Here is a 68,083-nt window from a genome sequence, read left to right on the forward strand (position 1 = left end):
GTGGTGCGTGCTGTGGCGCTTTTGTTGTTTACGCAGCGCAGTGCTAAGCGCACCAAATGCAAAGATTGAAAGGGCGTCAACACACACAGAGAGAGAGAGAGACGGAGATAGACTGTGTGTGTGTGTGTGTGTGTTTGATGTGGTTGTATCTATCTGCATGTGTGTGTGTGTGTGTGTACTTAGTGTAATTTCTGCTAATTGCTTAATCAATATATGTGCACTCGCTCACGCACTCACTTGCGCCTGTCCGCACTTAGTTCACTTACTTTTCGGCCGGTGAGCGGATGCGCGCGTGGGCGTGGCACTGTGAGTGGGGCGTGTGAATGTGACAGCCTTGAGCGCAGATCAGGTAGGCCTAAGTCCCGGCAAATCTGGCCTTAATTTACGCAGATCCTTGTCAAATCTTGGCTGAGTAACCATTTTTAAGCCACGCCCCGCCACTGGCAGCGCCTCTGAGCAGCTTGTGGCCTTTTTTGCTGTTGCGGTTAGTATTTGGTTCTATTTTTGCTTACTTTTTTTTCCTCTTTGCTTGCTGGGCTCTGGTCAAGCTAAGCCGCTTAAATTTGCTGTCCGCGTCAAATTGGTGCCATCAACGCAGCTTTGGCGTCGGCCTGGCCCTGGGCCTCTTCGTGGAGCTGAATGTCAATCCGGGCGGCAATCCTGCCGCACCACTCCACACCACGCCGACTGCGATCACACAAAAACCCAATTAAAAAGTTTGCATTTTTATGCCCGGCCAATGGACGACACTAAAAATTGCTACAAAATAACGAGATTTTCAGCCAGATTGGCTGGGACTGAGGCTGGGGCTGGGGTTGGGTCGAGGCGAAGCGGGACGAGTGGAAAAGCGTGCGGAAAACTGTTTGTCAAATAATTTTTCACAGCATTTGCCAACAAAAAAACAAAAAAAAAAAAACGAAACGGAAATGCTGATACGGCAAGTCAAGGCGCAGGCCGAAAGAAGGCGGAGCAGGCGTGGCCAGTCGAACAAAATATAAATACGGAAAAATACGAGTAAATGGAAATGTGACATTCACGCACTTTGCGAGCTTAGATCGAGTTAAGACCACGGCACGTAGCTGCCGGATGGTAGGAGGCGAGCGAGAGAGAGAGAGAGAGGGCGCTAGAGAGAGAGAGAGACTGAGCAGCTGTCGCAGCAGCAGCGAACACATTTCCAAGTAACTTTTCGAATTTTAATTATTTCTTTGGCAGCTACGCACCCATAGCCACCCTCCCCCTCTCCCTCCCTCTCCCTCTCCACCTCTCCATGCTCTCTGTGTATCTCAATCTCTGGCTATGTACTTTATTTTTACATTTTAATTAAAACGCAATTTGCACTTACTTAGAAAATCATTTCGTTTCGCTGAGTATTTATCTTCTGGCTTTTGGTTTTAGCTTTGAGCTTGTTTGTTGTCCCCAGCAGACAGAGTGACTGACTGACTGATTGACTGATTGACTGACTGACGGGCGAACTGGCTGGCTGACCAGCAGCTAGTTGCTAGACATTTGTACTTCATCATTATCGCAGGCACAAAAGCCAAACGATTTAGCAAAATATAGAGACGGAGACAGAGAGACAGCGGCAGAGGGAAACATTTCGGCTCTGGTCACAAAATAATCACAAAAGCCACCAAATTTAATCGACACAACTTTGCAGCTATTCACAATAACCCGATATAGCAAGCCACACAAACAGCAGCAGCGGCAGCTCTGCTCTGGCCCCAGCCAAGCTCGCTGGCTTCGGGCCAGACCTAATTGTTCGTTTGCCAAAATTATGACAATGGCCAACTGGCCAAATGGCCAAATGGCGAATGGCTGTGTGGCCGTGTGGCTGTTTGACTGTATTCACTGTGCCCGCGCTGCATAATTAATATTGAGCAAGTGGCGGGCAAGTTCCAGCCTATCTACTCCAGAGCGGGAGCAGGAGCTGGGAGCATGTCTGGCTGCCTGGCTGTCTGCTTGTTTGGCTGTTGTCGCAGCGAGCATAATAAAATATATTTTATCATTGATCTGAACACAAACAAACAGGCTCAGAGCAAACACGCCAAACGCCAAACGCACTAAATGCGTTTCCATTGAAAGCAACAGCGCAGCAGGAGGCGGGGCAGCAGCGGCAGCTGAAGGGTAATGCTGGAGTGGGCGGGACGGGCCGGTCCGACAGCATGTTCAGCGACAGCCACTAAGCCCAGAGCACTTTTTCCGCAAAAAGCATTTCATAATATTAAAGAACTTCTCACAGAAAATCTCGTGGGAATTCAAAGCGCTGTTCGCATTGCTAAATAACTTTGCCACGGAAAGTCGTCAGAAGGGAGCTCGATCGAGGGCTTTGTTGTGGTACTTTAATATACAGGCTAGATACGCACATATATATAAATAATTATATATATATATACATATATATATATATAAACTATGATCTTAGCTATATTTCGTCTCGGTTGCGGCTTCAACTCATTTGATATAAATAACAACTTGATGCGCGAAAAACTCATTTCACTGCGTTAGCCTAGGTAAGTAAGGCACATAAGAAGATGATGCATTTCAAAGTTGGCCATGCTCGACTAAGCAATACCCTCAGAAGAGACATGGAAAGGAACAGTGAAAGCTTCAGCTACATCTGCTGTAACCAGACTAACTCCGCGAGCTGCTTATCTGTCTGCCAGTCTAGCTGCAGTCTCTGCAAGGCTATGCTACAATTACAGGGTATCAAACGGCTGCAAATATCTAGGATTTTGTAAGAAGTCGAGAGATTGTTGCATTCAGTTTTAATTTGCTCACCTTTTTAGGGTACAGCCGCAGCAATGGGGAAGGAAGTGGCGCCGCAACCGCTTGATTTTGGGCCAGAGACGTGCAGCAGTGCCTGCCACAGCAAGTGGCAGTGGCTCTAGCAAACAATTTAATTAAAATATGCATGTGCCCCACGTGGATTAAGTGGTTGGAGGTAGTTGACTGCTGCTGCTGCCGCTGTTGGTGGGGCAGAATGCCGGCATCAGCAGATGACAAAAGTGGGCAAAGATGCCAAATTGAAACATTTGCACTGACAGCTGCCCACAGCCCATAACAACGGGCTCCACTTCGCACCCGCACTTGTGCTACGTGCCGACTTCACGTTGATGATTTTGTTATTGTTGTTGCTGGTGTTGCTCTCGTCGTTGTTGTCATTGCCATAAAACTTCTTGCCACTTGCTCTACATTCAACATTCAGAGTGTTGTCTTTCCCCTCCGGTCTGCCGGCTTGTTTTTGCGTTTTTAATTTCGCTTTGTGACAATTTTTTGCAATTGTCAACTGTCTCGCGCTCCGCCCCAACGCAGCCCCAGCACCCACTCTAGCGTCAGTCATTCCATTCGCCCACTTTTTTGCAACAATTCTTTTTCGCGCTGCCATTTGATAAGTTTGACAGCGGCTACTCCACATCTTTGTCTGCCAGCCCTGCCTCCACTCGCCCCCATGCCTTCCACTTGCCATCTTACTCTGTTCATGCTGCCATCTCGTTTCTTTTTGTTTTTGAGCTGTCTGTGTGCAAATAAGCAGCGTCAGGGCGTCAAACTGAAAATAAATGAGCCAAAACGTGCGGAGCGCAACTGCGGGTTGCCCAAGCCAAGCGGGACCCACAGCTTGGATGGCCGGACAGCCGGACAGCTGGACAGATGAACGTAGCTGTGTAGCTGGGATATTGTTGCTGAAGTGAAAACAAATTAACTATCTCACGCTGTGTTTTTATGCTGCAGTTGTCCTCTCTCTGTCACTGAGACAAACAAAGGAGGACGCAACGACGTGTCGACTCGACTCGACTCCGTCCTAGGCGCTGACAAACACTCCACAGCTCCCAGACTCCCAGAGTCTGCCAAGCAGAGCCAACTTTGTTGACTGGCAATACTCTAAGCGTAATCGAGTCTCAACACTTCTACATCGACCTGCGATCTTTGCTCTTCTCTGTTTCAAATTTCTCTCTTGCTTTTCGTAGCATACTTTTTGGAGCCAATATATATTCACAATTCATTCACAATGAATCGATATTGTCAATGGCTAAAGACTACAGACTGCTCAGATGTAATGTGAAATGGTTTCTGGAATAATGTTGTATGATCTTTGGCATCTTCTTTAGTCCTGTGGCATCAGGCGGATCCTTGGAGTATAGTTGATTGAAAAAGTGACCTAATAAGTAATATTTTATGTCTGTGACTCTTTCTCTCTACCCCCCTTTCTCTCCCTCATTCTATTCATCTCTTTTTCTATTTATATCCATCTCTCTTCTGCCTTTGTCTCTGCCTCTCTGTCTCCCTCACACTCCAGCAGATAGAGTGATCCTCCCTCTCCTTACTCTGCCTAGTCCTTTGCCTTCTATGTTCATCTCACTTCCTCTCTCGCTTCTCTTCGTCTCTCTTCTTCCTTCATTGTCTCTTCTTTATCCTTATCACTTTCGCTCTGTTCAGCTCTCCATTTGAATTCAAATCCCATCTCTACCTGATGCAGAGTCTTTCCTATTCGACGTGTCTGAGTCTCCGTGGCTCTTTCACTTTCATTTTGTTGTCTCTGTCAATTCGGTTTATCGCCGCCATTGCTGGCGTTGATGCCGTCGTTTGTTGTCATCGTCTTTGGCTTTTATTTGCGTAACAATTTCGCTTTATGCGACAGCAGCGTCTTTGGCGCTGGTCAACATCCTGGCTCGGCTCTCATCCTGGCTTTGCTGCTCAGGTCCTGGCAGCTTTGTGATTCGCCGCTCCTGCACCTGTTGATGAGCTGTAAATGAGCGCTGGACTTTTTTATGTGCGTTTTCTTTTATGCTAATGCCGCTTGCCTGCGCAGTTGTGTGCTCTGCACTCCACTTCAGCTCGCATCATTTCGCTTTGGCTCGCATCGCTAACTGTCAAATCCGCAATCCACACCACTTTAAGCCACTGCCACTGCCGCAACCACAGCCACTGATGACAGTTGGACAATTTTGTCGCATAATACAAAAATATGAAGCATACGCACTGTGCGACCCAAGCTCGTGACAACTTTCAAATATGAGTGGCTTGACAATATGCACTGCTACAGTTGCCCCTCATCTCCACCGGCATCTCCACGCCATCTCCATCTCGGCGACGATGCTGACTCGCTAAGCCAGTTGGCACCAGTAACCATAACTTAGAAACGCAAACAAGCTGAATCTGCTGACGACTTCAGGACTCTGTCTCCCCTCAGCGTGCTCAGACCTTAAACTTCTGGTTGGCTTAGGTGCTGTGATCCGTTGGCTTGCACTAGTGCTGTGGCTGTTACATTTCAATTGAAAGGATTTACATTTTGTTGTTATGTTTCAGCATTTTTGTTTTACAGCTCGCTCGCTTGTTGGGGTCGTGCCCCAAAACAACGACCCAACTAACCCAACAACCCCAACAACCCGCCAGCCCGACAACCCAGCGACACAGCAAATTTTCTAATGTTACGCACGAGCTACATAGACAGCACAGCAGAGCCAGCCGGATGCCAGGGGGCCAGATGTCATAATTGTGTGGCTTGGATAAATGTTGTGAGTGCGACGGCGAGTCTGTCCCAACAGCTGGCTGTGATTGTGGCTGTCACATGCTGTCGTGTTTGAACAGCAAAAAACGCATTCACGCCCCAAAAATCGCTGCAAGCCAGCCAAAAAAAATATATGATTCCTTAATGCCAGCGCAAGTGCAATGCGATTCGCATAATGCGATTTCGAATGTCGACTTTACACTGCACACACTCAAAGCACTCGCAATCGAGTGGCTTTTAGTATTCATTCATATCATTATATAGATTGCTTTAAGCCATGCAAATTAGACAATTAACTTCAGTCATTCCATTGCTCTTATCACTGGAAGTCGAACTCGGGCCTAATTGACGCACCACTCGAACACTTGATCTGGCACTCTATACAGCAACTTTTCTAGCTCTCTTTAAAGCACTTCGATAGCTGCCTTTGCAGTCAGAGCTAAATCTTCCAGCTTCTTCCAGAACTCCAGCTGTCTTTCTAGATAGTAGCTAGCCTTGCCCTCAGCATTTCTTCTACTTCAGCACTATTTCTTCAGCTCTTACTTGCTACTCTTCCAGAAGTTGTTGCCGCTCTCTTTCCGGCAAGCACTCCGAAGGATTTTGAGTCGTTTTGGTCCTGCTTCAGTCTTTTCAGCCACATTCCTTCATGCTCTTCTTGTAGTTATCTTTCCACTTCTCCTTTCAGTTCTCTGTGCAGATCTTCTTCCAGTTTACTCCGCTTTCCAATCCAGTTCATTTCAGTTCTCCTTTTAGGTCGCTTTACAGTGATCTCTTTCCACTTTTTCTTGCATTTCTCTTTGCATATCTCCAGCACTTTCAGCTCTTATTTCAGCTCCCATTCCAGTCGATTTCTAGTTCACTTTCTACTGCTTCTATTAGTTCTTTTTTCATTTATCTCTCCATTTTTTCCAGTTCTCATTTCATTTCTCTTTCTAGATATATTTTCAGTACTATTTCTAGTTATCTCTCCTGTTGTCATTCCAGTTCTCCTTCCACTTTCCTTTCCAGTACTCCTTCCATCTATCTCTCTACTTTTCTTTCCAGTTCTCTTTCCAGTTCCCATTCCTGTCTTTTCTAGTTCTCCTTTCATTTTTCTTTTCAGATATATTTTCAGTACTCATTCTAACTATCTTTCCAGTTCTCTTTCTAGATCCCCTTTCAGTTCCCTTTCCACTTATCTTTCCAATTCACTTTCCAGTTATCTTTCCAGTTTTACTCCCATGTCTCTTTCTCCTTCAAGAACTTCTCCCAGCACCCACGTCAACTCAACATCTAGAGCCTATCCAGATCTGTTTCCAATAAGCTTTCCAGTTCTTCAAGCTATTCATACCTTCCAGTACCTTCCTCTGTCGCACTCTTCACACCAAGCCTTCCATAGTTATTCTAGTTTCTGTTGATGCAGTGCTTCCAGATGCCATTCCAGCTCGTCTTGCACAACTCATTCGCTTGTGCATTCAGACGACCGCGTGCTTAACGACCTTTTAATTGTCATGTGTCTTGTGGGTTGTGTGTTGTGTTTTGTGCGCTGCGCTGCGTGCTCTGTGTGTACCTTGCATGCAGTTAACTTGCAGCGCCACCTAGCGGCCAAAAATAGACAAAGTTGTCGAATATTCACCGCAAGTTGCGGTGGCGCGCGCGACGAGTGGGGCAAGTGCATGGGGCAAGGGACGGGCACTCATGTCGGGCCGGGGCTGACTCGTCTTTTTAGCCAGAAATAAACTCATTTTAAATACTTTTGCCAACAATTTGTCATAATTTGGCTCATTTCGGCGGCAACACAGAAAGGCGCCAGCTTTTGTCACTGCAACAGATTTTGGAGGGGGGCGCGTTGGCTGCACTGTGGCAAAAGTTTTGCGTGCGACTGGGCGTGGCTGTGGCTGTGGCGGGTAGTCAGCATGCCCGGAAGTTGCCGCTTGCCACAGCGCCCACCCCTTCTATTTGTATTGCATTGCATTGTGTGTTAAGTTCTTAAGCGCTGCCAAAAACTTGAGTCGAGGCAGTCGAAGCGCTTAAAAAGTGCCGCCTATGCAGTTACACTTGCCCCAAGGGCCGCCTGGCTGAGCAGAGCAGAGCAGAGCAGCGCAGCGCAGCTGGGCCAGATGAACCGAAAGGGATGGGCGGGGGAGAGGGGAAGTGGGTAGCTGCTACTTTATTACGTGCACAAACACGACACGAACGCAGCTCCACAGACTTTTTGGCTATGTGCATAATTTTCTAAGGCGAAGCAACAAATAATGTTCTCTGCAGGCAGCCAGAGGCAGGCGGCGGGCAGCTGGCGGGGAGCTGCCTTTTGTTGCAAAGTATTGAACCGGCGGGCCGTGGCAGACAATTGCATAAGAGTCAAGATGCCGCTGGGTGTGGCAGGCGGTGCTAGACTCAACAAAGCAGCTGGGCTGGGTGCCTGAAACGTGCGCACACAAAAGCTGAATGGCTGGGTCGCCTGACAAGCGCCTCATGTCTTCAGAAATTACATTTAAGTTACTAAAATTACAATACAAAATTGAAATATCTCATTTCAACATGCAGTTCAGGCAATTCTTCATGCGTATTAAAACGAACGGGGAACGTGGTGCGGGAGGGGGAGCAGGAGGCGGACTGGGTGAGGTTTGGGCGGAACTTGGGGTAGGTTGCAATTACTGTAGAGACAGACAGCAGTTAGCGAAGCCACAAAAAGGCATATGTGTGTGTGTGTGTGTGTGTGTGTGTGTGTGTGTGTGTGTGTAGCGGGAGGCGAGAAGCTGACTCCAAGTCAGCCGTAGAGACAGGCCCCTAACGAGCCGCCTGCCGACAACGAGGCAGACAAAACTTTACAAAATTTATCAACGAGTTCAGCGAGTGTGCGAGTGTGTGTGTGTGTGTGTGTGTGTGTGTATGCATGCTTTTGCATTTATGAAAATGTAATAATAACAAAAGACGCAATGCAGACGCGGCAGCAGCAAACTCAAAACAAACACAAGGAGACAACGAGCCGCAGGAGCGAGGCAGGGGCAGCCAGACACAAACCGAGACGCAGACTGAGGCATGGGTGGAGCTCCAAGGTGGAAGATATGTTTCATAAGTATTTGCAGATAGGCAAACATATGGCTGACTGAATGCACAATATGAAAGCACACGCACGCACACACACAAGCCACAGAGACTGCAATGCATCTGTATCTGTAACAAATTTGTAAACTTGCAACTTGCAAAAATTTGTCAAAACAAGTTATTATCAAATGTTTGTCGACAAAAAAAAAAAAAAGACACCCCACAACAGACACACAGATGTAGCTGTAGCTCAGATACCAATACGATTGACTGACGCTAAAAACTAGAAGCAATAAAGTCAGTAGCAATATATGGAGCTTTTTTTTTAAGCATACATAATTTTAAATTATTACAAAAGCCAACCACATATTTTTTATATCAATAAAATAAACTCTTTTGAATAGAAAATTGAATGACATGAATGTTTAATTATGACTTTGGCCGCAGTCTCAAAGAGGCGCAGTAAGCAGTCTTTCTCTTTTAAATTATTCTCACTCGAAATGCGACTATTCTGCTTATTTAGGCAACATTCCAACAAAAACACATTCCATGGCAAAACCGTTGTTTTGATAACAAATTTCAATAACTTGCCACCATGCTGGCAATGTAATGAATGCCAAGCTGAGTTCAATAAAAAACAAATATTAACTGCTAAATTGGCTATCAAATGAAGCGATGCTGCCAGCTCTAAACTATACGGCTTTAAGAAAAACACCCTTTATATATACATATATATCTATTTATATATACACAAGTATCTACACAGGCAGATATATACATATTGTTATTGCGAGGCCTTTTGTTTTGCAAAACCAATAAAATTCACATAAAGCCGATAGATAGTTCGAACAAAAAGAGTTGCGCAACAACAACAAAATCAACTGAGAATGACAAAAGTTGATTTTGGTTTGATAGAACAAGAAATTAGAGGAACAACAATAACAACTTTAATAACTGTTGTTCTGCATAATATTTAGCCAACTAAGGGCATTAGAAGCAGCGCAAAAAAAACCCCCCAAAGCCGATGGAGCAGCCTCAACTCGATGCGCCATGTGACATTGGAGCATCTTCAGCTCTGGGGATTTTTTGTGCTATGTTCAGATATTTTTCCCGATTTTCATAGGTAGATTGGGCAAATGGCTGCAGTCTGAGCGAGCTGTAGTCAAGCTGAATGATATTCCAGAGCAAGAAGCCCCTTCGCTCAAGATCAAGCGAGAACCTGGCCGACACACAGATGAGCTCATACATCATAGCAATAACAATAAAGGAAGTCAATTGCCATAGTTGTATTAAGCAAATAAGAGTTAAGTTGATAATCTGGCAAGCAAGTTTTTGTAACCTCGATTAGCTGCATATATTAGACAGAAGTTCGCATTCATCCAGACTCGTTTAGCATATAGATAAAAGTAGCAGTCCCTGAAGCTTGGCTTGTTTGGTAACCCGTCGCTGCTGGAATCACCTGCTACACCCTGCTGCCGCCGCCACGCCGCCCACCCTAACTCAACCAGGGCGAATAAAACTCCAATTAGCAGCGCAAATCAAAGTCTGAGCCGCGCTAATGCCGCCAGACAAGAGCGGACAACGAAAAGCCGAAACTGAAACCGAAACAGAACCAGAAAACCAAAAACCGAAGCAGCGCTCAAGTGGGCCCCTCCGCGCCCCCACCCCTGCCCGAAATATACATATATAAAACACAATAAAAAAAACCAAAATAACAAAAAATCTAAACAAAGTTGGAAAAAAGTTAAAGCCGCGTGTCCAGCGACGTTGCGGGCATTAAATTGATAGAGAACCGAACGCGATGGCAACATAAACAACGAAATTGTTGCTGCCAGCTAATGGCTAGGGGTGAGTGGTGCGGGGTGAGGGGCTCGAGTGGGGGTGGCTTGCACGCCGCTGCGATTTTTCGCCTTTGATAGAAAAACAATTTTTCTACTCCATTTCACGCGTTCAAGGCAGCAGCAGCAGTAGCAGCAGCAGCGATTCAGGCGTGGCAGGGCTTAACATAGAAGTTGTTGAAGAGGGGAGCTGTGTGTGTAGGCGGGGGATGGGCAGGGGCTGGGCAGGGGCATGAGCAAGGGGTCTGGGTTGTTCTCGAAGCGCTCGTCAGCGTAAAGATGCCACCAGACCGATAAACGCTAGAAATCAAATAACAATAAAAAACAATTTTTTATACGCGTATCGGAACAGAGCTAAGCCATGGCTCAAAATAGCGACGCTATGCCCCTCTCACTCTCACTCTCTCAGCCACAAGAACTCCCACTCTCCCTCTCTCACTCTCTCTATCGCCCACTTGTCTGGCGAAAGTTTCGCTAGCTTTGACCCAATTGTTCTTGTTGCTGCAGCTGACATTTCGCTCAGTGTAGCTCTCTAGTTGCCAGCCCAAAAGTCCAAAATTTACAAAACAAATTAAATAAAATTGATAAAACACATTTCAGACAGCAACAACAACAACAGCGAACAGAGTGAAAAAATACCCGTTCGCTGATGAGCCGCGTCTATGACGTCAGCTAATTAGCTTCTTTTATATATTATTATTTATATATATATATATATATATATATATATATATATATATATATATATATATTATTCCGCATTAGTTTTAATGTTCTGAAGATGATATTTAAAGTCTTCTTACAGTTTGCCCAATGCTCAGCCATAGACAGCGCTGCTCAACTGAATAGGTCTCACTTCGACTTGTAGAAGTTTTGCTATATTTCGAAAAATCTAAGTGAACTTTTTGTTCTCTAAATTTTAAGCAAGTCTGAATTTGTCGGGCGCTACCGACTGCAGAATACTCGTTCAAGCTCTAAGCGCTGCCAACTCAAAGACTTTAGCACTTCCGGTTTTTCCGACGTATTTTTGTCATTAAAGTTAGAATTTTTTCTCTTCTCACTTTGCCACGCCTCCCAGTAGGCGTGGACACACAATTTCTGGCAATTCCTTAGAAAGCTTCAATACTAACGAAACTGTCAAATTTTGGGTCTTAGGCTGCAAAGCTACGGAAATTTTAGGGTATTTCGGACAGGCCACACCCTCGAAGGGCGTAAAGATAGAGGGGTATGGCGGATAGAGGCGGTCAGCAGTAACTCGATAATTAAATTTGTAGGTTTCCGACTCTGATTCTGCTTGATTTCAAGTCAACGCGAGTTTCCAAGTCTCTAGCATTTATGTTGGACTAGATATAGCATTTTCCTATTTGCCACGCGCCTTGTGGACGTATCAGAAAACTCTCAGCACTTTATCGGGCAGAGGTGCCCACAGCTATATACCCAAAATTTCAAATCTGAAGGCAAAACGGTTTGCCTTCAGACAGAGGCACTAATAGACTCTTCGAGACTGCAAGAATGAGTATAAAAATTATATAAGGCAAATGTCAAGGCGCTGCACAACTTTAACAATGAAGAAGACAATTTCCTCAATATTCAGTATTTTGAAGGCTCGAAAAAATAGCAAATATATATTTAAATTTTATTAATATTTAAATTTTATGCTATTTGGCAAACCTATTCAGCTGAGCGCGACTGTATATATCACGATTTCGAAATAAAGATGAAATTTGCTCGTAGAATCATTAATCAATGCTGAGCTGAAGTAGAGAGTTATGTAAAGAGTTCAAGCAAATTACTTTGGAAGAATTACTCAACTCAGTTTGATGTTTTGATGATCGAGTCGTATACCATTCATAGAAGATAAATAAATATAGATTATATATATAATTATATACAATAGTGGCGGAGATACAAGCAACAAGCGAATAACATTTCACTATAAGCTCCCAGCCTTGAAGACGCAAAGGACTGGGACTAGGATATGCCCATCACGCTCTCCAGATCGCCTCATTTGATTACCATCTTAATATTATAATAATTCCTCGTATAAGCTCCACAGCTTCTCTTCCACTACTCTACGCCCAGTCGTTGCTGAATTTTGAGTTGTTTTCAAAAGTGATTTGAATTTGGTTTTAGTGCCATGAAATAGAACTTTGAATGCTACAGGAAATGCGCTTGTTTGCCATCTACACTAAGCAGTTGTTTTTGCAGCCCAAATCTAGATAATCAAATAAGCCAAGAAAGCAAAAGAAATATTCAATATTTGTTTTCCTGAACAGAGCTGCTGCTGTTGAGCCGAGGCACAGTGCTGGGTATTGTTCTGGGAAGAGTTGCGAGCTTGCTAAAGAGATTTGTCAACAGACAACTTAAAGACAATTTAATGACTAATTCGGATAATGAATATGCGAATCATAATAAATATCATGTGCTCGGGCCAACAGCTAACGCTGCTGCCTGACCTACAGCGCGTACATTGACGCTAATGGGGAACTGGCCCTGAAGTGGCCTGAACCATATGACGACTTCCCACTACCTAGTCGAGCTCTATAAGTGTTATGGCGCGACGCAGCAGGTCAACAAACAGATGCGTAGCTACCTCAGCCTCAGAGATGTTGAGATGACTTTGAATTGGAATTCTAGATAAACCTGTGCTCAGATATTCTCTTATAGAGGCTTAAGCCGACGGCTTGCTGATCAAAGTATTCATGGCCTAGCGACAATGAATAGAACTTGTTATACTCAGAGTATTCACACTTCAACTGCTTCGAGGGTATGCCAAGAGTATTCAGTTACGTCTACGAGCCTCTCCAAGTTGACTTTAGTCTACACACTAAGTCTACACACTAAGCTTATGCCGAATACAGTCATAGCTGGCTATGATGGAACTTAAGTTTAAAAATCTAATTTACTGTCCTAATAAGAAAGTCTTCGGATAGAAATATGTTTTTCTATAGGCAGACGAAAGCTTCACTGTGCGTTCTCTCTCCTTAAGAATCTGTCTTTATAAAAACTCGAGCTATATATATCTATTAAATGTAAATAAATATATATATATATATATGGATTTCATCGGAGCTTTACTCTTCTGCTATACTGTCTATTAAGTCTAAATATCTATTGAATAGCAAGAATTTGTTGTAGCAGAACTTTACTGTACTCTTTTTGTATAGATAACAATAAATTTCATTACTTCATATCATGCGTAAATTAGCAAACATTTCTTATAGAGAAGCTCTACTGTAAGTCTTTTCTTTTTAACAATATGTTATGTTTTGATGTAGCAGAGCTTTACTGTACTGCTGCTCTCTTTAAGACAAAGTTTTTGCATGCTTAGCAAACACTTGCTATAGGAAAGCTTTACTGTAAGTCTGCTCTTTAATAGATAACAAGCATTTGTTATAGCGGAGGCTTAGTGTCAACGAATATGTTATATTTTGCTATAGCAGAGCTTTACTGTACTGCTTTTCTTTTAAATATTATGTCTGTATATAGATAATAAACATTTGCTATAGAGGAGACTTACTGTAAGTCTTCTCACACATATTTCTTACAGGGAAGCTTTACTGTAAGTCTGCTGTCTTTAAGATTTGTTTTTATCTAGTAAGCCTTTGTTATAGCAGAGCTTTACTGTACTGTTGCTCTTTTTAAGACTATGTTTTGGCATGGCTAGCAAATATTTGTTATATCAGAGCTTTACTGTGAGTCTTGTCTCTTCACAAAATCACTTGATTCCATGAATTTTTGACCCGATTTCGTTGGTTGCCCTTCTTTGAGAACTCTTGAAATTGATTTCAAATGCCATTTCCATGTCTGGGCTACAGCTAAGAAGGCTTTCTCTATAGGTTATATAAACTCAGCGGTGTCAATTCTTTAATTTAATAAAAATCAAAAACCCCCAAAAATCCCCCACGAAAATCAACTTCAGGCGGGAAGCGATAAAATGAATAAAAAACAAAAACAAAAAATGGATAATTTCGCTTTATTCTTTGTGTAATTTATTTTACGAACTCATCACAAAGCAAACGTTGGAGATGTGTCGCTGTTGTTGCTGCTGCTGCTACTGCTGCTGCTGTCGCTGAAGCATTAGGAAACGAGTTAGACGAGAATTGCGAGCTTGGCAGAATCACACGCCAGGTTAGTCTAGCCCCCTCCCAAAAAAAGAACGAAACAAAACCTGTACGAAATTCAATTTCTTTCCAAGATACAAAAAAATGGTGTATATATGTAGTATAACAATGAACATAAGCTCGCTGCTGACGGCGACGGCGACGGCGACGGCGACGTCGACGTCGCAACGCCTCGGTCGGCAGCTAATCAATAAAACGCGTTAATTATTGTTTGGTTTAAAGCCTGATTACAACACCAGCGAGAGGCTTAGAACGCTAGCGAACGCTTAACGCAAAACACACGCGCAGCAGCAGCAAAAAAGAAATAGACAAAAAAAAAACAGCAGCAGCAGCAGCAGCAGCGAGCAGCAGGGCAAACAAAAAACGTCAAAAAGACGACAATAACCGCGCACGATAAAAGTCGCCAGCGGCCAAAAACGCGCTCATTGCGTGCGCTGTTTTCGCAACGGTAAATTAGGTAGCACAGCTGCAGAGAGTCTGGCAGCGGATATCAGATACAGAGATACACAGAGCCATAGATACGCGCAGCTAGGATGAGGATGAGGCTCGCATTTGCTGGATTAATTGTGTGTTGGCTGGCAGTTTGTCAACCGCAAGGTAAATATTTTTGTGCCTCGGCGCAGCACTAACAACAATAGCAACAGCAACAGCAACAGCAAAAGCAGCAGCAGCAGCAGCAATAGCAGCACCAGCAGCAACAGCCATAACAATAACAACAATAGCGAAACGAACAGCGGGCAGACAGGATAATGACACCAATACACTCTCACACGCACGCACACAGCGCACTTTTAGGCTTTGATATTACAGCAATAATTGCGAAATTATCGCAGGATTTTGCGGCAACGTGTTCGGCATATTGACAGGCGGCAAAAGGACAGCAGCAGCAGCAAAAGCGCAGTCAGAAAAAGGGCGAACCAGCGCCCACTCGCTGTACCCCTCCCCCACTCGCTCTCTCTCTCTCTGTCTATTGCTCTCTCTGTCATATGCAAGTGCAGCTACATTTACTTAATCGCGCTTCCAAATTGTGTGTTAACATCAACAGACATTTCAGAATATCCAATAACATTATATACATAATATATATAATGCTTTATATAATCAACGTTTTGTCCTTTTTTTTAAATTTTTTTTTTTAATTTTATTCGCCAAGCTACAAGTGCAACAAGTGCCAAAGTTAAAGTGTTTCAATTGAAATTGCACTTCAATAATATTTTATTTTATTTTATTTGATTTTTTTTTTGTTTTACAAGTGAACGCTTTATGTATAAAAATGCATAAAATTTGTTCGCTTTGTGTTAAATAATTTGAGTGAATTGCGAAAATATTTCAGATCAAATTAAGCTGAAAGTTGGAAAATATTATTCAATAATTCGACTATAATGAACAGTTGATCCTGACCTGTGAAAATCAAAAACTACGGAAATTGTCATTGAAAATAATATTTACAATATTTATATATATTTATATTTATATATATATATAAATATATATATCTGAAATCACAGTTAAGTCCATTTTTCGTGCAGGATTCAACTTTTTTTCGGGTTCTGTTTTTGTGTGAAAATCAAGGCAAATACATTTTTTTTATCAAATTTATAAGAAAAAATTGAAAGATTTCAATAACTTTTTTTTTAAATTTAAACAATGATTTTAATGATTTAAAAAAACGAGTAAAAAAAGAGTATAAGCACTCCATAGAAAATTATTTAAAAATTTGAAAAAATTTTAAAATATTTTTTATTTTGTATGCTTTATTTTTGACTACATATAAATTCATATAAAAAACTTTAAAATATTAGTTGCATAATTTTTTTCATATCCTTAACATAAATTCATTTATAGAAACAAATTTTCAAAAATTATTAAGACAATTCTATTAAATTGTTCTGTTTTCTATATCAATTCAATTCAAAAATTATTTAACTTATTATTTTTTTATTTATTTATTTTTTCTTTGTGAATTCCTTTTTGGTTTTTTTTTTTTAATTTTCTTGGTAGTTTGCCTTTAGAACAATTTTGTATCTTCCATATTATAACTGACTTAAAATTTTTAAGAGTATTTATAGATTATTTTCAGCTATCTCTATTTTATAAGAAATGTATGATAATTGCGTGTTTCAGGATTATATTTTCCGTGACAACAAATTATACATATTTCTTTGACTCTCACGTCGAATAGTTAGCATAAAAAACTTTGCCAAAATGTTGGGAGCAGCTCAAAGAGGAAGAAGCAACAACAAAGAGCCGAATTTAAAAATAATAATAATAATGGGAAAAATGTCGCGCACATTAAATGATATTCAAATTAGAAACAGCAAAAACAAAAAAAAAAAATATGGAAAAAAACACAGATGAGGGCGAGGGCGAGGGCGTGTGGAACAAGTTTGAGGAGTTCTTTTCAAGCCAGTTGCTATTGTTGTTGTTGTCGCCGTCTACGCGTGTGTGTGTGTTGGGGGGATTATAAATGCATGAATCTTGTGATATGTTTATCTTAAATATCGCACAACAAATAACAAAGTTTCGCCAGATGGGCAAAAACTTTTGCATTTACCTTCTGCTATAACTTAAACTCAACTTTCGCCCTCTCTCTCGCTCTCTCTATCCCTCTCTCTTTAGTTGAGGCGCAGTTCGTACCGTTCGGGCAGCCGGTATTTGGCGGGCAGCCGGCATTTGGCGGACAGCCTGGCTTCTTCGGAGGAGGTGGACGCGGACGTCAGGGCTCCACATCCAGAGCGAATACCAACGCCTACGAGCGCCAGGTGGACTTTGGCAACGATGTCGAATACACGCAGGGTTTATCCAACTCGCGCGCGGTAACGCGACAGAATGGACAGCGTGTCGTCTCCAACAGTCAGGCGCTCACGCGTGATTTGGATCTGGGTGGCCTGGAGTTGGGCAACACGTTCACGCGCACGCGCACCAATGCGAACGGCGCTGTCAGCGGCGGCGTGGCCAATCAGTTCCGCATTGGCAATTTGGGTCTGGGCGCCTCTCTGTCGCCGGACAATCTCCGCCAGGGCTTCGGACTGCAGCGTGGCGCCGATGGAGATGTGCGCTTGGGCTTGGGTCTGCTCAGTTTCGATCTGGACAACAATGTGCAAAACAGCAACACGCTCAGCCAGGCGCAAGTGAACGCTCAGGGTCGCGGCTCACGCGTCCGCGCCAACAGCAACAGCCTCACCAATAATCAGCAATATGGCGGCGTCAACGTCAAGGAGACGTACAGCAACTCGAATGCCTTCGGACGCTCGCGTTTCGGCCAGACGTCCGCCAATGCGGGCGGCTTCGGCGAGAATGCTGCCTCACGTGGCTTCAACTATGGCGGTGGCTTCCGCCAGCGCCGCACCCCGCAATTAGCCTACCGCCCGCAGCCAGTGTACAATCGCCGCCAGTTGCGGCCCAAGCGTCATGCCCAGTACTCGCCTTTCGGCTATCCCCAGCAGGGCTACAACAACTTTGGCTATGGCGGCTACAGCGGCTTCGGCAACTATGACGACGCGGAACGTCCTCGTCGCCAGTTCGGACGTCCGTTCAGCGGATTTTTCTTCGGCGGACAGGACAACTTCGGTGGCGGCTTCAGAGAGCCAAGTTTCAACAATGAGGGCGGCCATAAGCGCGGCCAGACACACTCGTCGGGCAATGCAGGTGCCACGGGCGGTCCGGGCTTCAATCAGCAGGCGGCCAGCAACAACTTTGCCAATCAGAATGCGGACGGTTCACAGAATGGGGGCAGCAGCAGCATCGGATCCAATTTGGCTGCAGACGGCAGCAGCGGCCAAGTGAGCTCAGCGAACACCAACCAACAGTCGGGCAACGGCCAGAGCTCGAACGGCGCACAGAGCCAGGCGCTCAACTTCAAGCCCGGCGAGCAGCAGGCGTCCAGCTCGAATGCGAACACCCAGCATACGCAGAATGGCAACAGCGAAACGATCGGCTCCAACAGTGGCTCCACGGCCACCAACAACAATAAGCATGGCAGCTCCAGTAACACGGCCAACACGAACACACAGGTAGTGCGCAACGGCAACCAGGAGACGGTCACATCCGACGCCAACAGCCAGTCGATCTTCCAGGGCAACAACAATCGGGGCAACGCCGCTGCCAACACCAATGCGAACGTCAGCTCGCAGCGCAATCCGAACGGCTCCGTGACGAACTCAGCGTCGAGCAGCGCCAGCGCCAGCAGCCAGAACGGACAGTCGGCCAATGCGAGCGCCAATGCCAGCGCCGGCGGCAATGGCAATGGAGCTGGAGCGGACGCCAATGCCAACGGCGGATTTGACGGCAATAGACGTGGCGGCGCCGGCGGCAATGCCAATGCCAACAGCAATGTCTTCGGCGGCTTCAATAGCCCCTTCTTTGGATTCGGCCGTTAGTAGCGTCACAGTCAATATGAACAGCACCACCAACAACACCACCAACAGCACCAACACCACCTTCTCTATATAGTATGGTCACTCTAATAACTCGTGTTTTTTTTAATTAGCCAACGAATCACTTTAAGCACTCGAATAAAATGCATTTGTTAATTTTAAATGTGTCAATGCACCAAATATGCACCTCGAAGTGCGAGAGTGGGCGAAACTCTTGGAATTCACTTGCACAAAAACACGTCTGAGTTGGAGTAGTTGGTTCACTTGATAGTTCTTTGCTATATTGTAGACTCGCTCATTTCTCTTTGCCCTGGTAAATGATAGATCCCTGAAAAGATCTAGCTATGTCAACCTGCCTATCGATCCTTCTGTCCGCCTATCGATTCGTCTATCGATATGTCTGTCCATCCGTTCTTTCGCATATCCCTCCGCCTGTCCATCCGCTTGTCCATCCGTTTGTCGATCCGTCTGTCGATCCGTCTATCGATCCGTCGTCCATATGTCTGTCCATCCGTCCTTTCTCATGTCCATCCATCTTTCCGCCTGTCTATTCGTCCGCCTCTCTTTCTATCTCTTTCTCTTTCTACCCGTCAAAGTAGAGACTTCCACATTACATTATTATATTATATTATCATTCGTCCCACAATTGGCATTTAGAACTCATAATTAATTTCCATTGGAACAGTCGATAGATAAGCTGCTGCGTAAAGTGCGCAATAAGCAGATTGACTTAAACGGTTATCAGGGTATCTCTTAGTCATGCACTCCCTAGTAAACCACTTTGACTTATAGTTTTTAATTGTTATTGTCTCTTGATACTTAATTGAAATAGCTCTAGTACTCTACCTACATCGACTCATGATTACCTTGGGCAATCCCTTGACTCACTTTCATAAAAAGTACTAGTTCTCCTTCATCGACTACCGTTTGTCCTTTACTGCTTACTCGTCAGGAGAAGGGTAATGCCATCTCTCAAATGATATCAATAAGACTCTCTTTAGAATCAGTATAAATAGCTTATTGTTTATAGCCTAACCCGTCCGTATGCACAAACTAGCAAGAGTCCTAGCCTCTTTGAGTAGTTCATTTGCAGCTGCTGTTTCAGTACGGCGCACACTCACTGTTCTTCTTTGGGGTTGCGCACATTTGGGTAATCGTAGCATACTTTGAGGCAGCAGCATTAAAGCCGTCTCGATCGCTTCTTTCATTCCACCAGCAGTGCGCTATCGCGCTCAGCAGAAGGTGCAGCTGCAACGCTGGCGCCCCAGGCCCAGGAATAGCAGCGCAGTCGAGGACAACGTCGAGTATCTGTACATCAATCGGTCGTCGCGCTTGGAGGACTTGCAGCCGGTGGTTAACACCTCGATCGATGCCTTCGGTGCCTACGACACCAGCGTGCGGCAGGGTCGGACTTTCAGCGTCATCTCGGACTGGTTCAGCAGCCTGTTCGGCAGCTGCGTCTCGCCCTGCACCTTGGAGGCCTACCAGGATAATCGCTGCTGCGAGACATACGTAATCGGACCGCCGCCACCACCGCCGCCGCCTGTGCCGTGCTGCACAGTGCCTGGACCACCACCGCAGCTACCACCGATGCCAGGGCCGGTGCTGCCACAGCCGCTGCCCCGTCCGCTGCCCCGTCCGCTGCCGCCGCCGCCGTCGATGCCAATGCCAGTCCCGCCTCGCTATCCAATGCCCTATCCGCTGCCCGGTCGCAATACGCCAATTATGGTCATTGCCACGCCCATTAACTGTTGCACCGTCTGCACGTTCACCTACTACGGACCGCCGCCCTGCGGCCGCTTCAACAATAACAACAATGACAACAAGCGAGTGACCATATACGTGCCGCCCCCTTTCTATGGCCGTTGACTTGTTGTTGAAGCTGTAGCCTTTAAGAGCCTAGTCTAATGAGCCCCATAGATCATAGTTCAGCATCTTATTGTTCCTGACTCACTCGCCCTCCCTCCCTCTCTCTCTCTCTCTCTCTCTGTGGCCCTGCCTCCGTATCTCTCTCGCTTTGTACGCGTTGCCTTTGTTCCGTTTAGCTTGCTTTACAATCTTGAAAAGTGCTTTGTGTCAGCTTTTGGTTTTCAGGCTGTCAGTCGCCAGGGCAGACATATGGGCCTGTTCCTGCCGCTGCAACCGAAACTGGAACTGCAACTGCAACTACAACTGCTACGTACGTGCAACACAAAGTTACTTTTGCCCCGAAAGTCAGCTGATGAGCCTTTGCCCCCTTAGCAGCTCGCCTGCCTATACACTATCCGAGGAAAGGCGAGCAGCACGGAGTTGCTAAATTTGATTTAGATGTTTCGCCTCTACTCGCTTACACATGTCTTTTTTTTTACTTATTTTTAAGGTTTATGTAAATAAAGTAAACACATTTTGTTGCTTAAATGGAAAAGAAAAGCTGAAAATAACTACATTTTCGGAGTCAAGTGGAGTGGGCAACCCTGCTCCCCCTTATGAGGAGAAGTTAGGGCAGCTGGGCTGAGTAGCTCAAGATGTCTCATGGCAGACAGTAGACTTCAGTTTGAAATGCGTTTTCGCTTAGATAAAACTGATAGAAAGTGTAGCCAAAAAACCACTAAAAAGCATTAGATTTTAGCTTTTATTTCTATCCATGGAATACGTGAAGTGTATTTGGTGTTCGGCTTGCTTGCCTGGTAGCTTCGCTATCTAAGGCCTGTCTTTTGTTGTTGTCCATTTTTGCGATATGTTTTCGGTCCTTTGTTGTGCCTTTTTGTGCCGTTGACTTTGGCTTTTGTTTGTGTTTTTGTTTGTCGGCTTTGTGCACGTGAGGACACGAGAAATTTATAACAGGCTCTGGTCACAGGCACAGGCACTGGCACAGGTCTCCGCCTGTCTGGCGCTGCCAGCCACACAACACAGGACATGGGCTCAGGCACAGGCACAGGCACAGGACACGTCACGTCAACGGCACAACAAAGCTGATAACTGCAGGCACTGCGCCACCGTCGTCGTCGTCGTCGCCTTCAGATTGTGATAAGCGCAGGAAAAACAAGCCTGTCCTCCCCTCCCGCTCCCGCTCCCGCTCCCCCTCCACATAGTGCTCCGGAAGCAGAGAGCCCAACACATCGCGCGCCTTTGTCATTTCTCATAATGTTAATTTATATTCAGTTCAGTCTAAGCAAATAGCACAAGCAAAAAAAAAAAAAAAGCCGCATGCCGTGCAGTGACAGCCGGGTAGAAGAAAAGTTACAGATAGTGGATAGGTTTGGCTAGGCTAGGCTAGGGTCGGGGTAGCTGCGGTAATAAATAGGTGCCATCGAGGGGCCATCGAACGTCGTCGAACGTCTTAGTTGTAGAACTGCTGATGGCGGCGACGTGCCGGGGCGGCGGCGACAAAGCGACGCTCGCCGAAGACCTCCTGGCCGGGTGCACTGCCATCTGTGGCCGAGTAGAGCAGCAGGGGAATCTCTTCGACGCTAGTCTTCTGCAGCTGGGCGGAGTTGCGTACGCCGGAGCGCAGCAGCTCGTTGCTGGAGAGACGGCGTGTGCTGGGACCTGGAGCCGAGGCGCTGGTATCTGCAGCAGCTGGCACAATGGCGCCCTCTAGCACCTGGGTGTCGTCGTTGTCGTCCTGCTGCAGTGGCACATCCTCGGGCTGGGCGACGGCGATGGTGTTGCCCACTGGGCTAGCACCGTCCTCGGACTGGATGTTGTCGCCAATGATGGAGCTACCCTGGAGCAGAGCCTCGATGTTCTCCACGTTGGAGAGACCGTTGATCTGGAGCTGCTCGTGCAGTTCGCTGGGTATGGCAATGGCCTGGACATCCTTGTGGCCGGAGATGCCATTGGGCGTGGGAATGAACTGAACGTTCTCGGGAATCTGATCGGTTGGGTAGACGGGCACCAGCTCGGCTTCGTTGTCATTGCTCGACTTCAGCAGGATCAAGGAGATGGGGACGATCTTCTTGAACTTGAGCAGCACCAGCTTCTTGATGGCGACGGCGCCCGGAAAGACGCGAGTCTGCGCGCTATGCGGCTTGGCAATCAGGCCGCGCTGCTGATGATGGCGATGTCCAGCCACGTGACGAGCTAAAAATAAATGCAGTCTTTAGTGTGGGAGCCAAGGAGGAGCTGGGGGCCAGCTACTCACCATCGATGACGGCGAACAGGGCCAGGCCAACAGCCAAGAGGGTAATAAGTTTGATTGCCATGTCAAATGGTAGTAGTCGATGCCAACTCTGATCTGTCTCTGGGCGAGAGCGTCTATTAAATGGTTTGACTGTTGCCTAGGCAAAGACATTTTATATCGGGGTAGCCGCTCGGGGCTACGGTTCTTTCACTCGGACATCATAAAATCACACACACATAAAAGAAATTAGGCGAAAAATTAATGAAAATGGCCAGAAAGAAGAATGAATGGCCATTTGGCTGCGGCCGAATGGCGAATGCCAAATTTTAATAAGCTATGCAAATGCCTCGCGTTAATTTATGCATTCGCCTGAGCGCTCGCTGACTTGGCTGCTTTTTCTGGACGGAACTGAACTGGACTGGACTGGACGCCGGCTGGACTATGGACTCTCTGGCCTGTGCATGCAGTCCGGCGCTAGGTCTGGCCTACGCGTGTCATTGACCGCCAGCTGCAGTGCCCCGCCCGCCGCGCCAGCGCCGCCTAGGACAGCCCACCAAATCAGAGGCAACTCGAGCTGAGTCGCATTCGGCAAATCAGAGGCGGAAATTTGCATTTTAGGTCGTCGTCGTTGTCGAAATCGGAAAGTTACCAACCAGCTAGCCAACTGGCCAACCAGCCATGTTCTTTTTCTTTGTTTTTTGGGTCAAAAGTGAGATCTTGAAGAAGCCAAGCCAAGTTCTTGGCCAGAAGTCTCGACCACGCATTTATCAATGTAAGGCCATTCCGAGCTCGACCCCAAATGGACTCACTCGTGTCACAGTTCACTCCCAGCTTATCTCTTCTCTTTCCAGCCATAATATTTACACATATATAGATATATATATATATATATATATGCATATGGCACAGTTTTGATATAAGAGCATTTCGATGCGAGTTTCTAGCCGCCGGAGTTCCCCGTTGCGAATAAATTTCTCGATTTGTTTACAGCCCAGTTTATTATTAATTGGACTATCAGCAGACAGCGTTCAGCTATGAGTAGAGAAAGGAAGAGGGAGAGAGCGAGAGGGCGTTTAATGGCTTCTAGCAAAATGAAAATATATTTGATTTGCACTAAAACTTATTACAAATTCCCAATTAACAATAAATACGAAAACAAATCATAAATTTGTATTCAAAGGCAAATTTCATATTGAAATCAATTTCAATTGAAAGCACAAAGGAATTTTATGCTCCAGAAATCTCACACAGATATTTTGCTGCCAAGTCTTAAATATGCGAAAAACAGCAACACAAATCCAAACGTCAAAGGTTTTATTAATAAAGTCTATTGTTGACATTTTTAGAAAGTTATGTGCTCAACAATTGATGGAGCCTCGCAGTTGGCTCTTTTGACTGATGTGTGGCGAGCTCTAAAATGCGTTCACATCGTGTCCTGGCTCATAGCCTTATAGACCACTTGCACAGAGACAGTTATGTTAACCCTTAAGGCTCTGTTGAGCACACATGTTAACCCTTAAGCCAAGGCTCGCTGCAACTAAGGCATGAGATGCTTCAGTTCTTCAAGTGCTTGAACATCTGCTTATGCATAGACCTTAAGGCAAATTCTAATTGCTCAAAATGGATAAGAATTTGTATGCACTGTACCTATGCCAGATGGACAGCTAGGGGCGTGGCAAAATCTGTTGGATATATACATTTGTTGATCACGCAGAGCCGAGCTAATTTGGGTCACTCCGAGTGTCTGTCAGCTGAAAGCAATGAAGCCTTGCAAACTTACACAAAGATTATTCCAAAGCACGCGCAGATCAATTTAGGCTCAAGTAAACAACAATTGAATCAATATAGAAATTGTTTAAGCTAGAAATTTCCTTTTACTCATGTTCATGTTCAGGTTGAGCAGGTAAGAGTTCATAGGAGTTGGGCAGGATATTCCTTAGCGACAAGGGACAGGGGCACACGCGACAAGCGAACTTCTTGAGCCAAACATAAGATTGGTCCAGTACAGCAATGAAAATGTATCTATACCTTTCTATATATATATATATATATTTTATCTTACTTAATACGAGCTAATTTTGTGCTCCCAGAAATTTGCTATGAGAAATGTGAAATTTGTTGCTTAGCTCGACTCTACCTCAGCCCCTGCTTGGAAACAGTTCGAGTTGCCATTGATTTACTTTTGTGTAAAAGATTTACAGTAACATAATAAATTGTTAGTCCCAGACAAATGCAGTTTCTTGTCTAACCCAAAAATTAATTCAAAATAAAAGCTCAGGGTATATTGGTTTTGTTTAGGGTCAAGGTTAGTTAAGGCTGTTTTTTAGATTTATAAAAGTTAGAATTATATTAAAAAACAGCAATTTCTTTATTATATTAATAATGTGATTTTTTGTGTATTATGCATTTTATGACATAGCTGATGGGTTCTGGGCGTACTCTGAAAAGCCAATTTTCAGAATCATCACAATCATGGCCATCATCGTTCTTGAAGATATATGTCCTCGACAGTCCACAAAGGGCACCAAACAGTCAACTTTGATCTTTGGTCTGAAATGTCAAAGTGAATTCAATAAAAAGCAATTATTAGCTGCTAAATGGGTTGTCAAATAAAGCAATGCTGTCCAGAAGAAGAAACACTCTTTATATAACAATTACAAGGAGGCGTGGCAGACCCTATCAAGTATATATCTGATTGATCACAATGGCGAGCTGAGTGGATCAAGCCACGTTTTTCTATCCGTCCTTCGGCCTGTTCTGCCATTCGTCTTTTCGTTTGCCTGAACTCGTCAATCTCAGAGCTAGACAGCTCGACACGCCTGTAGCAAGTGCAGATAAAGTTCGTTTCTAATAATCGATAACTATTCGTTTACCTTATCGAGCTGCAACTATTAAATTATATCTACCACATCTTGGGAGCTAAAGTCTTCAAATTTTGTATTGAGTTTCTGAATGCTTTTTGCAATTTTGATTTTCTTCATATTTTGGAAATTGAAACCTAGTTGCAAATCAGGCAAATCTACGAAAGAGTTTTGCACATCAGCTAGGCTAACGTATATTCAATTATATATGTGGATCATACGCTGACGATTTCTTTGAATTCTGTTAAGTAAGTTCTTAAGCAAAGCCCTCGGTCAAGTGATAAAAGCATGTGGCTAGCTGAGCCAAGAGTCTGCATTTTCACTCTCATTTGCCACTCAGACTGCTAGAGGAAAAGCGGCAAAAATGATGTAGGCGAGGTGAGTCGTTGAGGGATCGCAGGTTCGCTTCTGGCGCAGGCAATTATTTTTTTGAAAAAACTCAATTTATATTTCCACTGAAGACATATAACATTTGTGATTGCGAAGCGGCAAGCTCGAATCATATGCTATCCCTGCTTATATATATGAAAAATATTTTAAGTTTTTTTTTTTTATTGTGGGCGGGTTCAGAGTAGCTGCTAGTCGGGCTAGAGCTGCTCATAAATATTTTGACAGTTTTTTTAATATGTTGACTTGACTGATGCATGGCCCGGCTAAATTTATTTCAATTTAATTTTAAACAAAGCAAATAAAAAAACTTTGTTAGCGATTTGTTAGAATTTACAGATCGAATATGGCAAAGCTAGACAAAGGCGAAATGAAATGTGTCTGCTATATATGTATATTGTGTGCAGATCTACTACATTATATATTCTTAGATTTATGGAGCATCATCAATTTTGCAATAAGACAATGGCGCAGAGAGCAGCAGATTTGGGCTAAGATCGATGGAAGCTCTTAGATTGTTTGGCTTCTTGAGATCTTTGTTTTAGGCAAGTCCAATTGATTGTGAATGATTTGCTATTCGGGTCCACATTGTGTTTGCATAGATCAAATTAGTTGGAGTCATTAATTTTCGACTGATCTGGGCTCTGGGCTCTGGGCGCTGAGCTCTGGATGGCGTGCCCGTTCCCAGCTGCCTGGTTCGCCGCTGCTTTCGCTGCCACGCCCCTAGACGCCCCTAGACGCCAGAGCAATGTATTATGTTTATGTGCGAATCTATTTCATCTTCTTCTTTCTTTCATTTTGCGTTTTGTTCGCCCAAAAGCCACGTCAATAATTCACAAACATCGTCGGCCGTGCAGACTTCGGGCTTATCTCGCCGCGTCGCCGGTGAAAATATGTATTTTCGGTTTGTTTTTGGCCCATTATGAGGAACATAAACCAATTGTTAATAACTAAATTATGCAAAAGAGAACCGCGAACCGAGCTCGGCCCATAGATTAAAGCAAAGGCGCGCCAAGACGCAAGCTGTTCATTAGTCGGCCGGACAGTCGCTGGCAGGCCCTGGGCTTGGGCTTGCGCACCTGGACCTGAAATCGGGAGAAAAAAGTGCCAGCCTTATGCTAATGGGAATACATAAAAAACGCATAAATACTCATTAAGCATGTGTGCGTGTGTGTGTGTGAGTGTGTGTGCATGTGTGTGCGGCTTGCCTGTGGCCCTAGAAGAAAGTTGCGACCCGCCGTGAGGTCATGACGGGGTCAAAGCTGTTAGAAAGTTATTGGAAAGTTCTTTTATTTTTTTTATATCTGTTTTCGACTCCGAATTCTCGTGAACTGATACAAATATCGGTGTCAGCATTTAGCCCAATCGTAAGACGAATTAATTCCCTCTGAACTATGCAAATTGCTTAATTCTTTTTCGAATCCAATCGAACTGTTATTTAATTAATCAAGCTTCGATCACCTGAGCTGGAAGCTTTTTACTTTGTTGTCACGAAAAAGCTTAAGCTGGAACTGATGCGGAACTAGTTCGTATGAGCGGCTGAGCACGCGCAAATCCAACCTATGCTGCTGAGCATAGAGAACAATTGAAACTAAAACTGGAACTGGAATGTTACGCAGAAAGCTTGACTATGAAATACCCTGTAAACAGCAAGGAAAATAAAATATTTTAAATATGAACAGATGATTGTATATATAATATATAACCGTAGAGTTAGAGTAGTTGCCAAGAGATAGAGAAAGACTCAGTCAGAGCTGCCATCAGCGATTAGATCTCTGGCAAGTTGTTGAACTAGTTCCGTGTTCAATGAACTGGTTAGGTCAGCAGCCGGGTCAACGCTGTGTGACCCGCGGTTCAACATACGCTAAATTAATTTACCGCCCAGCGGCAACCAACGGCGATCAGTGCCAGCCAAAGGCAGTTCAGCAAGCTCGCTCGCTCTCTCTCACTCGCTCTCTCACTCGCTCTCTGTGCGCTTGCTCTCTGGCCAGCTGCTGCGCTCTTGGACAAATTGTAGCTGGTACATAAAAAGCTCGAGACGGCGCGCACGCTCAAACAGTTGGCCAAAAGAAACGTCTGTCTCTGGACCACAGCGAAGCGTACGGAGGCGAGCAATCAAAATTCAAGACGAACAATAAAAACAAGAAGAAACGATAACTGCAACGATTAACGATAACTGTGCTGCCTGTGTGTGTGAGAGCGACTGTCTGCTAGAGTGTGCGAGTGCGAGCGTGTGTGAGTGAGTGTGAGTGAGTGTCTTCTGGCTGCCGTAGACATGACCAAATTTCTGGCGCTGTTTTTGCGCCTCGGCCTGGTGCTGGTCCTGGCCGCTGCCGCGGCCGGTGCTGAGGTCAAGGTCGCCGACAAGGAGTCGTCGTCGTCGCCGCTGGCCATCGAGCAATCCACGGAGTCGCCCATTGCGGACATGGCGCTGATTGGTAGGCAACAGACAAACCCCAAAAAATCGAGCCGCTTCCTGAGACAAGCTAATGTCATGTGTTTTACTTATTTTTTTCATGTGTTTTTTTTTTTCTGTGCGCGTGTTTGTGTTTGTGGCTGCAGAGGATGCGCCCGTGGTGCCCAAGCTGCCCACCGAGAAGCCGCCAGTGGCGCAGGCGGAGGCATCGCCCGCAGCTGCGGCCAGCGAAATGCCAGCTGCCAAGGCGGAGCTGTCGGACGAGAAGTCTGCCCAGCCGCACACCGTCGCCGACTTCATCATTCATCCGCTGATCGCATTCAAGCCACGTCAGGCCACGCCTGAGGAGATGCAGGCGCAGGGCAAACAGGCAACGCCGGCTGGCGGCAGCGGCTCGACCACGTCCACCTCGCCCGGCACCTGGCTGTTCGGCATGAATCCGGGCCAGGGCCTGGGCTCCTCCTTCTCGACGCTGGCTGGCTCTGTGTCCGGCTGGTTCAATGATCGTCTGGCCGCTGCCGGCCAGCAGCTGCCCTCCTTGCCCGGTCTGCCCGCCCTCGTGGATACGCCTGTCCGTGACAGTGCCAGCAGCACCACCAGCACCACCCAGCGACCCGACATTGTTGTCCGGCTGCAGCAGCGTCCAAACAGAAGACGCGGCAATGGCAATGGCAATGGCAATGGCAACCTGAACGGAGTCGGCAACAACAACCGCAACGGCAATCGCAACGGCAATCGCAATGGCAATCGCAACGGCAATCGCAATGGCAATGTGAATCGTGTCCAGCGTCCCAATCGCTTCGACAATCATCTGGACTCGCTGGAATCGCTGGAGGAGTACGATGACGTGGATTACTTCAATGGCAATCGCTACGACGAGTTTTATGATGATGATGACCAAGAGGTGAACGAACAGGTGCACAACGACGACGATGACCAATCGCTGGAGCAGGTCGACGAGGAAGACGATGACGATGACCAGCAGTCCGCTGAGGAGCAAACACAAACGCAGAAGCCCAAGCAGCGCCGCCGACCCGCCCAGACGCAGGTGGTGCGACGCAAGCAGCAGCATCAGCAGACGCAGCCGATAAGGCAGCCGCTCGCGGTGGTGGCGCAGGCCGACGACGAGGAGGAGGATGACGATGCAGAGGTGGAGCTGGAGAATGACGATGACAGCGACAATGAAGAGACCTTCGAGCCGGTCATCTATACTCAGTCCTCGCGCAAGTCCCAGAGTCAGCCCGGCTTCATTCAAAGCGGCCAAGCGAATCTGATCAATCAGATACGCAGATTCACCTTCGGGCAAACGCCCGGCGAGGTCGGCGCCAAGATACGCCAATCGCAGGCCAGCCAGAACCCCATCCGAGCAGGTGCACGCCGCCCACAGCAGACCACGCTGTTGGTGAATCGCAACGGCCAGACGGTTTATGTGGCGCCCGAGCTGCTCAATCTGAGCCCCAACTACCCCAACTACGGCTACGTGTCCCAACCCACCAAAGTGCAGAAGCAGCATCAGCGCCTGCCCGTCAGCCCCTATCCACAGCCGCCACTCACCGTGCCGCTGCGCCGCAAGGGCCGCCCCACTCAATACATCACGATACCCTGGAGTCAGCTGGGTCTCTCGGCCCCCGATCGCCAGTCGGTTGTGTCGCTAGCCGAAGGCATCCAGGCGCAGCCGCTGATCCTCAACATACCCGAGAGCGCCGTTAGCAGCGTGCCCGTGCGCGGCTCCACGACAGCAACGGGGCAGCAGAAGAAACGCAAGCGTCCGACATTGACGGCTGCAGCAGTGCCGTTGCTGGCCGATGCCTCGCTCATGGACATCTTCCAGCCACCACAGATTCCCCCATCGCGTACCGGCTCCACCTCGAGCGTCAAGCCGAAGCCCAAGCCTGTGCTGATCGCTGCCAAGCCAGTTCAGGCTGGCTCCGGCTCCAGCCTGCTGCCCACACGCATACGTCCCGCCACAATTGTGGAGAAGGCGCCCGCCGTGGACAACGCCGAGAAGCCCCAAGCTCAAGCCCAAGCCGCCGACGCCCAGAAGGAGCAGGCCGACAAGGCCACGGCTGAAGCAGCGCCCGCCGCCGCCGAAATGGCCATGGACGCGGTGCCAGCCACGCCCGAGCAGGAGTTCATCATTGTGGGCGAGGACAACGAGCCCGGCGTCTCGCGCCACGTGCAGCCCGTGTACGGCGATGCACGTTACGTGTCCTACGGCGACTTCCAGCCCTACTTCGATCTGCTGCATCAGAATCGTCGCTTTGCGCTGCGCAAGGCGGGTCGTGCCCTTGAGTCGGAGGCCGTGAGCGCGCCCACTGACCAGGTCTAGTTTTTTTTTAACGAGAGCACAAACTGATAATTGCGAAATGCGAAAAGCAAAGAAAAAGAAAATACGAAATGAAATGAAACGAAATCTTACAAAATACCCCAAAAAATGATTTTCAATCGAGTGAAAAAAAGAATAAATTTTTTTTACATTTTTTTTCTTGTTCTTGTGTGAGAGTGTGTGTGTGTGTATGACTGTGTGTGTGTGTGTGTGTGCGTGTGTGTGCAGAGCAGAGTTCATCACTCGCTCTCAGTCCCAGAAGCATCCCAAATTGAATGCTAATCGCTGTGAGCCCGACGTGAACTCCGCAACGGCAACTGACACGAAAATCAAATATTTTAAACATTGTCTTAGTTTTTTTTTTTTTCTATTTTTGTTATGTGTCCAAATTCTTGATTGCCATTCATAATTAATGCCGTTAATCGTCGTGCGTTGACCCGGGTCGCAGTTTTGCATATTGATTAGGTGCGCGCGCGCTTTGACCGATTTAATGGGCCGCTGAGCCGAAAGAATGTCAGGTCGCACATACACACATACATATGTGTTAATGTGGCATATAAGAAATAGCGCTTAACGGTATTTTGCATTAACAATTCCAGGCATTTGCATAAGCCAGAAAGATCAAACTAATTCCACAGCGCTTCACTGCGTATACTTGATATTTTATGGGCGCACTCAGAGCGCAAGACAAATAGCTAGTTGCTAGGGCAAGCGCTAGTTTTATAGCAGGCAGCTGTGCAGTTCAAGGATACCCTCATAGAAGTTAGCTTCTGCACGTCTGAGCTTGTTCTTGGCTCTGGCCGCGTTGCATAGCAGCCAGCTGCATAGCTGCTCAACTGCTGCGTGCTGTAGCAGGCAGCTTTCAATCGAGCAAAAGTTCAGTCTTCATATAAAGTTTTGACAGTAGATTAACACTTTTCACAGTTATTTTGTTGCAGCAAAAAATTTAGAGAAATATTCGAAGATAGTCAAAAAGTGTATACCCCATAGAAAGCATAGAGTGAGCATTGGAGACGCTTGTAGGCATCGAGATAATGAAAGCGATTGATAGAAATAATTAAGATTGATTGTACTTTGGGCAAGCCGCAATTAAGATCTCAGCTGAGAGCTTTGATCTGTCGGGGAAATGAGTCTTGAGCCATTTGTATGCGGCAAATGTTTGTTGCACAGTTCTCAGGGCTTTCCATTACGGGATAATCACTTCCCACTTAGAGCAGCGGCTACGAAAGGTCTCGGTTGCGGTGTTGATGTCGGCACTTAACACACACACACGCACACGCACACCTACAGATAGAGAAACACACACACACACACACATAGACACGCAAATAGAACAACAATAACAACAATATATTTCAGCTTTAGCACCTAGGGGCAACTAGCTGAGAAGCATTCAATCACTGGCTCCCACTTGGCGCATGATAATGTAAAATGGAACGAGAAGCTGCCGCCTGGCACTCGAGTTGGACATGGCCCGGGGCCCGCTGGAGCGCTCGGCTGAGGTACTGCTGAAAATTTGCATAATCATGCTAAGTGCGGCAAATTGTTGGAGCAATCAATGGGACATTATTAGGGCAACATGCGAGCTCTCCAGCTGGAAGGCGGTGGCAACGGCGTTGGCAACGGCGTTGGCGATGGCGCGACAAAGACGCAGTTGACAGCATCATTCGTCACGGCCAGTTGCAAGACTCAAATTGAATGTCGGATGATAGCCGGGGCCCCAAAAGACAATCGTGCTGAAGCCGCTGTCGACGCTGATGATGACAACTAAACGCCCCTGGGGCGGTTAAGGCCTCTCAATTAATGATGCCCTGCGGTTGCGGGGTGAATGATCAGTTAAGTGGCAGCAAGTGGCGATCGATGTTGGCTAAAATATGCGCCATGCGCCATTAGAAATTCCCAAAAGCTTGGGCCAGGCCAGGCCAGGCTCTGTGCCCTAACCGTAAACAGCGGCAAAGAAATTCATAATTTCATTTGAATTTCTTCAAATTTGCATCTGCTTAAAGTTCAACTCTTGGCCCTGCTGCCAAATTAGCTGCCTGATTTCACATCTAATTTCCATTCAATGTGCAAACCACACAACAAGCCGTAAAAAGAAAGAGCCGCAAAGCGACAGAGAGAAGAGGGGAGAGAGAAATACGTTCGGCCCATTGTTGTTGGCCATTGGGTTGTTTGTTTGCTTGTCGCGTGCGTTGAACTTTCAACTTGGCCAAGTCAGCAGCAGCAGGCCGAAGCTAAGAACACAAGTTGCTCCAGGTCCAATTCCGATTTCTCCCTCAAACATGAATCGATTTATGAGGCACTGCCACGCTGCCCGCTGCCCGCTGCCCGCTGCCTAGGCTCGTCTCGTCTCATTCAATGTCCAATTCAATCCATTCCCATTACCATGCGCGGCATGTGTTTTGCAGCTTTGACATTTGACACCGTTGAACTTTTGCCAGACCCCCCACTTCTTCTGTCTCTCTCTCTGTCAGATGTTTATGCTAATTCCTTTAAAGAAATTTCATTTCGCAGTTTTCTTCAATTCTGTTTGACCCGTTGTTATGCGGATTCTGTCGCTCTCACCTGCGACTCAGTTGGTATGTGACCCCCTTGAGCGAGCAGTGCAGCAGCTCACAATGTCTAAATGATCTCTTCGACTCAATAAATTTGCACAAAATTAACATATTTCGTTGGTTCTTTTTTCTCAATTATATTAATTTCATTTGTCTATTTGCAGCTTCAGGAATTCTTTTATTCATTTCACATTTGCAGCTCTCGATTGAGTTTTATGGCACAGTTCGAAAAAAGCTACAATACTTTTATTACGGCTCAAGCTCAGCTACGCAGAGAGATCTACTTAGACAACCAGCTAGATCGCTGTGCTGCTTTGCTGGGGCAAAAGATTGAGGGTAATAGAGTTTGTTATGCATTCGAGTTCACCATTTTCTGTTCTTTGTCTATGGCTTAAAGTCTCAAGTCAGTGAGGCAGCAAGCCACTCATCATTGCTTGAGGAATTCACATTTTCATATTTTAAATCCTTATTCTTAAGCTTCAACCTGCAGCTTGACTATCTACATCTCACATCATACATCAGCTACAGCGATCTGTGCTAAACTGTTACTCGCCTTGTGTCCATGTTTTAATTCTTTCATTCTCATACACTAGAAACATTTCGCTTACAGATAAACTTACATTTTCCTAAAAATAACTTCTCTCTAATGATCTGCATAGGGTACAAGTGCTTATATAGATATAAAAATAAATATAGATATGTGTCGATTCATTCATTCGAATCATCCATCAAGCTGTGAGCCTAATGGGCAGTTGAACTAAGCTGAACTTGGCATTTCGAGCAAGAATATGTATTTGTGCTTGAGCTGGATGAAGTGTATCTATGTTTGATGTGTGCTTTGCCTAAGCGACTGATTGATATGGAAATGCTGAAACGGAACACGAGCTGAGCCACATCTGTTCATTAATAGCAGTACAACATTGTAGCATAAATCGCTGAAGACTGCGACATCATTCGAATCTCATTTGTGTTAGTTGGTTGGGAGTTTGGGGAAAGCTGTTGAGGCCATCAGCAGGATTGTTGCATACTGAAACAACGATTCAAATGAGAATATTTTCGAAATTTCTGACGTCTCTTAAAGCCGTGTAGCGGTACTCAGCAACACCTAGAGGCCAAAGCCTTGACGATTGCCTGAAGGTGGCAACGCCATTGCTTTGATAACGAGGCAAGCAGAACTGTCGCGCGCTTTGGCTGCCGGCAGGAGCTCAATATGGATCTGATAATAAAAATAATATATAATATAAGTATGACAAGCGAAAAGCTAGAGGTATGACCATAGAGAATCTGAGCAGCTCTAAGTCTTTGCTAGACATAGCTTAAGCTGGCCTGTAAGGCTTCTGAATCATTTGCTTGACGCTGATCAAGGCTTAGTGCTACCTCAAGCTATGTCGCTTGGCACTGCTGCAAGCCAATATACTCTGCGCACATACTGAGCGAGTATCGCTAGAAACATCACAAGATTTGCTAGACTAGGAAATCACATACGTTTTGCTTACTACACAATCAACACTTAACACATTTAGACACGTTTAACGCACACTTAACAATATCTATATCTATATATATATATATGTATATATACATATATATGTGCACATTTATATAATTGGATATATACACATATATATATATGTACATATAGAGCATTCCTTTGTAGACAGATGTGTATGTGTGTGTATATATATGTGCCCATACACGTATAGACACGCGTATATGTATATGTCTATGCGCACATGAGTTGAGTTGCGAAAATGGCAATCGAGCTGGTTGAGCCGAACGAAACGGAGGTCAATGCAACAGGCGAGATTGTGAAGAGCTTCGAGTGGCCTGGTCTGCCGGCGGATTTCTTTTCGACTCTGATAGACATCGGTGCGAACATAATCATAATCCTTGTCATAGCGGTTATTGCGCGCAAGTGCCTCAAGCTAAAGCTGGCGAGGACGGCGGGGCACGCCTTCTACTTCATTGTGGGCGTGGTTATATGTGCCAGCGAGGCGCTCATCTTGGAGCAGGCGTTGCTGCACATGGCCTTTGGCCTGATCAGCGTTGTGATCGCCTGCTTGGGCGTTGGCGCCCAGATCATGTACAAGCAGCGGAAGTCACGCGGCACTCCAAGGCACTTTCGGAGCAACCACAGCATATTCGGATTGGCCGCCTGCATCCTGCTGCTGGCCACCTGCGTCACGGGCATGTATATGATATGTCGGACCAACTACTGGGAGCCGGAAGTGCCCATCGTTCATCGCGTCTGCGGCCTGCTCTCGTTTATACTGCTAATGACGGCGCTGGTCTTTGCCTTCAATACGGGCTTCATGCACTGCAACTGGGAGCAGAGGTCCATCACGTGCTTCAAGTGCTGGATACTGCTCGCCACCTTCTTGACCTCCACGACCCAATTGCTAGCGATTATAAATGACTCCATTCAGTTGATGCCGCCGAGTTGGATGAAGCATTCTCAAAACTAGATGAGCCTCAGGCCCAAGCTGTGCGCTTATCTATCAAACGGCTCTCCGTATGCCCAAAGATTCCAAGTCAGGAGCTCAAAATCGTGTGCTGCCCATGACCATAGCTTTTCTAGCTAGTTCTCTACTGCAGCTGTCATTAAGAGAATAAACTGATGAACCAATTCAATTCGTTTTGTGGCTTTTTTCTTTTTCAGGCGAGACTTTGTGGTGCGACTGGTTCACATGGCATGCTTGCGCTACGAACTGAGAATCAGGTGCTCAGTGTCTTTATAAACACGAAAACACAGTCCAGAACCACGCCCAGTTTTATACCTTTTGCTGACACGACAAAGGCATCTTTCAGGCAATGGAGATCCCATTCGAGTGGGTCTAGTAACTACAGGGTATCTGCTAGTCGTTGCTGACACGACAAAGGCATGTTACAGCTAAGACTCGTGAGAGTGTGCAGACCTCGGCTGTGTGCTAGCTGATTGTTAGTTACAGGGTATCTACCAGTCGTTACTGACACGACAAAAGTCTGTTTTAGACAAGAGATGTGTGGCAAATCTACAATAAACATGCTGCAAGGCATAGATCCAGCTGTATGCTCTCTTGTGGCTAGTTACAGGGTATCTACTAGTTGTTGCTAATACAACAAAAAGACATGAATACCGCACCAGAGTGTGCCTAATCTACGACAAAACTTGCTGCAAGGCATAGATCCAGCTGTATGCTCTCTTGTGGATAGTTACAGGGTATCTACTAGTTGTTGCTAATACAACAAACGTATGCTTAAGGTAAGAGACATGAATACCCCACCAGAGTGTGCCTAATCTACGACAAAACTTGCTGCATAGACATAGATTCAGCTGCATGACCTCCGATGGTTAGTTACAGGGCATCTGCTAGTCGTTACTGACACGACAAGTCTGTTTCAGGCAAGAGATGTGTGGCAAATCTACAACAAACATGCTGCAAGGCATAGATCCAGCTGTATGCTCTCTTGTGGCTAGTTACAGGGTATCTACTAGTTGTTGCTAATACAACAAAAAGACATGAATACCCCACCAGAGTGTGCCTAATCTACGATAAAACTTGCTGCAAGGCATAGATTCAGCTGCATGACCTCCGATGGTTAGTTACAGGGTATCTACCAGTCGTTACTGACACGACAAAAGTCTGTTTTAGACAAGAGATGTGTGGCAAATCTACAACAAACATGCTGCAAGGCATAGATCCAGCTGTATGCTCTCTTGTGGCTAGTTACAGGGTATCTACTAGTTGTTGCTAATACAACAAAAAGACATGAATATCCCACCAGAGTGTGCCTAATCTACGACAAAACTTGCTGCAAGGCATAGATTCAGCTGCATGACCTCCGATGGTTAGTTACAGGGCATCTGCTAGTCGTTACTGACACGACAAGTCTGTTTCAGGCAAGAAATATGCACATGCCACCACAGCATGTGACATATTCCAACTACATTCTCGATTTCTATGTGATTGCTAACTACAGGGTATCTACGAGTTGTTCCACATAGGACACGCTGTATATTTCAGGCAAAAGAAATGCAGCAGTCAATGTAACAGAGCAAGAGGTGGTCACGTATACCCGTTTAAGCGACGCTAGCTAATCTAGCTTGAACTGTTCAGAGCTACGAATCGGGGGCAGCTGCGTTGAGGCCAGGTCTTGGGTCGCACTTGAGTATATGACCGAGCGGTCAGGCCGAGCTTAGAGCAGTTGCCATGCGTCGCTGGCTGGTTCGCCACTTGCCACTTGCCACTAACCACTGTAGTAAGCAGTGAGCTGTGGGCAGAAGGGCAGTGGGCTTGGTTAAGTGCTTGGCTGGCTGGGGACAGGGTTCACGTATCTGCGATTGTATTCTCATTAGCGTAACGAAGTTCAACTTCGGCAGTTCGCCGTGGACGGTTTCGTATTTCTGGCTGCTGTTTGCTATTTGGCTTTTTCTCTTTTGGCCTTTTCTTTTTGCGTTCTTCATTTTGATTGGGGCGCTGTTGCGGTCAATTGAGTTGGCTTTTGGTTCTCGAGCGAGAGGCGGCTTTTGTTCCTGCTGCGGTCAGTGAACTTTGATCAGCATTTGGCCATCTTTTCACCAACCAATTTCGGCACTTGAATTTATGCCGACGACTTCGAAATGGATGCCGCTGCCGCTGCCGCAGCTGTAGGTTCAGCGGGTGCCATTCCATGGACGTAATTATGTCAATGTCCAAAACTATCTGTGATTCTCTTCGATTCTCTATTTTTTATAGATTTTTTTTTTTTTGGCTGGGCGACGGCTCGATGTGAGCGGATGTCTAGAATGATTCTTTAGTTGGTTGGCAGAGTTTCTTGGTTTCGTTTCATCTGTTTTGCTTTTTGGGTTTCGGCTCTTCTGTTTCGGCTTTTTTATTTTATACATTTTTTATATTTTTTTGCTTTTGTTTTCTTCTAATTTCTTTCGTTTGTTTGTTTTCCAGTGGCGCGCTGCTCGAGCCGACAGAGTTTGCGGGAGCTTTTTGCATAAAAACCTGGCGACGTCCAGAGATTCTGTACAGTTCTCTGGAACTTTGCTTACAATTAGGTAGGACACTATACGCAGCGCAGCGCACAGATTCTGTTGACAGGAATCAAAGCTAAACCATGTCGAAGCTAAGCGCCCTATTCGTGCTCAGCTGCCTGCTGGCCCTGGCCATGGCCCTGCCAGGTAAGTGATTACAGCACTGGGCCCACCCACTTTATCAATTGAACCTCCATTATCCCATTGCAGAGGCACGCCTACAACAGCGACAATTGCGCCAGCAGCAGCAGAAGCTGCAGCATCCGTATCTGTTCTTTAGCGTGCCACGGGGACGCGCCAATGCTGGCGCCGTGGTGCAGGGCTTCGAGGTTGTTGAGGATCTCGACGATGTGGAGAGTGATGCTGACGATGATGATGATGATGATAATAATAATGATAACAAAATGCCACTGCGACGCCTGCAGCACAATTTGGACGACGACGACGACGATGATGATCAGCAGATGGCCGATGACGATGACGATGTGGAGTTTGAGCTGCCGTTGCAGCGCGGCTTCGCACGCAACGGCCACATTGTGCTGCTCAATGATGACGACGATGAGCAGGACGACGATGACGAGGAGGACACACATCTGCCCGTGATGATGGCCAAGTCGAGTCCGGCGCGCAAGGCGTCCGGCGTTAGCGGCCAGCAGCTGCTGAAGAACGCCAAGCCCACACAGATGATGGTGGCCAGAGATCAGGCCGGCGCCATCATGGTGCCCGATGGCATCATCGAGATCGAGGGCCAAAGCGTCGTCGACGAGAAGACCGGCAAGGCTGCGCTGCTAGTGCCACGCGCCGCTCTCGATGCCATTCCCGATGGCGCCGTTGTCGCCCTCATGGAGCGCTCAGCCGGCGACGCAAGCGTCGGCGAGGAGCGCGCCAATCGTGTCATTGTGCGCCGCCGCAAGAACGGCGGACGCCGCAATGTCCAGCGACGTCGTCGCGGCGGCCGCCCGGTCCGTCGTCGCGCCGGTGGCCGTCGCCGACGCGGCAACCGTCGCAACGTGCGCGTCATTCAAGCCGGCGGCAATCGGCGACGCGGCGGCCAGCGCCGTCGTGCCGGCTTCCAGGGCTAGAGCCCAACCGGCTGGCAAGCAGCAACTCCCTAGTATTATAGTTAAGAGCCAAACAGGACCCACAGCACTTGCGACCATTTGAAAACGATTCGAAAATAATAAAAATGTGATATGAAAACAAATGAAAACTGCGTTTTTCCTGACTTCCTTCATTCGCTTTGTCTGCAAATTAGTTTGGCCTAGTTTCTGAATTCCTATCGAAGCGAAGTATCACGTCTTTATCTCATTATATTATTAATTATGAATATTAACTCTTATACTAAGATTTCTTTCTACTCTTTGCTGCCTCTTTCGCTTAGGTCTATTCATTAGCTCAAATTCTATTCTGTTGCTTGTTTTTAGCTCATTTCAATAAATGCCTCCAAAGCGTATTTCTTTTAATTGCCTGCGGCCCGTTCTTTATTTTGATTTGCATTTTTGTTGTTCTTCTAGCTTCGCAGCATTTCAGGTTGGTTTGACCCAAATCTTTGAGCAGCTGCCGGCCATGTTGCGTATGCGCGATATTCTAGCAACTTGAACCCTCGCTTGAGCTGAAGACCTCACAGCACGAGCTTAGCCTCTGCTGAATCATACCAAACATACTTAACATTGTTTTGCAGGTTTCTATTGGCTGTTCATATTTATTGCTTCATATGTGTTTATGGTTTTGGTTGACTAAGCTCGACTAAGCGGGTAACTTCGTGCCCCTTTAGACAGTGCGCACCCTCTATACCCTGAATTCCTTAGAGAATGGGAAAATCTATTAAGACATCTTCTAACTGCAAGTAAAGACATTCAACTATTGAGCGTAATGATTGCAATGTCAGCTTTTTGCAGATTCGGGGTAGCTCCTAGTCGGATAGTCCTTACACCTTTTTCATTTTGGTACACCTTTCGATCACCTATATAGAAAAGATTGTTACTGTAGATTTTTGTCGTAGCTGATTTGGACTATACTAAAGTCGATGCTCATACAATCTCCGAGCTCATTGCTTCCATCAGATGATGAGTCTTTGTTTATTGTGGTCTCTTTGCTTGCATCAATGATCTGTCATAAAAAGCTGTACCTCGGTACAGTCGAAACTGCTTAGGAGATGCGCGTCATACACAGAGTCCTTTACGGAAGCTCAACTACAGCAAAAGAGCCTGAAACAGACTAGAAAAGTTGAGACAGCAAAGGTACTTGGCCTATAGATCTTGTCTTAATACTGTAGACCCCTCTGGACCTTGCCTTTAGTCAATAGACCCCTCTACCCTTAAGATAATGGACCACTCTAGAACTAGCCTTCATACTGAAAAGCCTTCTAGAAGTGGACTTTAGACTGTAGACCTTGAGATCATAGACCCCTCTAGACCCTGCTTTAACAGTGCAGAGCCCTCTCGAACTTGCATTAGGACAGTAGACCCCTCTAGAGCTACAGATAATAGACCTCTCTAGACTTTAAACCTTAGACCTATTGTCTATTATTATCTAAGGAGTTCTAGAGGCATCTATACCTCTCTAGATCTTAGCCTTAGCTCCCGCTAAACTCAAGTCATGTTTCTCACACATACAATATATCCTCGCTATAGTCAGTATAAGGCAACAAACTGTCTTTAGAGTAAGCTACTCCCATTTGGCACTCCTGCCAATATAATTGAGAGGAAATTAAAGGATAGATAAGTTAGATAAGCTAGTTATGCATTGAGCTAGGCAAGTGGCCACGCTTAACTTCCAGGTTGCTAAGTGGCAGTTGGCTCTCTGCACTGAGATCGTCACTCACGTTGTTGGTGAGGTTGAGCCCTGGCTCCGTTATGCAATCATTTTTGGGACTCTTTGGAAGTTGACAATATTTGTAACTTAAGTTAGAATACTCCAGCTTGGCTGGCTTTTGTTGTTGATTAGGTTTAACGCCTTGTTTTCCCATGCTTTATTCTTCTCTGCTTGCGGAGCCTATTTCAATGCTGATTTATATTCATTAAAGACCGTATTCAAAACCTGTCTACGAGTCCAGCATACGGATTGTTAGCAAAAGCACCTGATTATGACCAGAAATTGATAATTGCAAAATGAAATTGGCTAAAGTGATGGAAAAAGCAGCGGAAACTGCAACTATTACCAGGTGAGGAGCTAGAACAATAGACGCAAAGAGAAAGAAGTTGATTTTCGAAAACTATTTTGGCTCTCAGCCGGGGCCGCAAAACACTTCGAGCCGTGTACTCTTCGGCGGGTCGTCGCTTGGCACAGTTAAGAGTTCAAATACAAAAACAGATAATCAATCATATTGGACGCTAGTCGCTGCCACAGAGGGAGCTCGCAGCGCACTGTTCTCGCAGTGGCTTACACTCTGTATTGCTGTAAATTAGCATTAGCATAAAAGTTAAGGCGAAAACGGCAATAGGTCTATCCAGCGGATACATTGGCCTCTTCACTTTGACCTGCCCGAGGCAATGTTGAGATTAATCGCACCGTGTGGCTGGGCATAGTTGGCGATCTGGGCGAGAGGAGGGCAGCCTCGGGGGCCCGGGGGCGTGGGGTATTATAGTAATTCATCAACACTCCCGACTAGAATACTTAGCTGTTGGGTATATAATCGTGGAGCGCCCAGTTGGAGTCAGTCAGTGGCGAGTGCCAGCTCAGAGCCAACAAGTGCCCAGTCTCAGTCGTTTTACAACTCCTTCTCACACATCCTGCAAGGAAAAACACTTGACTATTCCCATTCTTGATTTGCTCTTACCATGCACTGCCTGCCACAATTGATACTGGCGGTGGCGCTATGCGCTCTGCTATCGCCGCCAGAGGCGTTCGGTAAGTACCAACAACCGCCGGCCGTCGGCCCTAGGAGTTAGCGCACTCTAGACTCTCGTCTTTATTGCAGGTGAACGTCATGGCGCCAACTATCGCTTGGGTCTGCGTTCTGCGGGACGCGGCGATCAGGTTGTGGCTGAGGGCCGATTCACCTCGTCCATGTTGAACAAGCTGAACAATCTGAAGGGCAGCTCAACTACAACCACCGAGCCGTACACCACCATTACCACAGGGCCAACCTCGCCAACCACCCCCACGAACCTTTTGACGTCGCCCCCAACGCCCACTTCGCCCACTTCGCCCACATCACCGACGACAACACTAGTGCCCGCGTCGCGTGCCTTCGGCGAAGATGTTCCCGAATTGGCCGATGATGAGGACAATGGCCATGCGCGCGCCTACAACGACGATCTCGACGATGACGAGGAGGACGACAGCAGCGCCCCCAGCGACGAAGACGATGCCGACAATGATGACGATGACGATGATGGTGACTACTATATGCTGGCCGCCGGAGCCGGTGCCGTCGAAAAGCCAGCAGCTGGCGCTGCTGTAGCTGTCGCCGATGGCTATGTGCGTCGCCCCTCGGAGCAGCAGTGGCGCCAATACCAGCTGGAACAGCGCAATCGCCGACGCCTGAATCGCCTGCAGCGTGAGCACAATCAGCGCATTCGCGAGCTGGTGCGTCGCCAGCGCATATCGCAGCGCCGCAATAACCAGCGCCTGCGGCGCATCCAGCAGCAGAATCGTCGTCGCGCCGCCAACCGCAATCGTCGCAACAGGAACAGGTCCAAGAACCAGCGTCAGCGTCGCCGTCGCAACAATCTGGAGCAAAGACGTCGCCTCCAGGCGCAGCGTCAGCGTCGTCGCCAGCGTTTCAACCGTCGTCGCCTGCAGCAGCTGCTCCGCCGTCGTCGTGGACGCGGTCGCAGCCTGAGACGCATTGCTGCCTAGGCCGCAACACCAGCTTCACCATATGCCTCACAACTGAACGAATCCCTGTAACGAGCAAACGCAATGGCCTCCAAGGAGCGCAAAAAATAAATTCATTTTTTTTCTTCAAAACATATTGAAGTTATTGATGGAGTCAAGCTGAGGGCTTGGCAGCGATCATTGAGCGACTAGGCTCTAGCTGATCATAGTTCAATTCAATTTAGAGGCCATGAAAGAATGAATTTCCGAAGCCTATTTTGCATTCCTCTTCACGATCCTTCCTTAGCTAACCACAATATTTAAGCTGATCATGCCCAGAGGAAATATTCCTCAACTCTAAGCCTTTGCATTACTCGTCGATATATATTAAAATTATATTCTCTTCTCTCTTCATCATCGTAGATCTTCTCAAACCTTCTCATTGATCCATCGCAGAATCAACTGAGACTTGAAATCGAATTTAGAAATTGCAATTTGCAGCTTAGGCAAATGCTGATCGCAGTGCCAAGCGGCACAGTTCATTGACTTTGCTTACACTTTCGCCCTTTGGCTCTGATAGACCTCACAATATCTGCTGGGTCGAGAACAAAAGCATCGACCATATGAATATGCTAATGCGCATCGTATATCTTGATTCGCAGATACAGCTACAGCTACAGCCACAGCTATGCAAATGTTGGGGATCGTGGACCGAGCTGAGGCTGGGGTTAGCAGGTTGTTGTGCCGGGTCAACATTAGCGTTATTTATGGGATTATGCTAAATGTTTTACAACCGGCGGTCGGAGAGGGTTTGGCAACCGTTGGCTAGGCCCTAGCATAGCCCTAATTTCTATTGCTCTGCTCTCGTCTGAACTGATCTGATCGCTTTTTTTTATTTTTTTCTTTTTTGGCAATGTAACTTTTAGGCCTAGTCGAACGTTACAGGGCCCAGATGTAAGAGTGGGCATATAAATATGCCACAGACTGCCGTTGTAAGTCAGTCAGACAGCGATAAGCATCCAAGACAAATCCAGAACTCACAATAAAATATAAATATATATTGCCAAAGGACATGTATATGCTCAGGGGTTTACTGATCGTAGCCTGCCTGGCAGCCGTTGCGCTGCAGGCTAGCGGTAAGTCAAGCAGCCAAGCTGGCGGTGCCAACAGCACACAGCCCACATTGAACTTTGAACTCTGTTACAGCCAAGCCGCAGCACGAGAAGCGTGGAGAGGAGTATCAGCTGTTCAAGCGCCAGCGCAACGACTACGATCTGCCCGCGGAGGGTCGCCTTAATCCCTCAAAGCTGGCAGCCGTGCTGAGTGCGCTTAGCAATGGAAGTGCAAATGGACTCGGACAGGGACAGCCCACTACCACAACCACCATATCAACCTCGCCAAGCTCAATAACGGGCTCATCTACCGCCACCATTACACCTACAGTGCCCACAACACTGGCTGATGACGCTGATGACGACGAGGAGGCGCACAACTATCAGCTCGACTTCGAAGACGACGATGATGAAAATGATGATGATGATATGGACGATGTGGCCGCCTACGAGGGTCACGCTGTGTACGGCAGACAGCACAGCCAGGCCGAATCTCTGAAGCGCCAACGCAGACAGTTCAGGCGCCAGCAGCAGGTGCAGCGTCGCCGCCAGCAGCAGACGATGCAGCGTCGTCGCCAGAAACTTCGTCAGCAGCAGCAGCGCCAACGCAGGCGCCAGCAGCAGCAGCGTCGCAGGCGCAACAATCGCCGCAACCTGCGTCTGCTCAAGCGCTTCCGTCAGGCCAACAGGAACAGGAACAGGAATATCGTGCGCATTCGCGCATAGACGCCGCCAACCCACGGACAGAATAACATGCAAACGATCTTTGTGAAACCCATTCTCGAAATTACATAGCATACAATATATTTGAAGAATTTCCTTTCCTTGGGTGGAACCGCAGCAGCTGGGGCTGATCTGCCTTGTCAATTGATGTGGCTAGATAGCTTCAGCTGCTGCACTGAGCTAGAGTTGGCAGAGCTGCCACAGCAGTAGATCAATAGTCAGATAAGCAGATCAGATATATATATATATATAACAATTTGTAGGCTGACAACCTAGCCTTGCCACGAGCTACTCCCATTACACAGAGCATAACAACAGTACAGTCTGTTGAGCCTTGTCGAATGACCCAATGGCAGCTGTCAAAATACGATCGCGTTTCACAACTCCTAATTCGTTAGCTTGTGCATATATTTGTGGAAAAGTGATGATCGATTTGTTAACTAAGTATTGTCTGAGCTGAGAGTCTGTTAGAGTCTGACAGGCAAATATTGATTGCGAACTTTGTGGTTGGGTCAATCTGGTTCATGCGCGAATAGAATGTCGCGATCAGGGCGCTGGCGGTGAGCTGAGCGAGCGGGATTTTGGCAACAATTTATGCGAATTTTTGCAAATATGCTAAAATGATAATGAGAACTATTAGCAGAAGCGTTGATACAGTTGTTGCCTTTCTTGTTGTTGGCAACTGGAGCTTCGCTTCGGGTATATAACCCTGGCAAGCCATTGACAATGGCACAGTCGAGCAGCAATATTGCCTTAGGCAAGCAGCAAGCGGAAGCCACAGCTCGTCAGGATAAAGACACGCACACACGCACACACGCACACACGCACACATACACACACACTCACATTTAGTATTTAGACCAAATCATCATGAGATTTCTGGGATTTGCACTGCTGTTGCTGTCGGCAGCAGTTTTGGCCAACGCAGCAGGTGAGTTACCAAAACGAGAGAGAGGTTAGCCAATCGCTGCTAAGACACCTTATCAATTCGCAGTTGGACGCCAGGAGGATGATGAGGATCAGTCGGGTCACCGTTACCGCCTGTTCAAGCGCAGTCCCGAGCAAAAAGCTGAGGGTCGTACCCTCTCGCAGCTGTTGTCGTTCAAGGGCAACTGTGCTCAAAACGCACCAACGATAACAACAATATCGCCATCGCCTTCATCGATTACGGGAACTTCGGACATCATAATATCGCCCTCCGTTCCAAGTTCTGTGGTGGTCCCCCGTGGCTACGATGCCGAGGACGACGATGATAAGGTCAGCGACGATATCTACGGGGACAGCGACGACGACGATAGCTTCGAGCTGCATTTGAACGCCAACGATGATGAAGACGACGACGTGGCCAACTTTAACGGCGTTAGCATGTTCCGCCGCGGCAATGGTCGCCCGGGCCAGGCCCTCACTGTCCAGGAGTACGAGATCCGTCGCCAGGCCGAGGAGAACAAGCAGCTGCGCGAACGCATCGAGATCCTTCGTCGCCAGAATATCCAGAACCGTCGTCGTGCCCAGCAAATCCGCAGGCAGCAGCTAATGCGCAGCAGGAACCAGCGTCGCCGTTCCAATCTCAGAAACCGCAATGCTCGCCGTCGCATCAGGAATCGCAACCGCAACGCCAGACGTCGCCTGAGGAGGAACCGTCGTCGCAACTAGATCCATCGCTCAACTATGCAGCCAACACTTGACGAACGAATCTCTGAAATAAATCGAAATTTATTGCATATTATGAATGTGAAATTTATCTGCAAGAGTGGGAGTGCGGGAGCGATATACAGCGCAAAGAAGAAGAAGAAGGATCTCGGAATATGATAGAAAGGGAGCAGAGACGAGCGAACTGAAGAGAGTGTTGAAGATATAGAGATCGGGGAGAAAGAGATATAGAGGGAGGGAGATTGAGAAATGAAGAGATAAGACACTGAGAAAGTTGAAGAAGAGATAGAGAAAGAGAGAGAGGGAAAAAGAGCGAGAGATTATTATTCCGTCTTCATTTTATGCTCTGGTTACTAAAATGTCTACCAAGCAAAGGCACAGAGTTAGGCAGAGTGAAGGAACGAGATCTGAGCATACCTCTAAGCCTTCAACTCGATATAATGTCTATGAAAGTACTTAGCAGGCTGCAAGTTGCATGTTTGTCGATTCCAACTTGAATGGGCATTGTAAAGTTGGTAAAAGCCTTCGTTTAGGTCTGACATTCAGCGAGGCCTCCAGTTCGGGTTTAAAGCTTGTTAAATATTGGAATTGGTGCTTCGGCGATGCAGGACATTTATTTGGGAAGTCTCGCAAGCCTCCATTCAATTTTCGCGTGTTCTCTGTCTTCCATGGTGAATGGAGTCACGCGCATACAGTTGCCAATCGAACTGGCAGAGGCATAGAGAACAGTAGTTGGCCTGCGGCATTCAGCTAGTGGCATGCACCCTCCACCCGTTTGCCTCTAATTAGAAACTCAGTTTCGATGCTCTGGCAATTGAATTGGTTTTCACTTTTTAAGCCGTGCCACTGAATCGCTACGGCTCGCACTCGCACTAAACTGCGAGCGCGATGACAGCGACAATTGAGCTGCCGGAGGGGCCGAAGGGCGACGCAATTGTAATGGGGGGGGGGGGGGGGGGGACGCGCGTAGAAAGCAGGCACAGCGACAGCGCAATGCTTGAACGCTCGACTTGGACTGGACCGGGCAGGTCGAGAGATGATAAGCAGAACGAGCGGCGGCGATGACGGTGAAGAACTATTTGGCTGGCCAATGGCCATGGCATGCTCAAATAGCTGCAAGCGTTTTTCGACAGGGTCGAAAAATTGAATTCAATTCAATTGTGAATTGTGAACATTTCTGGATAGGCACAAGTACGCGTACGCCAAAGCAGATACGTTCCCTAGCCACATTTACAGTTAGATGCCGAGTCGCGCAATGGAATTTTGGCGAGCGGCATTTGCATAAGTGTTGCTGGCAATGCGGGTATAAAAGGCATTCAATTTGCGCGATAATGTATCAAACATTGATTACCAATCAGTGCGAGCACACGACTCGGATTTCGGCACTCAGTCAACTGCAACACGCAACCAGCAATCAGGTTCCTGTTCGAAAAGTTCTCAATCGCCGAGTAGTTTCGACAGTTCACAACGAAGATGAAACATCCAGTCGCATCCTTGCTGCTCTTGGCCAGCCTGCTCTGCCTAACGGCTCAGGCCGAGAAGCCTGCGCATGGTCTGAAGGCTCGTCGCGGCTCCTACTTCAATGAGCCTGCCTTGGCCCGGTCCAACGATGCTAGCGCTGCTCTGGCTCTCGAACAGAATGCTGACAAGGATAAGTTGAGTGGTGCAGCTGGCGCTGGTGTCGCTGGTGTTGCTGGTGTTGCCGGCGCAGCCAGCAGCACGGCAGCCAACAACAAAGATCCCTCTAGCGGACGCCTCTTCCTCAAGAAGTTCCTCATGTTCAAGAACATGTTCAGCAGCAACAATCAGCCGGTGATACCCATTATAATAACTGGAGCCGGCAGTGGCTCTGCGCCCACTAGCCCCACCCTGACAGTGTCGTCAACCGGCTCCTTGCCCTCGGCTACGGGCACCATAACCTCGCCCACATCGCCCACTTCGCCCACTTCGCCCACATCGCCCGCGGCCCGTCAATACTTCGATCAGCAGGATGACGACCAGGCAGAGGCCGATGCAGCCGATGAGGAGGCCAAGCCAGCTGCCGGCGGCATTGCCATGGCCGCCAACGCTGAGTTGATCGACGAACAGGCCCTGCAGGCGGCCATCGCAGCGGGCGCCCAGGAGTACGAAGTGTTCACTGATGGCGATCAGTCCGATACCGGCGCCACCGAGAGCAAGGCCAGCCAAAACAATCGCATCAATTTGCGCCGCAAGGGTGCTCGTCGTGGTCAGGGACAGATGATCAGTGTGCGCATTCCACCACGCTACCGACGCTACTTCAAGAACGGCCAGAAGGTCATGCTCAACACCAAGAACAGGCCCAACAAGCGTCGCGTGGTCAGGAAGCGTATCCACAACAAGAACAAGCGCTTCAACAATCGTCGTCGCGGTGGCAAGAACAAGAACAAGAAGGGCAAGAACAAGAACAGGCGCCCACGCCTCCCACTTGCCTAAGCAATACGAGCACCGAGCGAGACAGAGAGGGAGGGCGAGCTCAACAGCAATCCACAGAGTCGAGCATCGCCCACGCTACCCCGCGAGCAGAACAACGACAAACAACAATTTTTTTTTTCTAATTTATTGTAGCTAATGTTAAATTGAAGCCTCACTTCTTCTTTTGGCCAAACAGAATAAATGAAATCTTTCGTAGAGTACTTGACCCACAAATTCAATATGATTTCGATATGTCGAAGCCTCTTCAGCCAGCCTCCAGCAATGGCGCCCTCGGGCGCTGAGCTATTTAAGCCTCATGCTGATGCTGCCACCAGCCAAAAGAGTTCACCATGCGCTGTGCCTCACTATGGTTGTTCGCGATATTGCTGCTCATGCTGGCAGTCAGATCCAGCACCGCCCGCTGCGTCTGCGCCACACAGAAGCTGCGGCTGCGCAGCAGCTCACCCATCAGCGGCAATGAGTTGGGGCTCGACGATGAGCTGGAACAGGAGCAACCACTCCAACAGCTGGATCTCAGCCAGCTGAGCGAGTCTCAGCTGCAACAGCTCATGCAGCAGCTAAACCTCTCGTCTGACTATGAGGACGACCATCGTGGCATCACTCGCCCCTGGAAGAAGGTGCAGCGCATCATAAAACGTCAGCTGGTGCGCATACCCAAGCGCTACCTGAAGAAGCTGCTCAGGCAATTCGGACTAGCGCGCGATGGCAGCTTCCGCAGCGGCACACTCCAGGAACCTGAAATTGTAGCGGAGCCACAGCTCTATTACCTAATACCATTGGAATAAAATGAAATGCTGAATAAAGATTTGTTAATTGATTATATATATAATACAATGACAATGACAATGACAATGACAATGACCATGATTTTCTTCCAAATTGTGTGGACCCCTGAAAGTATGTTTTAAAATCCGCTTAAGATTATTTCGCTATTAATATACATATAAATTTTAATTTACTTATATAATTATTTATTTACCTTTATATATATTTAGTATTATATTTTGTGCAAATAAACATTACTTACATGTTAATAATTTATTAATCAACCAAAATCCAATCTGTTATTGTCTTGTTGGCCGGTGTTTCGTTAAGTGTGGAGCAAGCGAAATGCGCCCTCAAGCCATTGCATATTTTCCAGCTGTATAGAAAAGAGACAAGAGAAACGGTAACTTAACTGTAATAAATAAAAATGTACATTTGTAATTAATTATTGAATAGTATTTATGCTTATAATTTACATATATTGCATTTAAAACATGTGAAACTATAAAGTTTTCATTCCGTATCAATAGCTGGCCCGCACTATATTCAACAGCTGATCAGTATAGATATGTATGTCTTTATTAGCATTTAGTGCTCTGGTCACACTGAAATCGAGAGCTGCGCAAGTGGCGTGTTGTTTACTCGCGTTGGAGTGTCGCTAAGCCTGTGGCCCTGATTAGATTTAGTTTGCCCAAATCCCCGCACTCACACGCACAGGTAAATTAAAAGGCATTATGGCAAGTGGATTACTGGCTGGCAAGGTGGCATTCGTGACAGGTGCGTATAGCGTAAAGCAGCGTTTGCTAGCCAATTGAGCGAACTTTGAACCCTGTTGCGCGTTTCAGGCGCCGGCTCTGGCATTGGCCGTGCCACCTGTCGCATACTGGCACGTGATGGCGCCAAGGTCATTGCCGCGGATCGCAATCTGCAGGCAGCGCAAGAGACGGCCGAGGCGCTGGGCGCCGACCGTGCGGCCGCGCTCGAGGTGGACGTCTCGTCGGCGCAGAGCGTGCAGAGTGCGGTATCCGCCGCAGTGGCCCAGTTCAAGCAGGCGCCCAGCATCGTGGTCAACTCGGCGGGCATCACGCGCGACGGCTATATGCTGAAAATGCCGGAGCACGACTACGACGACGTTTACAGCGTGAATCTGAAGGGCACGTTCCTGGTGACGCAACAGTTCGCCAAGGCGATGATCGAGCAGCGGCTGAGCGACTGCAGCATTGTCAATCTGTCCAGCATTGTGGCGCGTCTGAACAATGTGGGCCAGGCAAACTATGCAGCCACCAAGGCGGGCGTCATCTCCTTCACGGAGGTGGCCTCCAAGGAGTTTGGCAAGTTCGGCATACGCGTCAATTGCATACTGCCCGGCTACATAGACACGCCGATGGTGGCGGTGGTGCCGGACAAGATCAAGCAGCAGGTGGTGCAGCGCTGTCCCCTGGGTCGCCTCGGCCAGCCCGACGAAATCGCCGAGGTAATTGCCTTCCTAGCCTCCCAGAAGTCCGCCTATGTGAATGGCGCCGCCATCGAGGTCACTGGCGGCCTCAAATGAATCAATTAACAGACACAGAAACAAGCAGCTCGGATCGATAATCGCGCCGATTGCGTTGCCATTTGCATTTATTTGTTGTAGTTCTATTATTAAAGAGCTTTTCGTTGTTTTTTTTCTTGAAAGTCTCGTTAAATTTTGTTGATGATCTGCTCGTTCGATAAGCTGCGCCATCTAGCGTGAACCTTGTGTATCATGAATTGGCGCGCGTTTTTGAAAATTTCATTAAACTGGTTTGTTTAGATGAGTGGAGACTGCACTTTCTGCGTGTTTGTTTATGTTTTGTCAGTTTGGTTATGAAATATTATATTTGAAGTCTATTCTACACTCTATAAATATTATTTTTGGTACCATTTGATGTCTATTAACTATATTATTCAATAATCAACAGTTGAACTTGACAACGACAAGCTGACATTTCTTTATGCACACACATATATATGTCTATATATAAGTATGTCTATATATGTATCGCCTGAAGCCATATTCATTTGGTTGACTATCGATTGTAATTGCAGCAGGAACGATAGATGGGGCCGGAGCTCATATGGAGCTGCGGTTGCCAGTGTCCCAGTGCGGTCGAAAAGGGCGACAGTCGCGCGTTTTTTGCTGGCCGGGGTCGATGGCGGGCTCGAAAAGGACACAACTACCAAAGTGTACAATATTAATATATTTCACAATTCCCAAGCTGCTAATTAACTTGGCCGCACCAACAACGGCAAACGACCAGGCTCAGATGAGCGAGCGAGTGTGTGTGTGTGTGTGGTTGAGCTTGTATGTACATATGTTGGTGGGTTTGTTTGAGCACCACATTCGGGTGGGTTACGCCTGTGGTCGTGCGTGCAATTTAAATAATGAAGACATTTTATTAATTCAAGAAATTCAACTCGCCTGCCTCAAATATGAGCCACACACTCACCCACACACACACATACGCACATACGCACACACGCACGCACACGCACACACGAGCAATTACACAGAACGGGTCGCTAGAACATTAAGCAACATCAGAGCAAGAGCAAAAGTTTCGGTTGTGTAAACGTCCCAGTGCGCTACCCATTCATTCCACTGCGGTCGACATGGCATGAGTGTGTGTGCGTGTGTGTGTGTGTAACGCTTCGCCCATTTCATTTTTAGTGCTTAGTGAAAAACAAAACATTTCCTAATCATATGGACAAAGTCGTCCACACACACATGCCGACAGGGTCGGCTCGCCACCCGCCACCAGCCAACCATCGCCCACCAAGCACCACCCACCACCCAACACCCAACACCCAGCAAGCAGCAGCCACCTCCCGCTTCACTATTGCGTTAACAATTAACAACACAACGCACTGCGACAACGACTACCCAGTCAGCCACTTGAGCCATAAAACAGCCCAATGCGACGCACAGCTGACCCCAATCAGCCCACACTCCAGCTCGCACCACCCACGCACAGAGCAAACCACTCGCCATATCTCATGTTAATGAAATCGTAACTCTTCGTGCAACTTGTGTCCGTTTTTCTTCTTGCTTCCTGCTGTCTACCTCGGCGCTTGACGTGCGTCAGGCTCCAGATGCACGCGCTGCAGCCACCAATTGCTTACAAAATGGCGCCACGCCACCACACTGGGCGGGTGATTAACGCGGAGCTCCGAGCAAAAAAGAGTAACTTAAAGTAAAGCAAACATTAACTTGGCTCGCACCACTAACTGGGCTGACTAGCAGCTGCGCTACTCGATGACTCCCATGAAGTATATATGCCATATATAGGCTGGATTGTGATCATCTAGAGCTGACTGGATGAGGTCTAGGTAAGATCAGATCGTGGCCAGCTGAGTGGATTTGGCCTAGGTCAGATCAGATCCTCAAGTGGATGAGATCCTCAACAGCTTTGTGGACTTAGCCAAGCTCAGATCAGATCGTGGACAGCTAAGTGGACTTGGCCTAGGCTAGACAAGATCAACCACAGCTGAGTGGATCTGGCACAGCTCAGATCAAGTCTTTTCAGCTTGATGACATCGAGCCTTAGTCGTTCACAGAACCATATCTATTGCTATGTCTGTTGTCTGCTTGAAACAGCTTGACTACGCGCCCAATATGCACTTCATGCGCACGTATTACAGGGTATACAGCGAGGGCTGGCGCAGCGGTTCAAGCAATTGTAAGCATATAGGCTTGCTGGCGTATATCGCAAGTCTGATTTGCACACACACTGAAACACACACACACACACCCACCCACACACACACACACACACACACACACACACACACACAGTGACGCGATGCGTGCGACTGCAACTCACGATAGTTTCCACAACAATGTCAAGCCAATTAACACAGTAAACCGCAATTGCAACTTCCGACGACTAAGTGCACGTAGTGCTCGCATAGTTATAGCTCAGCCAGGCCACTTGCCACGCCCACTGAGAGTGAGTGGGGGCGGGGGGAGGTAGATTGCGGCTGTCGGGTCGTTTGTGACAAAAGCAACTAATTTGGTTTAACGCGCGTCGTGCCGCAAAATTTCTTGTGGATCGTTGCAGCACGTCTCTCTCTCTGGGTGTGTGTGTATGTGTGTGTGCTGGTATGTGGATTTGCGACCCTTACTTACGCACTCATTAAGCATTTTTAGTCGAGCTTAGCGAGCCGTTTGTTTGCACTGCCAACTGACTTGCGCCACAGACGACCCGGGCAAAGCTGCTGCTGCCACCCATGCTGCAGCTTGTTCTCTTTGTTTTATGCCCCACCCACACACACGCACACACGCACACATGCTTGGTGGTGCGTTGCTTTTTACTGCTGCTTGTTTGATTTTTAGCTTTTACAGCTGACAGCTTAGTGACGCGACAGTTGGCAGTCGCCCAGCCCCAGCCCCAGCCCCACCCAGCCTCCAGTCGCAGTCGCAGTCGCAGCTCAAAGTCCAACAAGAGCAACCACCAGGCGCACCGCCAGCGCGTGGGTCAAATTAAAAATTCCTGTTTATTTGACTTTTTGGCAGCAGGCAGTGGCGACGTTGCCCAGTTTCGCTTTGAACTTGCCCAGTTTAAGACTCAAAGGAAAACAATTTAACAATCAATTTCTCCTTTCCTTTTTTTTGTTGCAATAAATTTTTATTTTATTTCATTTCATATAATTTGTATATATATATGTATATATATATATATATATTTATTTATTTATTTATTTACGCTTTGTCAACTGCCATAAATCATTTTCGTTCGATTCGCTTAATTAATTTACCAAAAAATTTAGCAATTTATGAGAAAAAAAGAAGTTGTTTTTCCAATTTATTAATTCATATATATCCATATACATATATTTATATATATATAGTATGTTAAATGGGAAACAAAGCTAAAGGCTGTCTAACCCTAATTATTATTATATAGAAAAAAAAAAGTTAGTTGTATATATAGTTATAGACTAATTATGTGTAACTGTTAATGGCATACTGCAGCTAGGATACATATATATATATATATATATATATATATTTATAGATCTATATGTATATAGATAAATTACCGTTATATACTTAGAAGTACACTTAGAACTTACGAACTTGTTTAAACTCATTTATTTCATTTCATTTTTATTTTACTTAAGTTTTTTCTCTTTATCTCTGATGTGGGCGTGTCATAAGTTAAGGCGTCTGCTTAAAGATTGAGTATTTAGCTGCTAAGTTTTTTGTTTATTTTTTCCTTTTATCATGTTCTTAAGCTCTAATAAAAAAAAAGTTGAAATGTCTTAAAAAATACCACTAAAATACTAGAGCGACAAAAAAAATGCACATCTTAAATACTATCAGGTACTTTGGCATAATTTTCTTAAGCAATGCAAGCACATTCAATCAACGCCTCCATTTGCTAGCTTAAATAGGGTTTTTATTTTTCATTATAGTTTTAGTTTTTTTTTTGTCATTGCGCGCCTCGAACTGCACTATTTGTTGCCTACTTTTGAGCTGCAGAAACATTTGCGGTATACTTAGCTGGGGGATATGTGGTATATAGTTGTGAGAGATATGAATTGGAAGAGAGATAAAATGCATTTGACGTTTTTCTTTTCTTTTCTTAAGCAAAGCAAGTTTCCGTTATATATAGATATATTTCTTTTTTTTTTGCACAACTAAAGGCACGCAAGTATTTTCTTTTTTTATGTATATATAAAACTTTTTTTTTTTAACTTTCTCTTTTTTTTTGTGGATATTTTTAAATTTTTGTGTAATAAATAATCTTTGTAAGGCGTTTTCTCTTAACATGCAGCAAGTTTCTAAGCACTTGTAAATGCGCAATCAACTATAAAATCTATATATATATATATATATATATATATATATATATATATATACATATATATATATATGAGTGGCCAACCTACAACTAGCGATAGAAATTGTATCTGACATTCATTCGTCTAAGTTAGGCAGAAGAAGAAGAAGAAGAAGAGTTGAATGCTTTCTTTTTCTATATATTTAAAGTTAGAGTAGAATACTAAGTATGTCTGTAGTGTAGTGTAGCTATACATATACATATGTAGAGGTCTAATATAGTCCACTAGCTGGCATCTGCCCAGCGTTAGCCTAGTTATGTGCTGCCTAATCAGACGCGTCATGTGAGCTCATTTCTTAAGTTCCTTAAGTTTCTACAATTCGAATTTTTGGTTGCTAAAAACGTTTGAAGGATCCTTCACACTTACCCTTCCTGGTCTGCTCCAGCGCCCAGTGCCCAGCGCCTGCTGCCCTTGAGATCAGTCTTGCGAGTGGTTGCTTGGGCAGCTGCCGCAGCAGGGGCTAGCTTGGAGCGCCTTGGACCGGCTTAGACCGCCGTGGGAGGCGGCAGCAGCGAGGAGTTCGATGTACGCAAATAGGGATTGCCATAGATGGCGCTGTAGCGCGGATCAACGCTCAGGGCCATGGAACTGGGCACCACCACGTGCGTGGTGGTTGCTGTGCTCTGATTGCTGCAGCTGCCGTTTGGCGAGGAGCTAACCACCGAAGCCGTTGTCGACTGCAGACTGGGCAGGCCGTTCTCCTGGCGTATCTCACGTGCTCCAATGATGCTGCCCGTCAGACTGCCGCCGCTGCTGTTGGTCAGGAAAGTCATCGGCACGCTCTGCACCACCGACTGTTGCTGCTGCTGTTGCTGCTGGTGATGCTGCTGCTGCTGCTGTTGCTGCTGGTGATGATGATGTTGCTGCTGCTGCTGCAGTTGCAGCTGGTTCTGATGGTTGTTCTGTAGTATGGTCGAGCTGCCATTGGACTTGGTCGAGCAGGAGGTCAAATACTGCGGCGGTGGGCTGTAGTGTGTGCTGTAGTCGCCATAGGGCACATAGCCGCCGGATATGTCCACCTTGAGGTCGCTGTAATTGGAGGTGCGATCCCCAGGCTCCATTTTGCAGCTGACGCCGCCATTCTTCGTGATCTGATGCTCGCTGATGACGTCGGCTGGTGGCAGCTTAGTGCGTTTCTTGCACTTGAAGTAGATGATCATGATGAAGGTGAGCAGCATGAGCGCGGCCACAGCCGAAATGCCCACCACAATGGTCGTCAGCAAGGAGACGCTCTCTGCAGCGAGACAAGTATAGACAAGTGGGCAAGCGTTAGTCATGGAACAAGGTGGGACTGAAAGGCCTAAAAGACTCGCTCGGACATCGGACATGGGACATCGGAAAGCCATATCTAGCGCAGTTTTAGAGCTAAAGTCAACAAGTTATCGACCCACTCAACTGATACTTACTCTTGGGCTGTAGTTGAATCTCGGCCACATCGTTGCCATAGTCGTTGACCACGGTGCAGTTGTATTTGCCATAGTGATGGGTCTGACTGTCGCGTATGATCAGCGTGCTCTTGACGCCGCCGGGCATTGCGTCTACCAGTATGGAATAGTCGTGACCGGACTCAGAGCTAATCTCATGACCGTTGAAGGTCCAGGAGACGTGACGAGCGCGCGGCACGCTGCTGGCAAAGCACTCGATGCGTGCCGTATCCCCGATCAGGCCATACTGGGAGCGCGGCGAACTGATGCTGGGCGAACCCTTCAGATAGACATAGGCATCGGCAGAGATCTCGGCATAGCCCGGCACATTCGCCTTGCAATAGTAGCGTCCGGCTGTCTCGTTGCTCACGCTGAAGGTCAGATTGGAGCTGGTGCCCACGACACGGTCGCTGGGATGCTGTATCCACACGATTTCCGGCTGCGGATTGCTGTCCACCTCACAGTTGAGCGAGACAATGCTGCCAACGTCCGCTTCCATGGACTGGGGACGCTGCTTGAAACTGGGCGCATCTATTTAGAGACAAAGCAGTCGTTAGCTCTGACTGCCTTCGGAGATATGGGGGCGTGAGTATACACTTACAGCTTATGTCCAGTGTCTCGCTGTCCTCGCTCTTGCCAACTGAATTTTGTACCTCGCACTTGACAATGGCATCATGGAATTTGCGCGTCACGTTGCGTATGACCTACAGATGGAGATTGTGATTGCGTTTCAGTTTGAGTTTGAGATTGAGATTCTGTTTGAGGATTGCCAAGAATGACGGCAAATTGTGGGAACGTTATGTCTTTCCGGCTGCCGCCGCAACTGGTTCTTGGTCAGGTCTGATCAGCTCCCCAGTTGTAATTGCCATGACAAAATAGCTCGGCCCGGCCCGGCCCACCAGCATTATACAACATTTTTATCGCAGCGGCAGCAAAGTTGCTCTAATTATGCGGCCCGATGCTGGAATGTGGACGTGGCCAGGCGAACAACCACGTTTTTCTATTGCGCAACAACGACTGGGGGGAGGGGGCAGAGGGGAATGGCTGACAGTTGCCGGAGCACTTACCATCTCAGTTTTTTGACCGCCTATAATTGGCTCGTCGTTGATGTACCAGCGATAACGGACATCGCTTGGATTGGCATCGGCGCGGCACTCGAGTCGCACCTGTGCATGCTCCACAATACGCTGAACGGCGCCAACGGTGGAGCCAGCGACAGCGGCAGCGTTGATGGCGCTACCACTTCCCGATCCAATCACATTCACCTTGACTTTCGGCGCATATTTAACCTGTTAGGAAGGCAGAAACAGAAGGGAGAACATTTAACATCGGCAAATATTAAAAGACTTGGGCCTAGGGCAAGGGTCTAGTTGAGCTCTGCAGGAAAATCCTAACTCAATGAGGTTTTCTGCCTAAAAATTCTTTGCTTTGATCTTTCGCCAGACGAGAAGACATTAAAGCATCGAATACTCTTCTTCTTCTTCTTCTTCCTGTTTTTCTACATTCTAATTAGATCGAACTGGGAGCAGCAGTCGAACGGACGTTTGCGTGAGCTCCAGCTGCGTGCGTTCCATTGAGGACATTTCATTAAGCACCATTCATAATTAGTTTCAAGAGCGCTTTATGAATTTGTCAGCTGACAGAGCCCCAAATTGATGGCAAGAAACAGAATCTTCGTGTGCCTCATTGACAGGGCAGTGAGGAGCTCTGTGTGTGGCAGCGGGCGGAGAGTTTGACAGCTGACAAAGGGCAGTGTAAGCCATTGCATACCTTCACTTAACTAAGGATTTGAGCTGAGCATTCCCTGTGCCATATGCCTTATTTTTCACCATGAATTAGCCCATCACTGTCACAGGCCGTGTCCAGCACAGAAGCCCGTTCACAAAAACAAAAAAATGAATCAGAACGGACTGGACTTCCGGACGATGGACGATGGGCGAGGCCTAGCACAGCCATCACGTAATATTGATAGTTGGCTCAAGCGTTGACTGTGACGCGTCAGCGCATTGTGCCAGGCCCGTAGATAAGACCGAGGCCCATTCACCACACCAGACTGATGCTGAAATTGCAGTCGCTCCGCTACACTGACAGCACCGCCAGCCCAGTGCCAGGGGCGGGTGGGTCGTTGAGCGGTATTTCGGTACGTATGGGTCGAGGGGCATTCGAAATTGAATGGCATGTTAAGGGGGGGCGGCAGGTAGAGGTGCGACGCTTACCTCGACACGTATTTTGGCTGAGCGATAGGTGCGGTCGGCCGTGTTCTGTGCCTGGCACGTAAAATTCGTGTTGTGGTGCTCCTTTTTGGGTGTGAGGCGCAGCAGCGATTTTGCCGTATAGCGACGCAGATCGGGCAACGGTATAACCGTATACTCTATGTTATCCGTTAGTACGTTGCCCAGGCCATCAATCCATGTAATCTGCAGCGAGAGAGAGGGAGAGAGACAACATTGTGTTGGTTAGTGTTAGCTCAATTTGGGGCTGGGTAGCCAGCCAGTCAGTCCGACAGCCGGCCAGCCAGTCAGTCAGTCAGTCAGTCAGTTAGTGACTCATCTGGCAACAGAAACAGTAACAGAGCCAACCTCGACACGGCGTGGTCTGACTGCTATCCATTGTTTGTTTGATTAGTTTCGACTGGGGCTCGTGTGAAAGTGCGCTTTCAACATGCTGCGGTTTGGCTGCTGCCAGGACATGTCGATAGGCAGATAAAGCTATATATATATAGGTATGTAGGAGTGCTGACGCTTACCTCGGCTGCGGGCTTGCCGCCTATTGACACACACTCAATTTCGACTCTGCGATCCTCGGTGGCATAGATGACATCGCCCTGCGTAATTTTTGGCGCCTCCGGCGGCACGAGCACGGTGAGGCCGGCAAATGTGGAACGTATGGCCGGCTGGCCCTCCGGGCCGGGGCTCACTTGGCATTGATATTTGGCGTCGTCGTCCAGCATCACCGGATATATGTCCAGCGAATAATCGCCCTCCTCATCGCTGCCGACCATCGCATAGCGCTCGAAGCCACTCAGATCACGGGACGTGCCCAGACCGAAGTCATCCTTTGTCCATTGCAGCGTGCCCTGTTTGTTGATGACGCGACAGGGCAGCGTTACACGTGCGCCGACCACTGCCGTCTGGTCCTGCGGCTCCATCGCGAAGCGCTGGTTCTGATAGCTGGTGTACAGCGATGGACTCGCCTGCGCGCTCCACACCGCCAGCAGCAGCGGCAGCACCAGCTGCGCACCCAATGTCATTGTGTTCGGCTGCAAGAGAGTGAAGGATACACGCAATGAGTGGATTTCGTTGTCTAGCTAAGAGTGTGCAGTTACAGTTACAGTTACTGCGAGTGTAAGTTGAAAGAATGGCACGAAAAGTGAAGCCGAGCGAACATGAAAAACTTGTTCGAAAATTGAAATAAAATGAGACGATTTTGCCATTCATTCCCGGCAAGGCGAATTTATCGAGAGCTCGCGGCGCTCTTGTCGTGTATTATTTTAGCGTTTATTGTTTATTGTTTATTGTTTATTGTTGATGTTGCTGGGCGTGTTATTTTTTTTATTTATTTCGTTTTTTTTTCATTTTATTTATGTTTACTCGCAGGCAGCCCTCTACGTGTGCCACTGAGAGCAACAGCAACAGCAACAACAATAACAAGAAGAAGAAGCAGAAGAAGACATAAAATGAAACAAGCAAGCAGCGAATAACATTCAAATTAGCTGGAGTCTATGGAGTCTCAAGTGCGCCAGAGCTGACACTGGCCCGCCTGGTACGGGTCGGGCGCCGCACGTTTACGACCGCCGAAACATATAAACGGCAAATGTGCAAAAATGTAGCCCGGCAATTCGTAAAATGTTAAAAATGTGCGCGCGTCATAAATATAAAAAAGGAGAGCGAAAAGCAGCAGCGAAATATGAAATGCGGCCTACGATAAAAAAGGGTTTGCTAGACGGCGAACAGGCAAAACTAAAAAAAAAGTTAGAGTGTTGCAGTCGGGCGCCACCGATTGCATGATACGCGCTCGCAAGGACAGCCGAAAGGGCGTAAGGACGGAAGGACGAAAGGACGTGCGAACCAACATTGCGCAAAGCCAATATACTCGTTTACTTCATGCATGAGTATAAAAAAGCAGCTAGCTACTGTCTGTCTCTGTCTCTCTCTCTCCCCCTCTTGCTCTCCAGCTCGCCCTCCCTCTCCAGCGCTTTGCACGTTATGATCTCAAATAAATCATATATTTTAATGAACATTGAGGGCAATAATAGAATTCAAAGTGCCTCAGGCCTTTTGCAACACTGGCATAGTATTGAAAACAGGACAAAAGCAACAACAAATAGGCTAGGCCAGTGCAGCACAAACTAGGGACAATTTCTATCAATCCGAATAAATGGAGCTAATTGCTGCAGCCCAATTAGGTAGCTCTTGAGCCACATTTGATGAATGTTGACATTGAATTTCTATTGATTTTCCTATCGATTTGGGGCTTAATGGCAAAAGCGTTAACTAAAGGAAGACATTAACATGGATATATATATATATATATATATATATATATATATATATTGTATATTTGTATGAGTAATCAAGTGAAGCGCGTGTGCTGCACTCGTAATGCACTTGAGGCACGCTGATTAGCCAGCAAGTGCACAACTATCCTCAAGTTTGGCTTAAACTGTGCTGCCAATAGCCGAACTCTAGCTGCTGCCCCTTTCACCTGCACGCAGTCAGCTGCGCGCTCTGCTTGGATTTTCTCACGCATTGCTGTTAACATTTGCTACTATAGAGATGTATGTGTGTGTGTGCGTGTGTGTGTGTGTGTCTGTCTGTGTATTCTTTTGGTAGTAAGTAGTTCACTTCCGCCACTTGGCGTCTATTGCTTTTCAACTAATTTTGTTTTCTTGTAGTTCGCGGCTGTTATTTGTTTTTATTGCATTTATACGGAAATTGGCGCTCCACACACACACACACACACACACACACACACATCAAATTATAGCTCAGCATAAAAAAGAGACACTGAAAAAGAAGAAGCAGCAGCAGCAGCACAAATCCATAAAACCAAAGAGCAGCCCAAAACGCACAAAGCAAAAGATTACCGCGTTTGCTTCCGTTTGACTTAAGAGAGCCCCCAAGTAACCCCCTCCCCTGCTGCCCAGCTCCAGAGCTGGAAATGACTAAAAATTAGAGCCATGCACTGAGTTTTTTTCGGACCATGCACACACACACACACACACACATGTGTATGGGAACCATTTGCTTGGCAGCTGCTGCTGCTGCTGCTGCTGCCCGAAAGCCCGACGCGATGGTCGCTAATTAAAAGTGATTATAGACACGCTCGTTTATCGCCAGTCCCACACCGTTTTTTGTTGCTGTTGCTGTCTTCTGCTTCTTCTTCTTCTTCTTCTTATGCTCTTTGCTGTTGTACTTTTCTTTATCTTAATGCTGGAAAGTGTCGAACAGCCAGAGAGATTTCACTTTCAGGCGCAGTTTATTGTCACTGCAAAGGCGAGCTGCTTAGCTCTAACTATAGAAGTATATATATATATTTAGCTATAGATTAGATGTTTCTGTTTCATCTATCCGCCTGGTTAATTAAATATTTATTATGAGTTTTTCGTTTGATTCACTCAATGCTAAGCCAACTGGCATTTCGTATCCCTTGCTCTGCCGTTCATAAGCTGACGGCTTTGGCAGGCTTGGGGTCTACGCTGGTAACCGAAATGCCAATCATTCGACAAACAAAAACATTTCCGCTGCAAACGCTTTCCGCTCCAGTTTTCAATTTTTGCTGCCACTCGCCCGTTGCCAGTTGCCAGTTGGCTAAGAGCTGCCCCAACTAGCTGCAGATACAGTAATTATTTTTCAGGCGACGCTTATCACACATAAATCTCTAGTTGGCTCTATGGCCAACCAATCGATGCGGCAACAGCATCGATTCGATGAACAGGGGCTAAAAAACCACAGCCACTCAGCCACTCAGCCAGGCAGCCAGGCAGGCAGGCAGTCAGTCGGGTGGAGAGGGCAGCTTGTTTTGTCAGCGTCACTTCCCTGCCAATGGGCTTCCTTTAGTAGCAGCTGCTGTTGCTGCTGCTGCTGCTGCTGCTGCTGCTGGACACCGGACTGGCCGGTGGCTGCCACTGGCCGGCCACAAGTTGTTTGCAGCTGCAGCATGCGTACAGCATCCTTTACGCAGCATGCCAAACATCTTTGCGATATTTATAGCTGGCTGCAATTGGGGAACAGGTGCTGCGGCAACGCCCGAGCCTCAGTCCGAGTTCAGAGTCCAGCTCCCCAGCGTCCAGTCCATGCCAATGAAGTTATTTTTGTGATGAATGTAAGCTCGACTCGACTCGACTCGACTCGGCTCTCGATTCAGCGCCCATCGCCCAGCGACCAACGGCCCCATGCTAATTATTTTATGCTCGACGCTCCGGTCGAACCAGTTTGTGTAGTCCGCTCCGCTTCGCTCCGTTCCGTTCCGTTCAGTCCAGTTGCGCAGCTCGCTCGCATTATTATCATCTTTTAGTTATTAGATGCAAGCTGCAGCGGATGTTGAGCTTCCTTCGCTTTCAGACTTTTGTCATTTACAGTTTTGGCCTCATTGCCAACGACAACGACAACGACAACGGCCAATCGAGCGACCTGCCTCTCCCATAAATCAATAAGAGGCCCACCTGGTGCAAATAAGTTTGAGAAATGCTATATTGAACGCCCGCGACGGCAAAGTTTTCAGCTAGGCCAGTTCGCTTGACTTGAGCCACTTTCTACGCCAATCTCCTGGCCACCATTGCAGCTGGCGCGCCAACCCACCCAGCGCTCTCTGCGATAAATGCCAATAAGCCCACCATTGCGCCTCGGGCCAGGGGGCCACATCTGAACCTTTCGATGTGCCCCCGAGAGCAGCGCATAGTTTTTGACCAGCTAAACAATTAGCCATTGTCGGCAGCTGACTAATTGTTTTCTTCTCACATTATTCCTGCCAATGAGCCATTGTGCCAAGCAGCTTGATATGAAGACGGGATATTGACGGATCTTATGAAATTCAAGGTGTCAAAGCTGAAGCCCCCGAAGGATGCTGCACTAGGCAATATAGAGCACAGCAGAGGCGGCTTGCTTTCATTAAGTAAGACACATGCTGAGTGAGTGGCATGCCCCAAAGTGAGTACATTGACAGAAGGCGAGGGGGAGGGAGCGGAGAGAGGGCGAGCTAGCGAGACAGAGCTGGAGTATAGAAATAAGACTCAACTTTAGCTATACAAATAAGTGAACAATAAGTGATGTGGGTACAACAAGGCTGTATATATATATATATAGAAAGAGAGAGAGAGAGAGAGAGAGTGTGTCTGAATACGTATGAGAGAGATAGAGAGAGAGAGAGCAGTCGCATCAAGCTCAATTCTAACTGGTCATTAACCAGCAGCAAAAGTGTAACTGTACCGTAAGCTAAACCAAACTCAGACTTACACACATACACACACATACACACATACACACACACACTCACACACACATGGCTGTGGCCTTTTGGGACCGGTTAACCCTTCACAGCAACAGAAAAAAAGGCCTTCTTAAAGGACATTTGTTGAGAAAATGGCAAAATGGCAACTGCACAGTCAGGCACGGGAAAAAAGTGTGGACTAGGAGAGGCGGCAGCTGCTAGGTGGGCGGGGCAACATATAAAGGTAATGGATATTGGCCAGGCCAGAGTTTGGCAGAGATTAGGACAATTAAAAAAGGGAATGCTTAACAATTAAAATCAATTTGTGTGTCCAATCCCTGGTGAGTGTCTGCCAGTGTGTGTGTGTGTTTGTGTGTGTGTGCGTGTGTATTGCACTTTGTTGCCAGTTTGTTTGCCTGAACGAATCAACTAAAAGGCAGCGCCTATGCGCAAAAGGGGCCACAGAGAAAGAAAAACCAACAAATCCAAGGCTCAGGCAGACTCCAGGGAGCGGGGGGTTGTATAGGGGCGGCTGGGGCTGGGGCTAGGGCGAAGTGTATTCAATACAAATGTGTGGAGCACTTGGAAGGCGCCATGCAAAGTGCTTCAAGGGCAACTCGGGCCAGTGTCAATAAAAGGCTGGGGCCAACGGGCAAAAAATAAACTTAAATCGCCTATTAATGGCACGCAGTCCCTAGCTCACATAGGCACACACGCACACACAGAGAGATGATGGGTCCTTGTGGGTGGTCCATTCAAGATAGTCCCATATCTACAAAGTCAGCAAAAGTTGAGTTTTAGTCCTGCACGCAGGAAATGCGAGATAAAAAGGCTGCCCCTCTCACTCCCACTCATTCCCCCTCGCCCTCTCTGCCCCTCGCTCCCTCTCTGTACGTTCGCATTTGTAAGTGGATAGTTGCAAGCTTGGTTAGGGGATCGATCAGGAATGGGTTGACTTGAACGTTTGCCAGCTTATCGTTTTGACATTTAATCAGTTCACTTTGGCAGCCCTTTTTGCTGCTGCTGCTGCTGCCGCTGCTGTTACCCCTCGATTAGCCGGCCCTATTCAGCTGGCTTACTAAACTGTGCCCCGGCGGATACGCGGGCTCATCATTAGCATAATTCTAACATAATTCCCTGACAAGCTACAACGTTCAAGCATAAGATTATTAAACAAAATCATATGTGTGGCAGTTCCCCTGCTCAACAAAAAGCGGCCAAGCCAAGCGCTTAACAAGCAACAAATCAGAAAAAAACCAAAAAATAAGAAATGAAGATAAAAAATTAAAAAAAAAAAACGAGAAGCGAAGAGAAGAAGTTGACAACAACAATGTGAAGAAACTGGACGCTGAACGAAAGTTGCCCGGCCACATCGAAGCAGAGAATTTCAATCAGTAAATTGAACACCTGAACTTAACTGATTTCGTGCTGGGGAGAAGCAGCGTGCGAGGCCCAAATGGAGAAAAGAAGATGTTGCCGACGCAACGAGAGCACCAACAACAAGCTAAGAACCAGCAACAGCAACAACAACAACAACCGCAGTAGCAGCTGAAGGAACAACTAAAGTCGAGCAAAGGGGCGCAGCAGGAAATTAAGACAGGCAAAGCCGCAGAGCGTGAGAGCGAGGCAGCGAGAGAGGCAGAGGGAGCTAACGATCCCTCGCATCGACTTTCCGTTAGAGCCCCAGCCGAAATGACACGCAAGACAACTTGGAAATCATCTTGCCAGCTGTCAGGCCAGCCCAGCTCCAGCTCCAGCTCCAACTCCTACTCCAACTCGGACTCCGTTGATGCCGCTGCCAACTTCAGCTCCATTTGCAAAGTGCTGTCAAAATCTGTGAAGAAATTCATGTTTATGGTTTTGTATTACAACAGATGGGCAAGTCTCTCCCTCTCTCTCACTCTCTCTCTCCGCATATTTTTAAATTTGTATAACTTTAAGCCTTATTAACATATTTTATGCCCCGTCGATCGTTTTGTGTGCTCCATTCCAGCCCAGCTCGATCGCCCACACACAAAACGACAAACACACAACGATTTTCTGGCCACACTTTTTGCCACAAGACTGTGACGTGAAAAGGCCGTGTGGGCTGGCCAAGATCGATTCATAGCAATTCATTTTGTTACCAACAACAACAGCAACAAGTGAAGCCTATGTCGAAATTGGTTATGAAATGTCCCAGTCCGAGAGAAATAAAAACTGAATTTTAACTCAAAGCTCATTTGCCTTGCAGCTCGTACAACTCATAAAGCTTGTCTTGTCTTATACCCTTCGGTCGCCTTGTAACTTTTTAGTAGACACACTTATACTCGTGTACTCCATGCTTAATAGCTATTAGAATAGACTTTAATAAGTCGTGACTGAACCAAACCTGTTTCAATTAATGTCTTACTCTTAAGTCGAAACCAGTTGCTCGAACGAAGCCTGTACTAAACTGAAAGGGTTGGGCTTACTATGCAAAGGGAAAACGTCTACCCCAACAAGGTACACATACTTATATAGTGTGTCTTATACGTGGAGACCCGGTCTGTGACACAACTCCAGCTCATCACTCTTGATTATAGCGAGTGTCTAACGACCGATCTTAAAGGCAACTGAGCTTATAAAACTTTGCAAGATATGCTGAAGAAGAGATAGTGTATCTTATACGCTCACTATTTATCTTATACTTATACAAATCTTTCTCTCTTATACTTATTTCCATACTTAATTCAAAATCCGAGCAATAAACAGCTTTCCTATATAAACTTTAACTGTCTTATATTCTTGATCAACAAGTCGAGTGCATGCTACTGCTTATAAATACTTTAAGCATCTTCAAAAAAGTCTTATAAAATCAAAGTAGATTGCAAACAATATATACAATTCTCATACGAACTTTAATAGTCTTATACTCATGATCTAGCTACTTATTTAAAAGTCTTATAATCTTGCACATTAACTATGTATTTAGTTATTTACATTTAACATATATTTTAAAGGTCTTATAATTTTACTTATACTTACACTACTTAATGTATTTCGTATCTAAGCTCGAGTTGACTTATACTCACGTTCTACTTCTAAAATTTAACTGCATTTATGCTTCTTACACATTTTATAAAACTCTTATACTTATACTTATACTTCCAGTATTCAATATATATCGTATCTAAATTGTAAGTGTCTTATATTGATACAAGAATGTAGCTATTTATTCTTCATATATATTTTATAAAACTCTTATATATTTACTTATTTTTCCAATACTTCATGGATTTTGCATTTAAATTTTAATTGTCTTATACTCAAGATCTTCCACTAGAATACAGCTGTATCTCTACTTAATATACATTCTATGAAAGTCTTATATTTTTCTTCTTCCACGTCTACTCCTCAATA

General features: G+C 46.7%; 11 protein-coding genes across 13 annotated transcripts; 9 read left to right on the plus strand and 2 right to left on the minus strand.

Moving 5' to 3' along the window:
- Positions 1–14,737: 14,737 nt before the first annotated feature.
- Positions 14,738–19,002, plus strand: LOC111601615 (uncharacterized transmembrane protein DDB_G0289901). Its single transcript, XM_023318281.2, has 2 exons — positions 14,738–15,092; positions 17,115–19,002. The coding sequence occupies exons 1-2, from the start codon at positions 15,029–15,031 to the stop codon at positions 18,872–18,874; spliced, it is 1,824 nt and encodes a 607-aa protein (XP_023174049.2). The 5' UTR covers positions 14,738–15,028; the 3' UTR covers positions 18,875–19,002.
- Positions 19,003–22,079: 3,077 nt separating this feature from the next.
- LOC111601627 lies at positions 22,080–23,081 on the minus strand. Its single transcript, XM_023318296.2, has 2 exons — positions 22,995–23,081; positions 22,080–22,933 (listed from the first exon to the last, which is right to left on the minus strand). The coding sequence occupies exons 1-2, from the start codon at positions 23,053–23,055 to the stop codon at positions 22,191–22,193; spliced, it is 804 nt and encodes a 267-aa protein (XP_023174064.2). The 5' UTR covers positions 23,056–23,081; the 3' UTR covers positions 22,080–22,190.
- A 5,209-nt stretch (positions 23,082–28,290) lies between these two features.
- LOC111601620 (basic-leucine zipper transcription factor A) lies at positions 28,291–31,060 on the plus strand. Its single transcript, XM_023318287.2, has 2 exons — positions 28,291–28,659; positions 28,784–31,060. Exons 1-2 carry the CDS (start codon positions 28,497–28,499, stop codon positions 30,964–30,966), a joined length of 2,346 nt encoding a protein of 781 aa, XP_023174055.2. The 5' UTR covers positions 28,291–28,496; the 3' UTR covers positions 30,967–31,060.
- A 4,209-nt stretch (positions 31,061–35,269) lies between these two features.
- On the plus strand, positions 35,270–35,983 carry LOC111601635. Its single transcript, XM_023318305.2, has one exon. The coding sequence runs from the start codon at positions 35,270–35,272 to the stop codon at positions 35,981–35,983; it is 714 nt and encodes a 237-aa protein (XP_023174073.1).
- A 2,394-nt stretch (positions 35,984–38,377) lies between these two features.
- LOC111601636 (protein PIF) lies at positions 38,378–39,602 on the plus strand. Its single transcript, XM_023318306.2, has 2 exons — positions 38,378–38,667; positions 38,731–39,602. Exons 1-2 carry the CDS (start codon positions 38,604–38,606, stop codon positions 39,600–39,602), a joined length of 936 nt encoding a protein of 311 aa, XP_023174074.1. The 5' UTR covers positions 38,378–38,603.
- Positions 39,603–42,299: 2,697 nt separating this feature from the next.
- Positions 42,300–43,323, plus strand: LOC111601637 (MAP7 domain-containing protein 1). Its single transcript, XM_023318307.2, has 3 exons — positions 42,300–42,369; positions 42,440–42,706; positions 42,887–43,323. Exons 1-3 carry the CDS (start codon positions 42,300–42,302, stop codon positions 43,321–43,323), a joined length of 774 nt encoding a protein of 257 aa, XP_023174075.2.
- A 1,030-nt stretch (positions 43,324–44,353) lies between these two features.
- On the plus strand, positions 44,354–45,119 carry LOC111601639 (sun domain-containing protein 1). The gene is made up of 2 exons (XM_030224063.1): positions 44,354–44,417; positions 44,488–45,119. The coding sequence occupies exons 1-2, from the start codon at positions 44,354–44,356 to the stop codon at positions 45,117–45,119; spliced, it is 696 nt and encodes a 231-aa protein (XP_030079923.1).
- Positions 45,120–45,986: 867 nt separating this feature from the next.
- On the plus strand, positions 45,987–46,769 carry LOC115483081 (troponin T, cardiac muscle-like). Its single transcript, XM_030224064.1, has 3 exons — positions 45,987–46,047; positions 46,111–46,323; positions 46,450–46,769. Exons 1-3 carry the CDS (start codon positions 45,987–45,989, stop codon positions 46,767–46,769), a joined length of 594 nt encoding a protein of 197 aa, XP_030079924.1.
- Positions 46,770–48,239: 1,470 nt separating this feature from the next.
- LOC115483082 lies at positions 48,240–49,220 on the plus strand. Its single transcript, XM_030224065.1, has 2 exons — positions 48,240–48,421; positions 48,485–49,220. Exons 1-2 carry the CDS (start codon positions 48,240–48,242, stop codon positions 49,218–49,220), a joined length of 918 nt encoding a protein of 305 aa, XP_030079925.1.
- Positions 49,221–50,288: 1,068 nt separating this feature from the next.
- LOC111601617 (irregular chiasm C-roughest protein) lies at positions 50,289–60,528 on the minus strand. 3 transcript variants are annotated; one of them, XR_003944232.1, is made up of 7 exons: positions 60,021–60,528; positions 59,491–59,691; positions 58,342–58,563; positions 57,876–57,978; positions 57,257–57,805; positions 56,217–57,198; positions 50,289–50,361 (listed from the first exon to the last, which is right to left on the minus strand). XR_003944232.1 is itself a non-coding variant. In XM_030224076.1 (6 exons), the coding sequence occupies exons 1-6, from the start codon at positions 60,522–60,524 to the stop codon at positions 56,336–56,338; spliced, it is 2,442 nt and encodes an 813-aa protein (XP_030079936.1). In that variant the 5' UTR covers positions 60,525–60,528; the 3' UTR covers positions 55,894–56,335. The 3 variants fall into 3 exon arrangements, 1 of the variants encoding a protein (XP_030079936.1); XR_003944233.1 differs by lacking the exon at positions 50,289–50,361 and adding an exon at positions 55,894–56,162; XM_030224076.1 differs by lacking the exon at positions 50,289–50,361 and having other exon boundaries at positions 55,894–57,198.
- Positions 50,598–51,627, plus strand: LOC111601619 (estradiol 17-beta-dehydrogenase 8). Its single transcript, XM_023318286.2, has 2 exons — positions 50,598–50,762; positions 50,831–51,627. Exons 1-2 carry the CDS (start codon positions 50,720–50,722, stop codon positions 51,535–51,537), a joined length of 750 nt encoding a protein of 249 aa, XP_023174054.1. The 5' UTR covers positions 50,598–50,719; the 3' UTR covers positions 51,538–51,627.
- Positions 60,529–68,083: the final 7,555 nt, after the last annotated feature.

This window comes from Drosophila hydei, unplaced genomic scaffold (genome assembly GCF_003285905.1).
Source record: "Drosophila hydei strain 15085-1641.00,03,60 unplaced genomic scaffold, DhydRS2 tig00000349-arrow-arrow-pilon, whole genome shotgun sequence".
NCBI classification, from domain to species: domain Eukaryota; kingdom Metazoa; phylum Arthropoda; class Insecta; order Diptera; family Drosophilidae; genus Drosophila; species Drosophila hydei.

Bases quoted from the DNA above. Each gene is read 5' to 3' on its own strand.
- LOC111601615 (XM_023318281.2), top strand. From the start codon at position 15,029: ATGAGGATGAGGCTCGCATTTGCTGGATTAATTGTGTGTTGGCTGGCA. The intron at 15,093-17,114 runs GTAAATATTTTT...CTCTCTCTTTAG, and splicing joins GGCAGTTTGTCAACCGCAAG to TTGAGGCGCAGTTCGTACCG.
- LOC111601627 (XM_023318296.2), bottom strand. From the start codon at position 23,055: ATGGCAATCAAACTTATTACCCTCTTGGCTGTTGGCCTGGCCCTGTTC. The intron at 22,934-22,994 runs GTGAGTAGCTGG...ATTTATTTTTAG, and splicing joins CCTGTTCGCCGTCATCGATG to CTCGTCACGTGGCTGGACAT.
- LOC111601620 (XM_023318287.2), top strand. From the start codon at position 28,497: ATGACCAAATTTCTGGCGCTGTTTTTGCGCCTCGGCCTGGTGCTGGTC. The intron at 28,660-28,783 runs GTAGGCAACAGA...TTGTGGCTGCAG, and splicing joins TGCGGACATGGCGCTGATTG to AGGATGCGCCCGTGGTGCCC.
- LOC111601635 (XM_023318305.2), top strand. From the start codon at position 35,270: ATGGCAATCGAGCTGGTTGAGCCGAACGAAACGGAGGTCAATGCAACA.
- LOC111601636 (XM_023318306.2), top strand. From the start codon at position 38,604: ATGTCGAAGCTAAGCGCCCTATTCGTGCTCAGCTGCCTGCTGGCCCTG. The intron at 38,668-38,730 runs GTAAGTGATTAC...ATCCCATTGCAG, and splicing joins CCTGGCCATGGCCCTGCCAG to AGGCACGCCTACAACAGCGA.
- LOC111601637 (XM_023318307.2), top strand. From the start codon at position 42,300: ATGCACTGCCTGCCACAATTGATACTGGCGGTGGCGCTATGCGCTCTG. The intron at 42,370-42,439 runs GTAAGTACCAAC...TCTTTATTGCAG, and splicing joins ATCGCCGCCAGAGGCGTTCG to GTGAACGTCATGGCGCCAAC. The intron at 42,707-42,886 runs GTGCCTTCGGCG...TGGCCGCCGGAG, and splicing joins AACACTAGTGCCCGCGTCGC to CCGGTGCCGTCGAAAAGCCA.
- LOC111601639 (XM_030224063.1), top strand. From the start codon at position 44,354: ATGTATATGCTCAGGGGTTTACTGATCGTAGCCTGCCTGGCAGCCGTT. The intron at 44,418-44,487 runs GTAAGTCAAGCA...ACTCTGTTACAG, and splicing joins CGTTGCGCTGCAGGCTAGCG to CCAAGCCGCAGCACGAGAAG.
- LOC115483081 (XM_030224064.1), top strand. From the start codon at position 45,987: ATGAGATTTCTGGGATTTGCACTGCTGTTGCTGTCGGCAGCAGTTTTG. The intron at 46,048-46,110 runs GTGAGTTACCAA...ATCAATTCGCAG, and splicing joins AGTTTTGGCCAACGCAGCAG to TTGGACGCCAGGAGGATGAT. The intron at 46,324-46,449 runs GTTCTGTGGTGG...ACGATGATGAAG, and splicing joins AATATCGCCCTCCGTTCCAA to ACGACGACGTGGCCAACTTT.
- LOC115483082 (XM_030224065.1), top strand. From the start codon at position 48,240: ATGAAACATCCAGTCGCATCCTTGCTGCTCTTGGCCAGCCTGCTCTGC. The intron at 48,422-48,484 runs GTTGAGTGGTGC...CGCAGCCAGCAG, and splicing joins CAGAATGCTGACAAGGATAA to CACGGCAGCCAACAACAAAG.
- LOC111601619 (XM_023318286.2), top strand. From the start codon at position 50,720: ATGGCAAGTGGATTACTGGCTGGCAAGGTGGCATTCGTGACAG. The intron at 50,763-50,830 runs GTGCGTATAGCG...TGCGCGTTTCAG, and splicing joins CAAGGTGGCATTCGTGACAG to GCGCCGGCTCTGGCATTGGC.
- LOC111601617 (XM_030224076.1), bottom strand. From the start codon at position 60,524: ATGACATTGGGTGCGCAGCTGGTGCTGCCGCTGCTGCTGGCGGTGTGG. The intron at 57,979-58,341 runs GTAAGTGCTCCG...CTCCATCTGTAG, and splicing joins GCGGTCAAAAAACTGAGATG to GTCATACGCAACGTGACGCG. The intron at 57,199-57,256 runs GTAAGTATCAGT...AAACTGCGCTAG, and splicing joins GATTCAACTACAGCCCAAGA to ATATGGCTTTCCGATGTCCC.